This window comes from Tachysurus vachellii, chromosome 19 (genome assembly GCF_030014155.1).
Source record: "Tachysurus vachellii isolate PV-2020 chromosome 19, HZAU_Pvac_v1, whole genome shotgun sequence".
Classification (NCBI taxonomy): Eukaryota; Metazoa; Chordata; class Actinopteri; order Siluriformes; family Bagridae; genus Tachysurus; species Tachysurus vachellii.
Window position 1 is genome coordinate 5,028,957 of NC_083478.1, and position 72,089 is coordinate 5,101,045.

The 72,089-nt window shown below is 40.9% G+C and overlaps 2 protein-coding genes across 10 annotated transcripts; one reads left to right on the top strand and one right to left on the bottom strand.

Moving 5' to 3' along the window:
• Positions 1-5,596: 5,596 nt before the first annotated feature.
• huwe1 (HECT, UBA and WWE domain containing E3 ubiquitin protein ligase 1) lies at positions 5,597-50,713 on the bottom strand. 9 transcript variants are annotated; one of them, XM_060895165.1, is made up of 82 exons: positions 50,629-50,713; positions 44,810-44,859; positions 44,591-44,648; positions 44,094-44,192; positions 43,803-44,009; positions 43,561-43,713; positions 43,293-43,355; positions 42,810-42,887; positions 42,626-42,673; positions 42,364-42,532; positions 42,144-42,244; positions 39,418-39,568; positions 39,183-39,310; positions 38,939-39,079; positions 38,206-38,311; positions 37,904-38,011; positions 37,715-37,816; positions 37,173-37,253; positions 36,928-37,034; positions 36,344-36,536; positions 35,596-35,687; positions 35,273-35,475; positions 35,087-35,144; positions 34,703-34,879; positions 34,013-34,258; positions 33,769-33,902; positions 32,935-33,059; positions 32,564-32,752; positions 31,966-32,182; positions 31,727-31,849; positions 31,391-31,628; positions 30,651-30,989; positions 30,230-30,352; positions 30,019-30,114; positions 28,704-28,973; positions 27,108-27,260; positions 26,806-26,933; positions 25,879-25,960; positions 25,601-25,777; positions 24,926-25,076; positions 24,393-24,802; positions 23,636-23,831; positions 23,000-23,167; positions 22,742-22,890; positions 22,302-22,368; positions 21,978-22,201; positions 21,550-21,761; positions 20,815-20,997; positions 20,514-20,686; positions 20,243-20,382; positions 20,037-20,112; positions 19,814-19,912; positions 19,243-19,373; positions 18,962-19,121; positions 18,640-18,868; positions 17,955-18,133; positions 17,749-17,838; positions 17,414-17,574; positions 17,178-17,223; positions 16,207-16,548; positions 15,733-15,940; positions 15,491-15,615; positions 15,065-15,288; positions 14,430-14,824; positions 13,663-14,320; positions 12,792-13,470; positions 12,498-12,589; positions 12,200-12,356; positions 11,978-12,110; positions 11,312-11,514; positions 10,755-11,008; positions 9,640-9,742; positions 9,384-9,533; positions 9,054-9,299; positions 8,603-8,720; positions 8,375-8,515; positions 7,895-8,182; positions 7,514-7,619; positions 7,300-7,417; positions 6,988-7,169; positions 6,609-6,799; positions 5,597-6,461 (listed from the first exon to the last, which is right to left on the bottom strand). In XM_060895165.1, exons 3-82 carry the CDS (start codon positions 44,633-44,635, stop codon positions 6,359-6,361), a joined length of 13,710 nt encoding a protein of 4,569 aa, XP_060751148.1. In that variant the 5' UTR covers positions 44,636-44,648; positions 44,810-44,859; positions 50,629-50,713; the 3' UTR covers positions 5,597-6,358. The 9 variants fall into 9 exon arrangements, with proteins under 9 accessions (XP_060751148.1, XP_060751154.1, XP_060751151.1 ...); XM_060895171.1 differs by lacking the exon at positions 50,629-50,713 and adding an exon at positions 47,918-48,070 and having other exon boundaries at positions 32,956-33,059; positions 36,344-36,521; XM_060895168.1 differs by lacking the exon at positions 50,629-50,713 and adding an exon at positions 47,918-48,070 and having other exon boundaries at positions 36,344-36,521.
• Positions 50,714-53,157: 2,444 nt separating this feature from the next.
• On the top strand, positions 53,158-57,799 carry tmem107l (transmembrane protein 107 like). Its single transcript, XM_060894136.1, has 6 exons — positions 53,158-53,345; positions 53,601-53,697; positions 53,891-53,958; positions 54,552-54,652; positions 56,330-56,426; positions 57,061-57,799. The coding sequence occupies exons 1-6, from the start codon at positions 53,314-53,316 to the stop codon at positions 57,128-57,130; spliced, it is 465 nt and encodes a 154-aa protein (XP_060750119.1). The 5' UTR covers positions 53,158-53,313; the 3' UTR covers positions 57,131-57,799.
• The last annotated feature ends 14,290 nt before the right edge of the window (positions 57,800-72,089 follow it).

Below are 72,089 nucleotides of genomic sequence, written 5' to 3' on the forward strand. Positions count from 1 at the left end.
AGAGACGTCACCTCACAGCTTACAGGACGTAAAGTACCAAAATACCACAGCACACCTTCAGAGGTCTTGTGAGTCATTCATTCATTCATCTTCTACCGCTTATCCGAACTACCTCGGGTCACGGGGAGCCTGTGCCTATCTCAGGCGTCATTGGGCATTAAGGCAGGATACACCCTGGACGGAGTGCCAACCCATCGCAGGGCACACACACACACTCTCATTCACTCACACTACGGACAATTTTCCAGAGATGCCAATCAACCTACCATGCATGTCTTTGGACCGGGGGAGGAAACCGGAGTACCCGGAGGAAACCCCCGAGGCACGGGGAGAACATGCAAACTCCACACACACAAGGTGGAGGCGGGAATCGAACCCCGACCCTGGAGGTGTGAGGCAAACGTGCTAATCACTAAGCCGTCTTGTGAGTCAATGCCGCGATAGTTCAGATCGATGTATTTCCTACAACACTCAACTATTTAACTGTGTGCACCAAGTTAAATTCCACATCCTGGTTTGAATCTGTTACTTAAAGTTAGTGACATCATAAGCAGATGGGGAAAACAATACTTTTCGGGTGTATAACGTTTGATTACAAATATAAAGTGAGTGTAGTGTATTAAGGACCTTTATTAATTCCACTAGTGGAACAAACCTGTTATATTAACATGTTGTGTACAAAATGTCACTTACTTATTTTTTTGTTGTAGCCGTTGTGTAAAAGTAACATCGCACTGACAATCACATGGTTATACAGAATATAGATGTGGCTTTAATTAGCTACAGTGCTCAACAAATCAGAGACAATTTCAATGTTTCAAACTTTAGATGATTATAGACTGAGTTTAGATGATAAATGGTCATGCTGCTAAAATGGAGTGTAAAATGTTTTATTCAGTTGTCTCTGGAAGCAGGAAAGAACCTTTGATTTCTAAGGTTGTGAGTTTGAGTCCCATCTTCTTTTAATGAGTATCCATTCATTCATTCATTCATTCATTCATCCGCTTCTCTTCTTTGATTCCTCAGCCAGCTTCTCCCTCTGAAGACGTAAGAAGCATATAAGAAATGCCCACTAAAGGAACAATTAATTCATGTGGAAGTCATAAAATAAAATAAAATAAAAAATGCAAGATAAAAAAGGAAAGCAAAATGACAAAAAATTACAAAACTACAAATAATATTCAATATAAAAAAATAAAGCAATAAAAATGTAATACAAATGAAAATAAATTCAAATATATTTTTCTGAATTCTCTCCTACAGAACTGGATGTATTTATTCTTCAGAGATCAAGCAAGGGGTTTTGCCAGTAGTAAAATTAGGTTATCTCCCTCTAGAGCTGCGTGATTCAAACACTTCTGGCAGATCACATCCGGATATTTTCAAAAACTAAGACCAGACAGGGCTTTTTAAGTGCCTTCACTGTTGTACGATGAAGCAATGTCAAGATTGTGATGGAATGAGGCCTGAGGCTTTGCTCAGCTCAGCTGCTATCATTATCTGTCATTACACACAGACCCCAGTCTGACTGACCAGATGACCAGTTTTGGTTTAAATTAATTAAATTAAAATCATTAAGCATGGTGAGAGCAGTAACAAACAAGTTAGCCATGCATGAGAAACAGCAGACCCAGCAGATTTATGTCTTCCTGTTGTCTGTGGGAGTCTCACAGCAACAGACAGTGAGCTTTGGTTTTGGGGTTATATAGGGTTACTCTCTCTCTGTGTGTGTGTGTGTGTGTGTGTGTGTGTGTGTGTGTGTGTGTGTGTGTGTGTGTGTGTGTGTGTGTGTGTGTGTCTGTCTCTCTCTCTCTCTCTCTCTCTCTCTCTCTCACACACAAAATCAGATTTTGTTCTGTCTGTAGTAGTGCAGAGTCTTCACTACATAAAGTAGGACAGGGTGTGATGTTAGTGTGGGTCTCATGAGGCTTCATATAATCGTTCACCAGCACAGGATCGAGCACTGCGTAATGAAAAAGAAGAGGAGAGACAGACAGAGAAAGAGGAACATAACAGGAATGGTTTATAGAGCTCTGGCTAGGCTTGGATCCATCTGCATGCCATGCTAATTTATTAGGTTCGACTTTATTAAGACTCCAAGCGATGATCTGAACTCAGAACTAAGGAAGAACTCCGAGCCCAAGAAACTGCTGATTAACGTCCGTGTGAACCGAGCCCATACAACAGATAAAAATATCAGTCCATCGGCTGAACATACAGAACGATCGTTGACTATAAGTATGTTTTGGAGACAGGAAATAATGGGATTAAATTTGTTCCACAATACATTAGTCCAGCTATGCAGCTTTATCATGTTCTCCTAATGACCTGCTCTTCTAGCTTGTCTTGTCACTGCCGAAGATTCTGTATGAATATTATCATACATTCGTTTCATAAATTTTTAAACATCAACTCCTTTGTTCCTCACAACGACTAATCGTTAAAAGATCTAACAAACGATGAGAAAAGGCATGAACTAATCAAGTAATGAAAAGCTTAATGAAAAACAACTACGACGTGACTTTTACAGATTGCGTCAATATCGACCACCTACATGTTAGTACATGTTTTTGGTAGTTATCGTACTAACACACAGGGGTAAAGAATATCAGGACATCAACATACTCTATGAATTAAACGTATTAATTCAAACTGTCGAGATCATTTCTCATGCAGTATGCTACTGCGTACACAATCATCGGTGGATAAAACTGGAATACTTTCATAATTGATGTTGACCCTAATTATAAAATGCAGAAATAAATGTGCTAAAAATAATCATTTCTTTTCAACCCGTTGGCGTCATTTTCCGTACACTTTGCTGCAAATCCAGCTGTTGTACTGTACTAGTACATGCTAGTACATGTCGTAACAAATGACTTACAGCCAAACAGGATGTAATGTGTTGCAGGTTTTTATATTTAAATGATTATTATTATTTTACGTATTACACTATTTTGTGTGTTAACCTCTTTAGTGGAATTTTCCCATGAACTAAAAACGCACCCAATGTAGATATAAACAAGACTATTTACTGAAGTTCACTAAAAACTGTGCACACAAAAAAATATATTTTAATACTCCATGAAATATTGAACTGTCGCTGCCCAGTATAAATATCTCTATGAAGGCAATTAAAATGATGAAGGCTATTAGACTAATGAACTCCTCTTGCAGCACTGCTCTATAAGCCTCATCATTTCCCTCATCAGGAAAGTTAACGCTCCTGATTTATATTCAGTGCACCATAAACACACCGGTTTTATACCAAGCTTTATGGCCCCCTCTCAGAAACATTTCCTCATTAATGAATAAGGAGCTTCACTTCCTTCTCAACCTCACCATCTCTCCGTCCCTCTCTTTCTTATTGGCTTCACACTCGCTCCACCTTTTCCATCAGTAATACAGTTCCTCAACAATCTGGCTGTATTTGCATTATTTATAATAAACAAGTCAATAATTATTGAGCGGACCTAGCAGAGATCCCTCGAATCTGCATTATATAATAGATGAAGAAGAGTTAACAGAGCTTATGCAAGCTTGGATGGACTTTGTACAATTAGCAAGACACTTTAAGACCAAATACTTTGACGTGATGAAGCAATAAGTGATAATGCAGCATGCTGAATACAGAATGGCTCAAACAGAAGCTCCCCCTACTGGTGAAGAGCGTTCAGTGCAGTTCAGTGCCAAACTTGCGTACAAGATATTTTATATTTCTCCTGGCTAAACATAGATTTTAAATGCAGCAGATTTAAATTCTACAGGTTTGATGTAAAGCATCTACACCACGCTTCCTAAAAGAAATAACGTATTAATAAATATGCAAATCCTCAACAGCCCACGGAGGCAGGTGCAGAACTTGAGCAGACTGTAATTATTTAGACTTCAAAAGGAAAACCTTTACTTTTGCCTTATTCACACATTGCGTGTCTTTATATTATGATGATTTTCCATCACCATTTTCTAACGATGTACAAAGTTATTAATAGGAAATCATCTCATCTGAGGCACAGCACAAAGTGTAGTTTGCTAGAGGGACCCAATGTGTTCTAGCACGTCTCTGCATGCCACGTTTACCCATGATCCCTCTCCCGGCATTGCAACACAAGGTGGTGTTAAGTATTACCCTGAGAGTTGGCTCAGCTAGTTAACAGCCTGAGAGGTGATCGCATCCGACGTTGGGACTCGCGTAAAAATTTCAATGTTTAGAAGCAGAGCTTTGAGCAGCGTGTGCTGATGAGGACGTGACTATGCTGAACACGCTAAATGAGTAGAAGATGAGTTTACAACAGCATCACTAAGAGCAGGTGAATATACGGCAAGGTGGGTAACTTAGATAAACCTTTCCACATTAATCATAGGACGCTTTCACCCCAAGGTCACAGATATTCAAGGTGGATTTTTCCCTTTAAAAGTGAAATCGTGAGCTTCACTGTTGAAAGCATGTATGCACCAGAGATTGCCTTTGAAGAGATAAGAGGCAGGATTGATCAGGTTGTTCTCAATGAGGGTGAAACTCATTTCCAATGCAGGAGAAAATGTCAACAGAAGCCTAAAAGTCTGAAAGCCTGACATTAGCCAGTTCTACTGCATAGCAAAACGTCACTAAACCGTTTTGAAACTGCAGCTTTAAGAGTGGACAAACATTTTTCATTCCCCACGTAAAGCAACAGCAGCGAATTTGATTAAACTCAGAGGGAGGGCAAAAAAATTAAAAAAAAAAAAAATTAAAAAAAAAAGTTATATGATCTACAGAGAGATGATGAACACAGGTAAGTCACAAAGGGATTGAGATAAATTTAGCTTTTCAATAAAACTGAACTCCTAATGATATTACTTGGGGAAAACATTTATGCCAAGCTTCAATAAACTCCTCTCACCTTGAATTTAATTGGAAGCTTAGAGCCACCAGACAGGCTTATTGGAGCCATGCTGTCTGCTTTAAGTATGTATTGAAGAAAAATAAGGAGGAGGAAAGCTGTGGTCAGCCTGCTCATGAACCATCCTGTCAACAGCAGTGGCTGAACGTTAGTGTGGCGCCAAAATGGCCAGGAGTCACCACTCACCATGTCATAACGAGACACACCCAAGTGAACAGGGAACGAGAACAATACCACAGGGACGCCATACCAGACTGGGTGGATCGAAAGGATTTACAGATGAAAATCAATTAACTAAATCGTCTTAACCTGAAAATGTATTAAGCATGATTAACGGTTCGGCTGCTGCGTTTGAGTGTAATATGCGCTTGACCTCACTATTCCATTGCTTCACGGATCATCAGCAACCCACAGGGCAGGGATGATGTCACAGAGCAGACACCATTTCTATGCCTGGATAAATCAAGCCACGTGACAGCATAAAGATCTGCTGGTCAGCTCTGCAACCTGAAGATCTTTAAGTAAACTGTTTAGATCAAAACACTTTCTGTGCAAAACACTTAAACTGAGCGTCTGTACCGGATGTCTAATGATAAATGTGCTGTACGAAGACATTTTAATCGAGTACGCTCTTACCTGTAACATGACAAATGATATAACGTGTGGTGCAGTCAAAGCGATTGGTTGAAACAATTTTAGTAGACACAATGAGATCAATTTTATGCATTTATTTATGTAGCAATTTATTCTCTGTTCACCTGCTGTTTCAGCAGTCTCATAACCACAAGTCAGAAGGCCTGTGGTTCTTATCAGTCCTTCACTTTCTCTAATCTCTGTGCGATCCTTTCCAAAAAGACCACAAAATTTGCCTAAAAATGTCACCATTTGAAAAGTCCCTGCATTTTTGCAAGTTCATCAAAACTCTAAACTCCATCAAACCCCCGCCCCCCCCTCCCCTGAGCTGCCCTCAGCTCCCCATTTTCAAAGCTAGTGAGGTCACACATTAGCAACAGAGGACAATCGTCTCAATCCCACCCTGAAATTTTATAGCCATTCTTTTCACACAAACAAGCAACCTTCTTATTTTAACAGCCAGAGAGGAACAAAAATGATTAAACATAAACTCCCAAACTTTTTTTTTTTAAACAGAGAAAACAAACTAAATGGGAAAATGTCTGTATTAGTCCACGTAAATTCTCCGGTCCGGCTTTCAGGCCAGCATTTTAATTGGGATGGGAGACACACAAAAATAGCAAAAATACAGTTCTGTGTGTCAATGAGAGGCTTTGTGTGTAGTAGGCAAGGTCAATATGTCTGTCTCGCTCGCTCAACCGTCCTTTAACATGGATTAGAAAGTTGGTCTTGGCCATCTCTACAATAGGGTGAATATGTTTGTGTGTGTGTCATAAGTTAACGTTATGTGAGTCTAAATCAGTGTCGGGTGTGTGCACGCATGTGCGGATCGAAGAAAGTTCTTAGGCCAGTCCGAAGCCCTCTGAGCATTCCTGAATGGCCAGCAGCAGCATGTGTCTCAACTTCTCGTAGCTCTCGTAGGCTGGTAGATCCAGCTGGTTAAAGCTGGAGAGAGAAATAAAGACAGACAGACAACAAAGCCATTAACAAAATCATTAACTTCATCTCAGTGATTCATTTTAAGGTATTTGAGAGCTTTAGTTTTTGTTCATTAAGGGTCTGTATGGTAGATACATTATTTTTAGAGCTTACCAAGTGTGTGCAGAGGGAAGGCGGTCAGTGGAGCGGTCATCGCGGTGAATCTGAAACTTCTGGATGCCGTTCATGCCCTCCAGTGCAGCAAAGCCCTGCAGAGGCACTTTAGATGTGCCGGTGACAAACTGCAGAAACTTGGCACGGTCTGCCTGGTCAAAGGAGCGCAGTGCACGCCAGAACCACTGGATCTGAACACACATATATTTAAAAAAAATTTTAAATCATAAACAGTCCGTCTGTATATATATTAACGTTTATTTATTCATTCTGTAATTATTTGCCTCTTGCACTATAATTTGTTTAAACATTTGACTGAAGTAAATGCATTTGAAAACTCTACTATCTGGAGAATTTTAAACCCTGTGTATGGACCTACTTGGATAGAGCTGGACTGGTACTTGTGGTATTCAGTATTGGCCTTAAGATCATCAATGTCGATGTTCGGTAGACCTGAGATGAGCAGCTCCAGTTCCTGCTCTGTGAAGATTGAGATGAGCCTCTTGGGGATGATCTCGTAGAAGCCCTCCAAAAAAGCTGCCAGCTGTTTACGAATTGCACCTTCAGCCAGGACAAGAGAAAACACCAAGGTTACAACTTTCACACACGTTACACAGGTCTGCACTTCCTGATTTGCTGAAAACCTGCAGAATGTGCTGACGCCAGAGTTGTGGATGTAAAGCTCACTCACCAGTCATCTTCATCTGGCAGACCAGATGCACATACTCCTTCTTGTTCTCTTCAGTCACCAGAATATTGGCCCCGTTGGGCTTTAGATCCCTAACTTCACACACGCCAAACTCCTGCACCTATAAAAGAATGGAAAAGGAATCAATGTCTTCCCATCTACTGGTGTGTATGTGTCTACGTTTATAATCACCATTTAACACTTGTACAAGCAGTACCTCAGTGCTAAATGTCAGCTCATAGCCCAGTGTGGACACATCATTTTCAAGCAAGTACACCAGGCCTTGGAAGAAAGGATAATCCTCACTCTCCATGTCAGTGTACCTGCAAAAGGAATATTAACATGGTGGCTTAGTTGTCACACAATGAGGTTAATGTTTCATTAATGAAAATTCTACACTAATAGTCAAATTATGAAGCAGCCTGATCGCCTAAAATCGTCATTTAAACAAAAAAATACAATGTAGTTTAGTGTAAAATAACACATTAAGAATTATGACTTGAATACCAAACTGTATAAAGAGTTAAACACTTAAAAAATCATGTTTTGGAATAAGATAGCAAACAGCGTGTTATGAAAAATAAGGAAAACAATCTACCTAACACTCTTCCCCAGGATGTGCTTGTAGAAGCTGCGTGTGAAATAGCACTCTAGCAGTCTGTTATCGTACACAGCCTTGGCCACCACCCGACCCACAAACTTGAAGTAGCTGAGATGGTTGGGATTGCAGTGAGAAGACGGGTTGATTGTGTACGTGACCCGGTCTCCAGGTGACGTGCGGAACAGAGCGTACATGGGATTGAACATTTCTCTGGAGATGATCATGTACCACTCTCTCAACAGACCACCGGCATCCTGGCCCTCTTCCCCTTCGAACACAATGTATCTGAAAATTCAAAAAGAACAAGAGTGTGAGCAAGAGTTGAAAAAGTTGTCCTGCTATGGAAATGGTAAAAACATTGTCTTGGGTTACGAAACAATGCAACACTGGCGCGACGAATGACGATTGTTTTCTTGAATAAAAGAGTAATTAGTGAAATATGAAGTTTAATAGAGCAGCTCCATATTAAGCCCTCACAGTCTGTTCTTCATGTCCTCAGGGCTCTTGCGGTGCAGTTCTCTATAGGAGTCCTCAAAGACGTGGTCTCTCCTCACATGGACAGCCATGTCCTCCTTCCGTAGACCCTCGTCCAGGCGCTCCAGTTCCTGACGAAAATACCTGAGGCACGAACACAAACATTAGTTCAAAGCCCAGGGAGACTCAAGCCTAAGGACATCCTCTACAGGCAGTGCACGTGTAACTTACTTGCGCTTGACATCAAAGTCAAGAATACGAATGTAGTCCACCAGGACAGCAAAGGGGCCATCAGCTAGGTGCGTGGTGGACTGGCGCAGGATCTGGTTGAGCACTGTTCTGTGGGTCTCTGTTAAGAAAGCAACAAAGGGAGATCATTATATCAATAAGTTCAACGAGCAGCAATTAGACACAACAATGTAGTTTTTTGTATTCTGACAAATCCTATCATGTTCTAGACTGTTCATTTTAATCACAAAATTCAATTAAAACTTTCTAAGAAGAGCCGACTTAACTTCTGAAAACTCTTGTGTGAGTATAACTTCAATGGTTACAATAGTAGCCTTTTTAATGCTCATTACTCACTGCTCTCATGACTGAGGCTGTATTTTTTTCCCCCCTTAAACCGGACATTCAGGATAATCTCTGAGTGACATTGTGATGATGTACATGCTGAATTTACCAGCGAAACGTAGAAACTTTTGTGTGTCTGGAGGCAAGTTGGAGGAGATGTGCATGGATGAGGGCTCTCTGGAGAAGAAGGGGTCAAGCGAGGATGGGGTGGCAGGTGTGAGAGGGGCAGGGGAGAGCGGAGGTGGCTCATCTTTGATGTGCGACAGTTGGCTCTCTCGAGTGTCTCGCACAGGTGGTTTGCTCTCACGCTCTGTAGCATGCACCAGAAAGAAGGCCTCCACCGCCGGCTGCAAGACTTTAACATCAAACCATAGTGTGAATTTAAATCCGGTAGCGTTATTTTATCAGTAAGGCATGTGAGGTGTTTGATGTGGATTACCCAGAACAGCATGCTGATCATGCGACTCCTCAAGCTCCTTGAGACACTCGCCTAGCATGTCCCACAGCTCGTCTAATAAGAGTTGCTCGCTCAGCAGAGGCAAATCGGGTAGCCGCTCCTCCTGCTCCTGCTGACTACTGGTCTCCTCACCTGAACACACAGTTCCATAAACTTTGGCTAAACTCCAAATGTCCTCATTCAGCAGAAAACATTATGGGTTACTGTCCTGTACGTTGGATACCCAGTGAAAACTCACCAGATGGAGCCTGATCCTGTTCCAGAGGTGAGGGCTGGTCTACATCCATGGGAGAGTCGTCTCTCTGTGCTGCTGGAGGTTCTGCTGCAGAATGCATCTCCGACTAGAACAGAAATTAAAAAAATAAAATAAAATAAACCAAGTTGAGCTTCCACAAACAGCTGCAAAATGCATGATTAATTGGGGAACAATGATGGATTTATGTTTATAACAGTGCACATCCTCAGTGAAAGCACCATGCATTAATGGGAAACAATCAGAAGAGGTACTGGGGCAGGGGCTAAAGCACTCAGCCATAACAGCCAGCCAAAATGAACACACAGGGGTGGAAAGCTAAAAGCACATTCAAAATTCATAACACCACAAAAGCCATAAACATGTACACAAACATCAGGCTGTCAGTTGCCATTGCATGTACAATGCAGTGAATGTTTAAGAAAACGTGTGGAACAGACTGTAGAGTCGAGTGGTGGAATAAATGCAATTAACCAAATTCAGTACACTGAAAAAGTGGTAGGAAACGTCAGTCTGGCTTACGAACCATACAGAATACTCGTAGGTGCATAGAAGTGGTTCTCAAAGTGGGGTCCGTGAAGCACAGCCAGGAAGTCCGTGATTTTAACAATTTTCTTACAGTGGTGAAAATCACAACCCATCATTGTCAGAGATATTATATTTATTCCTGAGTGTTATAGTTATTCGCCTGATTGACAGATCACGGGAATTAAATGAGCTTAATCCAAACCTTAATAACAAGTCAGTCTATAAATAATGTCTTGAATACCCCAGCAATTTAAATAAAGGCGTGTTCGAGTGAAATGATAAGGAATTAAAAGCCCTATGGCTCAAATAAACAGTAAAAATATGAATGCAGACATACAATAAGCCTTAGATTTAAATACTCCGATTATCTACATAAAGAAATCTCAGGAAGGCCATGAAATGTGTGCAATAATTAATTGGATCCCTGACTGCAAAAAGGTTATTATATTATTTGCCCAATTTTATTATATTACTCAGCTTATTTATTATTCCGTCTGTATATTAATGCGTCTCGTAATGTGGTGAGTAGTGTGAGTAGCAGTGTGCCTGCTGTAAATGCGGCCCATGCTAACCGTGGCAGAGCTGGCTGAGCTGGCAGGCGGGTTGTTGCTTGCGGCAGTGCTGGGGATGTGGCTTGCCACCACAGACGATCCAGAAGCAGCAGCGACAGTGGAGGCGGAAGAGGAGGATGAAGAGGGTGGGGCAGCCTGCTGGAGGCGGCGTGCCTGCTGCCCCTCTCTCACCATCTGAATAATGGCGTCTGCCTCAGCCTCCAGTTGGCGAACCGCAGCCTGAATACTGCTGGTAGAGCTCAGACTACTGGAATCTGCAACCGCAGAGCAGACAGGATACACACGATCAATATTACTGTCAGAACCCGCACATTTGTTAGTACACATCGGAACCAGACCCGAGAGAGCAAGTACGGCATTTGCAGATTTTAACTACACGGTTCAGCTAAGTGGCTTTGAATAAAAGAGTTAAAGCAAAAAAAAGTGTTCTTGTAAATATAAAATATAAATTAAACGTTTCGAATCAAAGAGTAACCTAAAAATAAAATATATATTGCATAAATTTAGTTGGCTTTATCAGTGTTGCCCTAATTTTCCGTATGTTTAATATCACGCACTCAGTCTTCCAGTCTGCTTGGCCTTTTTGTTGGCGCGGCGCGTGTCCTCCCTCAGCTGTATGATGACCTGTAGCACTCGGAGGAAGAATTTCTGCGTGGAGGTCTTGGAGGTAAGTGAGCTCATGCAGGGCAGCTGGAGCTCCCGGCCACCCAACGTGCGTTTCTGAGCAGCCACAATCACCACACTCTCTGAGCCGTCGAACCTGTAAGTAGGCCAAAGAGTATAGTTAGAGAAATATCTGCCAATTTTTTAAGCCCTTGAAGAGGCATAATCTAGATGCATGCACCAGGAGTGCAAAAACGGTGCAGGTGTCAACAGATTTTACATTGAAGAAGCATAGATATTAAACTTAAAAAAAAATAAACAAAAAACCCCACAAAGGCCATTGCATTCATTTATCTCAAGTCAGTTTTATGTTGGTCAGGAACAATTTGTTTTGTTACATTTACGTTGATAAATAAATTCATTACAAAATTTTGCTGGCGGAGGAGCAGGGACTGGCCAAAACTCCTTTGGGAGCAGATGGTATTGAGTTTACTAATCCCACACACAAGACTACCAGAAACTAATGCCATAAAATGTATTTATGAATGTAGTAAAAGTTAATGCTTTGTGAATAGCTTTTAGGTTATCATCTTTTTCAAAGATTCAGGCTCTCCTCTCACCTGCTGGTCATCTTGCCCTTTAGGCGAGCGGTGATCGAGGGGTCTTCATGAGCCGCCTCTGGAGACTGGGCATCAGCCCGTGCTCTCTTCTGCTGTTCCAGGTTATACTCCCGCAACTCCGCCAGTAAAGTGCCTAAACATACACACACAAAAAAACAAGATGTATAAATGGTTAACATTAAGTATAGGTTCTAATGAGCTGATGGGTATTGTTGTACTAACCAATTTGTTTGCAGAGTGTGTAGCCTAAGTGGCGCGCCCCGCTGAGCAGCAGTCTGAGCACAGTGTCTCGGGTCTGGCCGTCTCCTCGAGACAGCTGTAATAGGATGTTGGCAGCGTCCTCCAAGCCCTCCTCTGAACACGAGTGGGACGTCAGCACCTGGTATAGAGCACAAACACACACACACACACAACAGGGGGTCTTCTAAATCTCATGGCTGTTGCTGGGTCAGAGAAACCTAGTAATCTAGACATGAAGGTTAGGTTTGTGTATGTAGGGGATGTATAAATGATCACGAACCTCTACAGAGAGCTGCAGCTGTTTCTCGGTTAGTCCAGTAGAGGCCAACTTTGTGTCGGTGTCCATGCTGCTCCCACTTGCCTTCTGTTTGCCTGCATCAAGAACAAATCATATTCACCTCATCTAGCACATCAAAAGGTCTTGGCAAAATCATTTTGGCCAGAATTTGATAAAGTGTAGTAATGGTGAAAGATGATGATAGTAACATAGGTTATATGCATAATAATCAAGATCAAGATTTTAGAAAATATACAACTTTTAAATTGTAAAATTACATATCCATAGCCCTCATACCAGGGGTGATGCCTGTAGCTACAGTAGTTGTGGTTGTAGCTGCAGTAGCTGTGGAGGCTGGTTGAGATGTTGGCATTGGTCCTGCTGGTCCGCCATGGCTAGCCAATGTAAGACCTGATTCAAGAGTGGCCTGAGCCGCGGGAGCTGCAGAAACCGCAGAGGGTGCCTGCGGCACAGGGTGGCCAGCTGGCACCTCAGTGGCCTTGTTGTCAGGCAGAGCGATTGAGATAAGCGAGAGCAACCGCAGGAGCTTCTCGGTGAGCAGAGAGCTGCGGCGGATAACAGGGTGAGACAGCATGTTCATCAGCTGGCCCAGTGGAGATGCTTCCAAACTCAACTGAGCTCCCTCAACGTCACCAGATGCCCCCAGAGGCACGGTCTTCATGGAAGCCTTCCCTTTGCGACTCACATTCATGTTGTCCAGCTTAACTAGGAGGTCCCAGAAGTCAGTGGAGATGCCCAAGGACTGAGGGGTACCTGTACAGGAGCTTAGGGAGTTGTGGGTAGAGGACGGGGTGTTTGGAGTACCAGAGAGATTTGTCTGGCTACCAACACCTGATCTGCAGCCTCCTCCGGCTGTGGAGGCAGAACTGCTACACAGGCGAGAGTCCAAATCAGAGGAGGAAGAGGATGACTGAGGGTCCTTACAGCGCTGCTGTGTGAAGTGGCTAGGGAAAACCTGCAGGGATTAAAAGGGGGAAAAAAAAACCTTTAAGAATCCTTACAACAATATTATAGTTAACAAAAAACTTAAATGCAAAATGATTTGCCCATATTGTCATACATTTAATACAAACTAAAACAAGGAAGCTAATCCATACTAAGATTTAAGCCCCCCCCCAAAAAAAAACCCACATTGAAATTCACTCACCTTGGCCAGCTGAATAAGGGTATCCAGTACATGTCGACACACAACAGGGGCAGCTTGAGGGTGAATGTGCACTGTAGAACCTCCTCCTCCTGAGCAACTGACTGCTGCGCCAGTGCCAGGAACTCCACTGCCCAGGCCTGCTGAGCCCACAGATCCTCCTGCCGAATGTCTGTCTGCGTGCTTCCGCCCTGAGGCCCGCTGGATCTGGAAAATGTTGGTTCTGCAGCCCAGTGCTGCATCCATGGACACTGAGAGCCATGAAAGCTGGCTTGAGCTGCGCGACTCCACTCTATTCAGTAGCTCCAGAGAAGAAGAAGAGGGTGAAGAGGACACTGAGGTTGAGGAAGTGGAGGAGCCCTTGCTGCCACCAGCTGACCCCTGACCTTGTGCGCGTTTTCCTCTAGCCTCGTCAAGCCGGGCTGTCTCCAGACAGAGCTCGCTCTCACTGCTGCGCTGAAGGATTGACAGCAGGCTGCGAATGACCCAGCCACGTGTCTGAGAGTGGTAACACAGATTCCTGAGCACACGGTGTAACCTACTCGTGTTCAGCTTGGGTTCATCCACGAACAGAAGTACTAAGAGACACGACAGAGCCTCATGGTCCAAGAGGAGACGCCCTCTGAGGCGCAAAAGGGAATCCACATTGGAACTAGATGGGCTGCAAGCAAAGTTTATAGATGACAGATTAGTAAAAGTGAGACCCACAAAGAAATGAACCACAAACAATCATCATCTGCTCTCAACCAGCACCTCCCATAAATACTGACCGACTGTGGTTGGAGCTTCCCCCCATTTGGAAGGTTCCGCCTCTCTGCACAGCCAGGCGAGTGTACTGCACACCACGATTCCCACCTAGACGACTAGTAAAAGCAGGTGAGCGTAGAATTGCTGAGAGGGCAGAGGAGGAACTGTGTCCAAACAAGCGTTCATGCATCAGTTGCCTCTGACGAGCTTCCTGCTCCCGGCGCAGCGCTGCAGCCTCGGCAGCAATGTCTGGGGGCATGACAGCCAGCACGCTGTCCTCCATGTCCTCCAGAACAGAGCGACGCAGCTCAGACGGTAGCGTCTGGATGAATGTGACTGGGTCCAGGGGTTGGTCTCCCTGAGGGGGCTGCTGGGATTGATCACGCCGCTGCTGCTCTGCCCTCTGCTGAGCCAAAACCTAACCAAAAATTAATTAAATTAAATATAAATATAATATTACAAATAAATTTAATTATTAATTTAATTTTTTCTCAATTTTCTGGTTTTGTGGGAGAAGAAAATGAAAAACTGGACATCGGGCAAAATTTTACGTTTTTTTTTTTTTTTGAGGCAAAAGAATTTGCAAATTAGGCTTTAAAAACTGCACAAGCATTTCTCTCCTTTTCAGCAGATCATGGAGTATCAATCACAAACAAACCTCCTCCTGAATGGCAAGTGGTAGTGCAGCCAGAAATTCTCGACTGACTTCGGTCACCCCAGCGCCTCCTCCCAGTACAGCAGTTGCTGTGGAGGATATGGAAGAAGATACAGTGGGGCGAGAGGGGGGTCTGATACCCAGTTGGTTCTGCAATACCTCTCGACGGATGTCCTCAGGCAAAGCAGCCAAGAAGGAGGGATCCACACCTTCTGGCAGACTAATTCCTATTCACATAGAAACATAAGCAAAGAAATGCTGAAGTCGAGCAGGAAGGAATCTACTAAAACAGAGTTGTTGATTTTTCAGAAAAACTTTTATTATTGACTCCATAGATATCTATACTTCCTATATCTATAATTTCTCTTAACTGCGTTTTTTATTTTAATTTTCAGTCTGGAATTAATAGCAGTTCCAAATAAATCCTACCTGCAAGTGGATCATCCTCCACATTGCTGGTGGATGGAAGGGGCTCTTCTTGGATGGCCTGGGACTGGCTATCAGCACTGTCACTCCGAGGCATGGTTTCACCAGGAGATGACACAGAAGTTGAGCTAGAAGGATTGAGAAAGTTTCATATTTAAGTCACAGAAAAAAGAGACAAAACCTTTTGTATTGACCTCTAATCAAGAATTCAAATCTGGCCTGTGATATTCATACAGGTTTCTTACCCTGTATCTGCATCTGTCTGCCTGTCAGTGAGCCCACTTTCACCACTTCCTGACAGTTCTTGAGACATGTGATTAGGCTGTGCTGAACTGGGAGCAGGTTCCTCCTGTGTTGCAGAGGCAGGGCTGCTCGTATCCATAGGTGATCCTTCTAGCTGCGATACCGCTGGCACAGGCTCAGAACTCTCTGCTATATCTGGGCTCAGAGAGGCTAAGGAATAGCAACAGTGTGTTAATTGACAGGGCATAATTGTCCTTTTCTTTCATCTCAGGCAAATGTGATTAATTCTAAAAGTTCACACTAAATGCAAAACAGTAATGCAAACAGAAAGAACATAGGATAAGTTCTAAAATTCACACTATGAGTAAAACAAACACAGTAGACACCATATACAAAGTCTTTGTGCACACTATTATGGACAAATTCCTTGATTTCGTGAAGGATGGTTATAATACAAACTTTAATAGCTAATCTACCTTCTCTAACTGTATCCAAGGCTGCTCCTCCTCTCTCACCCCCAATGGAGGCAGGTGACATTTCCATCTGAGAGGCTTCTGTGTCACAGTTTGCCCTTTCAGGAGCCGAAAGCTGAGGTACAGCCCCAGCAAGTGCCCCAAGTGAATCAGACCGTGAGTCAGCCAGGAGAAGCTCTGCGATTGGCTGATGTACTTGCTGACTAATGGCTGTCTCTAATGAAACCAACGCCTGTTCGTGAGGGGCAGTTGGGGTAACGTCTCCCGAAGGGGGTGCTGTGAGGAAGCCCTCAGAAGATCGGGGTGGATCCACACATGACAGCCCACTCTGTGCTCTCTCTCCCTCTGATATTCAAGACAAAGTATATGTAAGTGGACAATTCAGCAATTTACATTTACCAAGGTGTACATAAATTGGATACGACAAACACATCATGTGCCTCATGTGCTACAATGAGGAAGGCAGTAAGTTGTATAGTTATCTCCTTCGAGGGCTGCGCTATCCTGATCCCCAACAACACAACTTACTACCTCACCACAGCATAGCCAGAAAAACCTGCTATAGTAAATAATGCAAATCATATGACATCAATGCTAAAGTACTAAAAGTTTGCCCAGTGAAAACTATTACAAGCAAAATACTTTACAGTCTTTGAACAGAGGCCGGTGGTACGGTGAAAGTTCGTTCTGTTGACAAGCGACTGCCGTGGGAAAGACAGTAGGCTGTATAGTTATCTCCCAGATCTGGTGTGATCCTAAAACTATACAAACTACTACCTCATCCCACAGCCCGCAGACAGACTCACACAGCTGGCTGGTCCAACACAGAGTTAGACTGTATGCAGCAGTAATACAACATGATTTAAGTTTCTGAATAACTTGATAAATCACAGTGCAAAAAAACGTAAATAAAGACTACAAATAGTTTCATGGGAAACCTGATTTTCTGTCATGACTGGAAAAGTAAAGAGTACCTGCTGAGTTCTCCCCTGCTCCATTTACAGTTCCTACTGTAGTACCCTGGAAAAGAGAAAGAAATTCAGACATCCATAGAATACACATAATCAGGAGAAAAGAGTTTCTAGGACTGGCTGAAATCCATGCATTCGCTTTGATTAAATATTGATCTACTTTATCAGAGAGAGACACGTTGTGTCTCTGCCAGTAAACTCCTGGCTGTTGCCCAAGTCCTCCATCCACTCTAACGAACCTGCAGCGTTTGCTCCCTGCTCTCTTCTCCAGCTGAGGTGCTCCTCTCATTTTGCTTGGCCTCTTCCTCCTCCGCCAGCTGCTGTCTCCTTTTCTCCCTGCGTTCCTCCAGCTCCTCATCACGCAGGCTCTCCAGGTGTTGCAAGATGGGGACTTTCACCACTGATGCAGAAAGAATGAATAAGGTTCAGTTATTAGAGTGTTAAACATGTTAAAAAACAAAAAAAAAAAAAAAAAAAAAAAAAAAAAACCATACATACATTTCAAACATTTAGAACAGTGAACTCTCCCCAGAACCTGAAGAGCAATTTTATGAAAGCTGCTCAGTTTTCTTACCTGCAACGCAATCATGCATGCTTTCTGCATCCAGAACTTTACATTCATCTGTCCATCTAGTTAAGGCTGTAGGAATACTTGAAAGGGTGCCTAAAGATGAAGGAAAAACTAAATTAATAAAAGCCTGGAGATGCTACAAAAAAAAAAAAAAAAAAAAAAAAATTTATTTTTATTTCTATAAACTAGTTACAAAAACTCTGACTCACCAGTTTGGCCACCAGCATTACTCTGCTCATGGAAGAAATCATCCAGTAGCTCATCGTCAGAACGGGCAATGATATGCACATCCTCGTTGCCAACCAGCAGGCGGGCACGTCCCCGGGACTGCAGGGGTAAAGAGCTTGACAGCTGCAGGATGTCTGCCGCTGCACTGGGACCTAACAACCTGCAACACAATTGGAGATTCGTTTAGAAAATCACACACTTAATAATGAATAGATATTACGTTTTCAGGGTGGAAGAATGTGGTTTCACTGCAACCTGACAAGCTAGATTTCATGTCTTATCTTCGAAAGTGAGAATAAATCAGGTGAGGGAAAAACCTCGAAGACAAAATTGAATATTCAACCATTCATAGCTAAAGTGTTGTAAATGATGGCAAATCACTGTGCTTTAAGAGAATAAACAATTGTGGATAGGAAATATTCAGATTTGAGTTCGTAAAAATGGACTTTGCGTCAATCAGTCACTGATTATTTTCCTATAAATGACTCACGCTATATTTCGCCTGCATTTTCCCACATAAATGTATAATATATACACACACACACACACACACGTGTATGTGAATGTGTAACTGAAATACTGTCGATAAATTCCCAGGATTTTCAGTGCACTTAGGAACACTGAAAGTTGGACAATGCAGCGGTTCACAACAGAAGGAAGTCTCACCTCTGCAGAATGAGCGGAGGATTGGGCTGGCGATTTCCTGGATAGTGCACATGGATGGTGTGGCCTGTGTTAGCAGTAAGCTGGCGAAGAGTACGCTGGCTGCGGCCCATGCCCTGAGTCAGTCGGCTACTGGTGCTCGTTCCCCCCAGGGTGAGGGATCCGTGGTCAGCATGGCGCACCATCAGAGGGTGTGAACTAGGGATATTTCCTGGGGAAGGTGGAATGTCAGCTGGGAAAGAAAGAGCGAGCACACGTTACTCAAGGTTGAGAGAAATACAAGCAGCTGTAATGCAGATTTCATAAGAACATTGTTATTACTTACCAGAATTAGAGAACATGTTGTCAAACTCTATGATGAGGTCATCATCTCTGTCAAATCTCTCGAATCGTATATGAGGCGCTGCATTGATATCTGGAAAATCTTCATCCAATTCCATCTCTGAGCCTTCATCATCATCATCCTCATCCCCTTCTTCATCGTCCTAATTAAAAAAAAAGCAAATATTAGTTAGTACATATAATAAGTGAAGACAGGGGAAAAAATATATATTTAAAAAAAAAAAAAAAAAAACAACAACTTTGGATTCGCCCCCCAACTCATACCGGATCTTCTTCTTCTTCCTCCTCCTCTTCCTCCTCTTCTTCATCTTGACTATCTTCATCCTCATTACTGCCACTCGAGTCTTCTTCCTGAGTGTGCTCTTCATCTTCTGGCTCCAGGATGTTCATGGAGTCTAAAGGATAAAAGAAAGTAAGATTAAGATTGTAAAGCTAAAATAGTGTTGGTATTAATAGAGTTTAAAAGTTTGTTAAGATAATTCTTTAATAGATAGTCATTGTGTTTCTTATGCCTGAAACTGTTAGTGAACGAATTTCCTTAAATAACAGGCAACATGACCGCCAGGCAAGCAGAAACTTATGATCATTTGTTTCTTTGTTAAAAGGCAGGAGAAATTTTCTCCCTTTTCACAAAAACTAGAGCATCAAAGTGGCCTGAGATTTTTCTCTAAGCAGATATATTTGATAGCTGCAAGAACAGAACACATATATAAAAAAAATTCTTACACTTAGTAAAACAATCAGAACAATCCTGCTTTTATACCTACAATAAAAGCCAAACCGTACACCCAAAACACTCACAAGTAGATTGCACACTTTCAAAAACCTATCCTACCTTCTCTGTTGGCCTGCAAAGTGGAGGCTTGACTCATGTTTGAAGGAGCTTCATCCATCAGCACATCTTCCTGAGATTCTTCGTCTCCAGAGCGACCGACTTAAAAAAAAAACAAACAAAAAAAAACCACCCATTTGTAATGAAACCAGTCTCTTGCCTACACCCATTTCACTCATGTACTCATACACTTTGTGAATGTGAATTCGATATTTGAAGAGCTTACCGATTATGGTACTATTTACAGTTCCTGCATCCCTTTCTAAAAGTTCATCTATCAAATCTACCAACTCGTTCTCCACCTGCAAATGCAAGCATAAAGCATACAGAAAATTACAAATAAGAGGAAGAGAAGATTACAGCATAGAGTTGTTCTCACCAGCTGCGTCCTGAACTAAATAAATCGAGAACGTATGATAAAGATGAACATACTTGCATAGCCTGGGTGCTAAGCACCTCTGGCTGGCCTGCGATAACCACAGTGTCCCCTTCTGCCTCACCATCCATCAGATCCCCATCAGCAGCCTGGCCTTGGTGACTGTTTTCCGATGGCTCTGCCTCACCCGCCTCTCCTATAAACAAAGAATGGTAAAATCCCTTGCTAAAACCGTTACACATAATTTGCTATAAAATTCCTAGATCAAGACATTTATGGTTTTATAATCCCACTTAAAGTACAGAAGTGCTAATAAAAAGTAGTTACCTTGATCCTGTGTATTGCTGTTGCTGTCCCTAGCTGTGCCCACGGTGTCATGTTCAGTCTTGCTCTTACTGGAGCCTCCTTTCCCTCCAAACAGGCTGCTGGGCTGGTTGACAATGCGTGAAAGCGTCTCTAATGGTTTTAGAGCAGCGTTGACAGTGTTTGCCATGTTAGGACTGAAAAAGTACAACAAAAACAACGGTTTAAAAGTTAGTACTGACAGAAACACTTAAATTGGCATTAGAGTAAAATATACATTTATAAAAATGATAAATAATTTGTGTGCGTGTGTGTGTGTCAGCACCTAGACAGGTCAAGGCTGTGAGGTACACGAGCGAGATCATTAACCAGGCCCTTCTTTAAGAAGAGTCGGATGATGTTGTTCATGCCATTGTGTTGTGTCTTGGCTGTGGCTGTGCTGTAAAAACTGGAGGTGGAAGGGCATGACTCCATAATGGTGCTGATGATGCACATCACTGCCTGTAGCCTGCAGAGAATACAGGGAGACAAAAAAAGCAAATTAAAGTACAGGAAACTAAGAATGCTGACCAAACCTACTGGAAGAATTCTGCACAGGGGAAAAAAAATATACTTTGTTTGATTTCAGCATTATTTCCTTTTAAATAAGCCAAATAGTCAAATACACAAAAATAGTGGGGTGTGTGTGTGATTGATTGCTTGGTTTAAAACTGCTTTGCTTAACAGCACCAGTTTAAAAGGATTTAAACATCGATTATTCTTTAAGCCAAGAAGTGTTCTTTAAGCAGGATAAAAATAAACACAACAGCTGTGCAAACCCAGCTCCACGGTTCCATGTCATTTAAAATTGTTTATACTGAGCCAGCATTCAGAAACAGTAATTAAACATTTCAAGCATCTGATGCTCAATAAGATTTCTATGCAATAATAGATGAACTTAGATGAGTTTTTAGATGAACTATTTTAACTGGACAGGTGCTTATAATAATAATAATAATAATCTTTAACTGTTTGACTATTAGTGCCCATTTGTAAATGCTTTAAAAACAGCCTGACTCACCGAGCGTGCTTCTCTGTACCCTCTGCCATTGCCAAGGCTCGGCTTAGAGCTGCCTTCACCTCATTAACCAGGGTCACCTGCGCCTCTGTGCCAGTCCCTGCTGCTGCCAGGCTGGCCAGGAAAAGGCGTGCAAGGGCAGGAGTGTCCTTATCCTCAGAGTTCTGAGTGTGTGGGAGCAGATGATCCAACACAAAGGCCAGCACACTGCAGTCCTGCAAGAAAACATACAGCCACACGATGTAAGCGTTATATCTACAGCAGATTCATGCATATTCTAGCAATTTCATGCAGAACGTTAATCTGTTAAATCACTTTTCATTTTAACAAATCCACTGCTTGAAGGAAAAGTAAATACACCCCAAAGAATTCATTTGTATTGCATGTGATTAACATGTAATTGAAGAGTAAATACTAATGCATGCAGCTACCTCTTTAATCAGCTCAGACTGGCCAGCGGTGTAGTTGTAAGTGGCAATAAGTGTGGCAATGCCCACGTAGGAGCGCACCAGCTCTGCCAGCAGCCGCAGAATAGTGGAGGTGGGCATCAGGGGTTTGCTCGCCTTGGCTTTTGCTGCCCTGCTTTCTTCAGAAGAGCCTCCCCGGTCACCTTCCTGCTCCTTCTTCTCTTCTCGCATCTCCTCGGGAGTTGAGGCTAGAAATGTCGTACAAATAAACACAGAAAGAGGGCATTGTAGATCTATACCAGAGGTGCTTCAGCGAAGGCTATACATGTACAAGGGAAAAGTTTTTACCCTCTCCCTGAGGTGTTCCAGACTGAGAGGACTCTGCAACTGCACCGTCTGCTGCAAATACCTGAGTCTGAAAATAAAAGCCAAAAATCACTTCCTTGCATCATTTACATGCAACAACATAGCTAGAGTTGGAAAAGAATCACAATGTCTTCCTGAGTTCTTATGAATGTCTATAGAAATATGGCAATTTAATGACTACCAAAAAAAGCTTTCGATTTACACAATCATGGTATTATGGCATTACGTTTTAAATGCGCATAATGTACAATTAACAGTAAAATAAAAGCTACCGATTCTACCATGGCATTTTAAGGGAAATGAATCGGTTGTTTCTATAGCAAAGGTTATTTGAACTTCTATACAACTACAAAAAAAAGAAGGGTGAAGCTCGTGTTCTTTTGAATAACACGTGAATTTTCTCTACTTGCACATAGACTCACATTTATGTGGAAAGCGGACTGAGAGTCAAAGTCGCTCCCTTGCCGTGTGAGTCTGTACTGCTGGTAAACATCGTCACCAACATCCTGAAGGATCTGACAGAGGTCCTGACTGCCAGGGACTGTCACAAGTCGTTCCTCTCCTCTCTCTGCTACAAGGAGGAGTGATGAAGAGGAATCAGTTAACAAAAACAGAAAACTATAGCGTTGTATTATATCTGGATCAGAATAAGACTCATGAAAATATTCTAGTGACGTTACCTTCCTCGGGAGCATGATATGCTGCCAAGGCATTAAGCATGTCATAGATGACCTCTTTAATGGTTTCTGGGATTTGTGGCAGTGGAGACAGCTTCAGAGGCGTCGTCTTCACCAACTGTACAGCATTAGGACCCTTAATTCTGAAGTTTTCAAATTCGTCATCTGAAGCTTACACATAGGGAAAGGAAGGCAGATTAATAAATGACTAAAAATAAAATAAATATAAGAACAATATGCAAAACTAAGCCTGAGCAAACAAATAAATAAAAGTAAATAGAAATGGAAAAAATTATCAAACAAAACAAAAAATATTATACTGCTGTAAATCTCAAGTTGTACAGCTGGATACCGCACAACAACCGTCCTAACTCTGGAATCATTCCTCATTTACAGCCTTTGATTAGTTGAAAGTTTTAGCCTACTTTTTTAATTTTGTCTTGTACCATTAATAAATCTAATAAAGATTCTTTATGCATTAGCAAAAATAAAAAATAAATCTTTCCCGCCAACAAATACCCACCACTATAGAGCTTGAGGCTTTTGAATTGCCACTATAAGAAGCAAATATGCACACGGAACAAAATGTATGAAAAGTGCTGTTTCTGAAAAAATAAAAATAAACAAACACACACATACCTGTTCCCGCCCCTCTCGGTGCTGGGAGAGCGATGCGGACACAGCTGTTGGCGGTTTCTGTGAAGATTTCAGGGTTCCGGCAGGCCGCTGGTCCCAGCACACGTAGAATGTAATTAATCTCCCGAGAGCCTAAACTACCAGAGACCACACCAGACGTGGTGCTTCCTGCTCCACTGGTAACTGCAGAACGAACCACCTGACACCGGAACAATTCAGAAAAACAATGAGGGGGGAAAAAGAGGCAACACAACTTTAATTTCAACTTAATTTTAACTGCCTAGAAAAAGATTATAGCAAAAATGACCCCTTCCTTCTGATGTAGGAAAAGATTAAATATAAGCTATTTGTGTCATATTCTTACTTTTTTAAATTTCTGCATAAAAAAACTACTGAAAATGTCTAGGCACATGAATCATCCTCTGTTCTATAGATTTATTTCTTTATTTTTATGTCCAACCTTATCTGAAAAGGGCCGTATTTGGTTCATTAGACACCCTTGATTTAATGTATTAGTATAGTATATTATGTTAATATGCATGTATAGTGAACAAGATGGCACGTTGTGATTCATTATACGGTTACTGATCTTCACCGCACAGTTTGTTCCTTTGATTTGTGTGATGTGCAGTAAAGCCATTCATTCATATGCTGACTGATTTGACCCAGAGATGAATTTATTGGCTAACATGAATACATTTAAATATTACTGAATACATCTCTGGGAACAATAATAAAAAAAAAAAAATAAAAAAAAGACCTTTTCCATGGTGTGGCGCAGTGTAGCCGGGTCTTCAATGATGTGGCGGAAAAGCAGAGTAACGAGTGGTGTGAATCCATTGAAGCCAGAGCTTTGGGTCAGGCCCAAGATCATGCGTGTACTCTTAAGCTCAGCGAACATCATGGCGTAGTGGTGGACGCGTGTGAGTCGCAGGCACAGGCGAAGTGTGGCGTGCAGCGTGTCTGGGTCCACAGGCACGCTGATCATGCTGACGCAGGCACGAATCAGGAGAGTGGTCATCTCCTCAGTCAAACCCTGCACTACAATGCTACTAGATCCAGATGTGGAGTCCTGAGAAGCAGCAGGGACAGTAGAAGCAGATGACGAGGACTCTTTCTGCTCGGTTTCCTCTTTTGGTGGGGCCATCTCGACAGCTACGGACGCTGGGTCTGCACCAGCAAAAGACAATTTAGAAGCGATTTTATATCAAGCAACAATACGGTCATTTTTTTTTTAGAGCTGCTGTAAATAAATTCAAATGCAGGTCTTGGTTCAGAAGGTTCGGTTCTGACCTGCTACAGCCTGGGTCTCCTCACTCTTAGCTCGCTGTTCTTCCTCTCTCTCCGTGTCAGCTGCATTGCCTGATTTGTTTGGTTTGGGCATCCGGGGTACTCTTTGCACCGTTAGCATGACCGGCCGCCTGTTCCCTGTCTCCTCGTTCACCTGCACAAAACAGACAGAATGTTGGTTACAGGTTGGTTATGGTAAATGTTTTTGATGATACAAAATTGACATCTAATTTGCTCATGTTTCGTGCTGTATTCTCTTCACCGTGAAACTACAGAGTCTGAGCTGTAACAGATTCATATTAGGCATGCTGTAGACTTACTTGATCCTTTAAACAACGCACACCAACAGCTGCATACATAAATATGCAATCTATGAAGCAATTATTCAGCAAACACCTAGCTGTAGCACCCTATGAAGCCTTATGCTCCCAAATACATTTAGAATGTGACCTAGATTTTATTTTTGATTCTTTTTTTTCTTATTTGTACAAAAAATAAGACAAAGCTACCACATTCACTTTGCAATAAAGTCTAATCACATGGTATCTTTAAAGCTCCATAGAACCATGGACACAGCGCTTTTACAGCTTTTTACTGGATTTATACTTACTTGTTTGTCACAAATGCAGCACATATTGTCAGTATTGTTATTAAAATAATGTCTTTAGTGTAGGTCACCTGAACCATGGTGTTGAACTGTACGGTGTATCTCCTACGGCCTGCAGTGAAACGGACACTGGTCTCGCCCGCTCTCCAGGCTGAGTCTATGGTGCTGTTGTTACTCGCACTGTAGCTGCACCAGCGGCCTGACCGGTCATCAAACCACCTCCAATTGTTTCCATTGGGCTGAAGGTACTGTTGAGGGAAAATTTCAGTTGTTTAGGATATTCCATGAAGCAAATCCCACAATAAATATGGCAAATTTGATAATTAGTCTACATTTTAACTGCACACACTTTGTTCATTTGGGCTCTTCGTTTGGAGGAAACGGACATTTTCTCGTAGAAATCGATGAGCAGAAGCACTGGAGTGATCCATCTATGAAAATAAAAATGGTTAAAAAGTAAGTTAATCCTTAAATTAGATAAATAAAATACAGACATGTAATTATGATGTCAGGACAAACCCAGATTAACCCAGTAACACATAGCAGTGCAAATTTGACATCTAATGGATGAGTGACAACAGGAGCATGTATAAGAGCAAAGTAACAGACAATTTACAGGTGTAAACTGGCAGCAGGTATAAACTTGTGCTCCGGCACCCATTAGTGCCAGCTTGATGCTGAGCCAATTAGCTAAACCACAAAATTATTGCAGTTTATTATACCATCTGAGATGCTGGTATAAGTTTGTGGTGGAACCACGTTGTTTTTCTGCGGTTTTGGCAGATGAAATAGCATGTCTGACAAGTTGAAGTGTTCCTAAAAGCCAAAATATTTCAAGATCTTTGATGAATTTCATATGACAGTAAGGCCATCTTCACCTGATAGTAGGGGTTACATTCGCTGGTCAGACCAGGCTCACTCATGCTAACCTCTACATGAAGGAACTAAGTGATAAATATTCCTGATACAGATCTGTTACGTTACATATCACGTTTGTTGAGTTATGCTAGACTGTACATTGCCAGTCTATGTTCTTGTTTTGTTATTAAATGAATCACACCTAATGCAGTGTATTGATCCACATGTTTAGAAATTGCAATTCAAAAATCACTGAATCAATGAGGCTTAATGTCTGCTCTGAACTCTAACTTCACACATTTGCTGTGGTAAAGTGTCTCCTTTAAGGTTTCAAGCTGGCAGCTAGGAAACACCATTAAATCTCTCATGTGTCCTTCTATCCTGGACTACTTCCATCCAGATGATGACTGGCACTCACTTAGGAGTCTGGATGTCTTTCTGCTCCTTGGCTGCCTGCAAGCAGGGCTGAACCACCTCCAGCAGCTTAATCAGCACAGACAGCACTCCACTACTCTCCACAATCTGTGCACATGACAGCTTCAGCTCCTGCAACACATTTCAGTATTATAAGTTCCACATGATCTGTTTACGTGTATGCTGTAATTTGTGTGCCAGTGCGAGGTATGTGCAAGCATACTTGTGAAACATTTAAAAAAGAATTACAGTTTAAAATGCTTGCTTAAACTTAGAAAGGCAAATGAAAACTGCAGCATTGTGTACCTCAAAGAGCAAAGTGAGAAGGAGAATACGTGTGGCCAGGTTGGAGGCCTGGGGCAGCGTCGCCATCTGTTTGGTCCATTCAGACACTGTCTTTGTGTCGCTTGTGGTGAGCGGCACAGCAGCTTTTATCAACACGTCGGCAGCCTCCCAGACCTTCCACGGAGAAACAGAGTGATGAAGGTGGGTGATGATTCACATATGAAACTGTACAGCAGTTTTCAGGTGAGAAGTTGCAATGTCATTGTTTTGCTGGAGATGGAGAGAATTACAGCTGTGCCACTGCACTCAAACTTTAATCTGTTCGTTTCTACACAGCATTTACTGATGTTTCATAAACCAACCAGAGATAACTGCTAAAATACACTACTTACTACTTATACACTACCTACTAAACTACTTATTGTTCTAAAAGAAAAGAAAAGAAAAGAAAAAGAAAAGAACCACTGCTTGTGGTGTTATTCCTTGTGGCTCATCTTAGAATGACTCATCTGCCCATAGCTTTAACCTTCACATCGAGAACACAAACTCTTAACAACTGAAACACAAACACACTTTACACAACATATTCCTCACAAAGTTTATTTCTGTTAGACGCATACTGGATACTTCAGTTTCTGACCTGTAGCTACAGAACAAGAGAGAGCACCCTGAGACAAAGTATTGTGTAAATCATACAAGAACAACGTGACACTCCAATCTCTTTAGAAAAACAGACCTGACCAAGTGACTACTTATGTGGAATTTACAGATTTGGCATTATTTAAAGAGATCTCAAGAGTTGTCACCTACATACAATGATGCAAGCTGTCCACATATAGGGCCTTTTTACACCTGGTCACTTCATGTGTTTTCTCTGATCCGATAGCTCTGAGATTTGTTAAAACTGTTCCATTTACATTAGGCCACATAAATGCGTCTTGGCGAATCGGATATTAATCCGATCTTTGTACTCCCGCACAAAATGCAAATATTTTTTACCTAATTTCCGGGGTAATTGAAATGGAACACACTTTGGTGTATGAGGTTTTCAGAATGCAATCAAAAAGAAGACTAAAAACTCGTTACGACGGTTATGCTACAGAAAACAGCATTTACTGTTTGTTGCATTTTCGCTGGTGGCAGCAGTGCATTTTAAGAACCAACAAGACACCTGGGTGAAAGATCACTTGCGAGTGACGTACTTCCGTTTGGGAGGAGTATAGCTAGGAGTGTAGCTTGAACAACCACATTCATTTACACCTGACCAGTTTCATCTGAAATGCGTCCCAGACGACCTTCTGAAGTGGTTTGAACGATCGTATTTATATCCGAAAACGTTTCGAAGGGCATTTAGACCTGGTCTTTTTACGATCGGATAGCTATCGGATCACAGAAGTGACCAGGTGTAAAAAGCCCCATACATACTTCCCACAGTCTGAAAGCATTTTATTCACAATGCCTGGGTGGCAGCCCTGCATAAATCAGGTCTTTAATAAACAGGTACTCAGCATCCTGGCCTTGACAGATTTAATTATAATATAGGGAGCCAGAATATCTAATGCTTTATGTAAGTATGTATGAAATGCATTATATATTCTCATGCATTACTTAACTGACCTGGTTGACAACCTGGCGCAGGATGAGGTCTCTGTACTCTGGTCCATTCCTTTTAATGGCGGTCATAAGCAGGTCGCAGAGGCGATAGACGGTGTCTGGCAACTCATCCAGAAGGTGGAAGCAGCCTGGCAGCATTGTGTCAGTGAAGGCGTGGAGCTCTGTGCTGTCCAGGGGCTCAGCCTCCAGAAAACGTTCCAGACAGCGAGCCTCCTCTTCCTCGGCTCGTTCACGTGCTCTTCTCTCGTCCTCCTCCCGCCGGCGTGCTGCCTCCTGAGAACACATGCGCACACACATAGCGAACAGACTTACAACACCGTTGCTTCTCCTAAGAGTTAGAATGCATGAAAGAGCTGCTTGTGTGTTATATATATAATAATATAATATATATAAATATATAAGAATTTTTATGTCCACAGGTACATCATATGGACTCAAATTTTCCTAACGATAATTAAAAAAAAAAAAATCTATGTGGTTTCTCAACTGATAATAGATTTGAATAGCTCCATGTTAGGCTGCGTTTGAAATGGTATACTTATATCCTGCACCAGTATATGCGGTATACTACACCTGATTCCTGCAGGGTCTGAATTATCATTTCGGTTCCTACAATCATGTCAATACTGGGCATTTAAATTCACTAGCCTCACCAGGAGTCTTTTTAAATGGCGGTCACTACGTAACTGGAACTTGGCTAATGCAATTTAATAGAAAGTTTGTTCAGTAAATAATCCTATCTGCTTTAAAACCCCTAAAATTAAATCGCTAAATACACGCACTGAAGTATCGCGTCGTACTCACAAAGATTCTCTCTGAAATCTACATGTGTGAACAGCATTAGATTGTTGATGGCTACGTTAACTTGTCAGAAGATGACGATAGCGATGATAAAAGAGCAAAAAACACAGCGCTGTGCCGATCGCTAGTGAGATTGAGGCAAGGCTTCTCGAATGCGGCAAGGCGGGAGCTGTACGTATCGTACCACTTACGCTGCTACGGTTGCCTGTCCAACAAAAGTTAAAATAGTTTTACAATCGCTGTCGCCCATCATAAGATCAAAAAATCGATTTGTTGTAACTCGGAAAGGATCTGTAATGGCAATCAGTGTAGAAAATAATTAATTAGCTTTACTTCTTTAAATATCTGTACAGAAAGGTACATGAAATAAAGCCGCAGTTGTTCCTCTTGTTACTGAACATTTTCACTAAGATTTCTTTTTAAAACACCCAAAATTCCTATGTTGCAAACAGTACAAATCATAGTATGCCATTTCAAACGCAGCTTTATTTGTATGCCTGTGTGTCAGTCTGCCCACCTCAGGAGAGTCTGAGCGCTGCTCCATGCTGACTTCCTGACCCAGAGACATGGCAATGGCCCTCATCATCTGATCCTCTTCAGACATGGTGAATTCCTTCAGTGACACAAGTCAAAGTGACTAATTGTAAGCCTTATGTCTATGTGTCTATGCTTGCCTGTGTGTGCATGTGTGTGGGTCATTTTTATTTAAAAACGTGATGTGGTCTTACCCGAATGGCAGCACTGAGTAACGGTGGTGGATGTGTGAGGAGGTACTCTGTGGCCTGCTCCATGGTGGTGGTGTTGAGCAAAGCCTCCATAGCATGCTCTCTGGAGAAGCCCATGTCTATTAGCTGTACAAAACGACATACAGTCAGTATTTTATTGTGTAGTTTTATGAACCACACCTAGATTCAAACATATGGTTTAATAAAATATAACTCAAAGACCTCAAATTGTGTTTTAAAAATAGGTTTCATATTATTTATAAATATAGCTGCTGTGTAATGAAGCTATATTATTTATAAATTATATTAAACATTTTATAAATTACATTTTTTAACAGAAAGAGACATCTCCATATAAAAACTTAAAATAATTTTTCACATGTGACAATTTCTAATGCAGTTATTATTATTTTTTTTTTTTTACCTGTGTGAGTTGAGCTTGGTTGACTTGTGGTTCTCTGCGGGTCGTGGAATTGCTCCCGTCCTCTGCAGTGCCTCCACTCGGGACTGCACTGCTTCCTGACCCAGAAGCGCCTTCTCCCACTGCTCCAGTTCCTGGAGCTGCACTAGTTCCTCCAGCCCCTGAGCCTGTATCCTCATCAGCACGAGAAGTGCCTTCCCTCTCCTTGGACAGACGCTCCTGAATGACTGGCTCACCACGTAGTATGTGGCAAAGGATGGCCAGCATGGACTCGGCCATGCGCCCGCCATATACCTTTAGTGGCTTGCGATTCCACAGGTTGCGGATGCAGTTAAAGGCGGCCTGGGTGTAAGTGACAAACGATTACCAGGATGTTGTAAAACAGCCATTGTAGAACACCTACATTTTTGCTGGTTCTACAACAAGTACATGTATAACTGCTCAGACCTTTTGTGGAAAAGGCCAAAATATTGTTGCTGAGTAAAATAGTGCGGCGTTATGATGACCGATTTAAAGGTCCAACTCTATTATTGACCCTTTTCATCTATTTAGTGAAAACATACACATCTAAACAATAAAAATAATGTTGATCCATAATACAAATGTATTGTTTTTTCCCCAGACTCTTTCTGAATATGTCCACCCCTACTGTAACATTCAGTCACTGTTGTCACTTGGTACATTGGCCATCAACATAAATATCGCTAGAACTTTGTTCAAAAATATATGTATGTATTTCTCACTTTTTGGGTGACGATGAGGAAACGTGGAGCGCTGAACTGTGGCACGTTTGTCGTTGTTCCAGGCACCTTGGCAGGCAGAGAGTGGGGAGAGTCCAGGACTGTGCTGGGGTTCACCATCTTCTCCACTAGCATAAGCCAGGCATCTAAAAACTCCCCAGTCCCATCAGGTAGTTCGGAATGCTCCAACCCCTCAGACACTGGTACCTTCCCTCCCATGGACAATGCCCAGTTAAACGTCCTGAGCAAGAGGGGCAAAGAAAATAGGGGTTAGAGAATTATATTGACATCAAAGTACCATAGCAGGGTTAAGAATAGCAAGGCACTTCTTCAACTCACTCAAAAAGAGCATCATGGCCTCCAGAGCAGAAGAACTTCTGCAGCATCAGGTGGTAGGGGTACTTCCTCTCGTCAAACAGCATGGGTGAAGTGAAGCCAACGGAACAGATGAAGAATGTCAGCCTGAATAGAACCAGACACATTGATAGATTTGAAGGCACACAGACAGAACAAACAGGTACAGCAGGAGACAAAAGAAGACTGATGAGGTGTACAGGTCTGGCTTTTTCACACTGTACCTGAAGCGAGGGGTAGGGGTATATGGAGGGGGCTGCCAGCTCAGACCTTTGGTGAGCAGTTTAGTAAGTGAGGAAGCAGTTGCCCGAGCAGCTGGTGTCGGAGCAGTGCCCGTGTTTGTTGTGTGGTGGGAGCGGCGCTGACGGACAGGTGAACCCACGCAAAGCTTCACCAGCAAGCCAAACAGTTCAGCCAGAGCCCTTCCTAAACGAGAGGACGCTGCAGAAGAGAAGTACGATGAACAGTGTGAACGCTGACAGATGAACACTGATAACACTTTGTATCACATGAACCATATAAGATGAAAACTGCTACTATAGTATGATCAGAAATTCATGCGGAAGTGACTATCACCATCATAAATGACTATGACGTCCCATTGCCCTATGACTTCAAGTGCAAATTTAGAGTATTTACAGACACAGAACAAATTAACTTACTTGCTTGAAATGCTATTTTGAGACAGCGATTCAATTTAGAAAGAACACTAGTCACATGTTCAGTCTTTGTACATTTGTCTTTACAATGACAAATATTGCAAAAATGCAAAACCAAATAAAGCCATGTGGAAAAAGAATGAGAGTTGATGCAGGGACTGACCAGACAGCAGAGGTTTGATTTGCTTGATGCGTGTTGCCATGGCAGGAGTGAGTTTAGATTTGGCTTTCGGATCAGTGGTTGTGGGCTCGTCGGTCTCCATTGGCGCGAGGGCATCTCCATCCAGACCCATGCCCTCCAGCAGACCCTGTGCTGAGGGGTCCACACCCACAGACAGAGCCTCTGCTTCAGCTAGAGGTAACACCAGCAGAGAAAATTTAGTCGAGTATAAAGAAATAAGACACTTACTGTACAATGGCAAGTAAATATAAAGGAGTGAAAAGCATGCAAAAAGGAAGTACTAAGATTCAAGGTAGAGAAAAAGGACAGACAGGTAAGCAGAGGTTTATAGGGAAGGATTTATGCAGAATCACCATGGGGCAGTGTTTTTTTACCGGTTCTCCGGCCTCCACTAGTCGCAGTGCTGCTGGAGGGTTTTTCTTCTTTAGGCACCAGTTTCTGCATGTCAGCCTGGCCGAATTCACAGCCAGGAGGGAGACTGCACAAAAACAAAACACAACTCAATACATAAAACCCAACTGCCTCGGAACAAAGGCTTGAATTCATGGACAGGACCGTGCATCAAGGGCCCTAAATGTGGGCTTCCAGTGTGTCTCTTATATTTAATACTAAAGTCAGTAGGAATTTTTAGCCAGTTGACTGACCCCAAGCCCTATGCATGACTGGAGCTACCCAAGCATTTCTTTTGCTGTACAGCTTGAGATTTACATATTTTTGAAAATCAAAATATGTAAATGAGAAACATCGGTGCATCTAGAAAAAGGTTTGAATTAGAAAAGGTTTGATAAGCAGAGACCGAGGGACAAAAATTATCCATGGTTCTGAATTAGTCAATTCAGTCAAAATAGTATGAATTTATGGGTTGACAGAAATAAATCATATGCAAAGCAGTTCATTTTTGCTAATATTCCTTGTAATCTGGGAATTTAAAATAAAAAAAAAAAAAAAAAAAGAAGCATCACGTTCATTCTAACAGTCAGGATAAAGGCTAATAAATTTGTGCTAAATTATGTGCTCCACAAGCTATTTTGTTATTTTAGAATCCTGACACAGGTTCATCTATTTTAAAAGTATACTGGTTTCAGTTTTCAGCCAGTGGCTTGGCACCATTACATTCGGTTTCAGCTACAAGGAAGCTGAACGCAAAAGACTTGTTGAAAATAAGTCGAGTGAAGTGTGGTTCTGACCTGTTGGGTGTGCAGAGGGATAACAGCACGGTGCTCTCCCACACCAGTGAGCAGTAGAGCTGACTCAATTTATTTAGTACACTTAGCCCCAGCTGAGAGCCCCACTGGTTCACGGAGATCGCCCGGATTTCACTCTGAGGGGGTGGGGTGGGAGCAAAAAAGGTAATGAATCGTATTCGCCAAACAGTGACAAACACACACACAAGTATACTTTTTTTATATATATTTCATGTCTGAGCTTCACCTGTCCAACTCTGCACGTGTGGACGAACATAAGGATGTATGCATGTGCAGCAGTGAGTGCATGCAGCAGTGGTGTAGCACGGGCAGACAGTGTGGCATCAGTGACATGGCCGGCATTGGCCAGTTCTCTCAGTAGAACCGAACCACCGGGCTCCTCGATGGGCCGATGTAGCGGCTCTAGAGCTGACAGGATGCTGTCCAACTGGCAGAGTCCCTCCTGCAATACCTTTGGCTCATGGGATAAGGTCTGAGCCAAAAAACAGAGTTGTGAAAAACAGTTAAAAAAAATTAAAATACCCAGAACACACGATTTGAAGACAATCTACATAAAATAATTAAATATTTAATACATTGCTCTTGCCCTTTATTTATGGAAAACAAGTAGACCATTTTCCAGACCACTTTTTTTTTTTTTTTAAACTTAGTGTTCAGTTGACTTTTAAAGGTCAGTAACTGTATTATAAAAGAGGAAAACATATGATTCCCTTCACTAACACAGCCTCCCTAATGCTTATGAGAGACACCTTTATATTACTGTTACAACAAATATTCATATGCAAACAACTTAAAAAAAATTCCATACACTTTGTGGTCTAAAATGAAAGCCTTTTATTGAAACCCTGTAACATTTGCAAGTTATTAAACGGCTCTAAGAATAAGGGAGAACCTATAGATGCATTTATTAGCTCACCAAAATAGATTTGCATACGCCAGCCACAGCCTGGCACGCAGCAGATGTGGGGAAGTCTATGGGCAGGTTGGGAAGCCCCAAGATTGACACCAGGGGTAGAAGGCCCTTCTGGTTCACAAACTCCTGACAATGGTCATCTGTTGTGTTGTTACTCAGAATGGACTCCACAAACTTCATCTTAATATGAGAAATAGAACAGAAAATGCAATCAAGTCTTTGGAACTGGAGAAAATGTACTTTTGTAAACGTCTAGATGTGACAAATAGATGTTGCTCTCCTGTGTACTTGCAAATATGCTGATTTAATATGAAGTGCATAATATAAGTCGAAACAGACTCAGCAATGTTGAGCAGCCGTTTCACTATTAGCTGACTCGGCACTTACCACATTGAGAATGTAATCCATAAGAGGAATGGGAATCCGCTCTTCTGTGCCAACCACTCTGTAAAAACACAATCCATTTTATTCACTGAAGCCTTGGCAGTTCCACAAGTCCTGCAAACACCATGAATCAATGTTTCTCTCCAAATAAACGTGCAACCAAACAGGACATTAGGTTAAAACACTAACTGCCTGTTGCTTTCTGGTTCCCCTTGCTGCTGTGTGAAAGTGTGGAGAGCCTCTTCCTCCTCCTCATCCTCACTGGAGGCTTCCTCTGCTGCGTGGTTTGAGCGAGCTGGAGGTACTGTCACGGTCCCGTCTGCTTTCTGAATGGAGGGCTTTTGACAGATGTACTCAGGAGCCCTGCCCAAGTTACAGATCTCCTCTAGCAACTGATGAGCAGATGGTAATACATGTAAACAATAATGGATAAAGAAAAAAAGAAAATAACCAAAAAAAATAAAAAACCAACAACAATAAAACAGCACAACATGAAACGCTAGCCACTCTACCTTGATGATAGCTGTGGTGGCATCGGTTTTCAGTGTAGGCTGATGTCTCATGAGCTCATCCACAGCACTGCCCAAGTTAGAGGCAGTGTCCCCTGAAAAACCACACACAACCTTCATACATGACTTTCATGTCAGAGCACACTCTGACCCAAATTGGTCAGATGCTGTTCACACTGCATCATTTTTTTTTTAATCACCCAAATTGGTTGGTCAATCACTTTATCTGTCAAAGATACAAATACACAGGAAATTATCCTGGCAAAGCAGTACAAGAACATATAACGAGCAAACAAGCAAATGTGTAAAATACAAAACATGCACACCTACAATATTGGAGATGTGTGTATAATATAAACAAGACAAAAAGCCAATTTGGGTCATTTGTTATCGATGGCTCATTTAGAGGTGTGACTGCTAAAATGCCTGACTTCATTTTGCAGTAGGGTGAAAGGTTTAAGTGTCTCACTAAGCCACCACATCACTTCTCATTAAATTCAGCACAACTTTCCTGCTTAATTCAGACCAAATTCTCATCATAGCTGCCACTAAAAAGTGGTTAAGTTACGGATACGGTGTCACTCTGCCGCACAGGTAAACCTGATGTTCATTTGTTTTGCTTATTAATTTAGTTTATCGGTTTACTTTTACACTGTAAAAGTTACTTAAATGCTTGTGCTATGCATTTGCAGATAGACGATTACTAACGGTGCGCTAAATCATCTCACTGCCCTTCTGCTTCATCACTCACCCAGTGGGTCAGAGCTGCGGCGGCGTCGCATCGCCGGGAGATAGTCGGGTGACAATAAAACCTTGAACAGACGTTCGAAGGGCTGGCACTGGACGAATGAGTGCAGGCCACGGGCGTTTAGGCACAGGGCACTGAAGACATTGGGCAAGGAACCCAGCACCTCTCGGGTGGCAGGGACCTGCAGAGACAGAAACTGTGAGAGAGAGAATCAGAGAGAAAAAAAGCAGAGTAGGGGAGGAACATGAGAGAGAGGATCGTGGGAAAATGCCAGGAACAAGACCGTCCAACAGGTGTGGTGCGTTCTGCTGGAGTGTGAGGATTGGGGAAGTTAATTCGAAAGAGCTGGCCGAGAAAGAGTGAATGAGACTGTGAAAACAACAAACAAAAGTCTATGAGTGGGCAGTGAGACAAGATGTCCATTCACCCAAGGCTCGCTAACAGAGATGCTGTTATTCTCAAACATGCAGAACGGAGGAAACGTGTAGGTTAAACAGAATACAATAGAGGAAATGTAAAGAAACTAAGGAACGAAGGAGGAAGCAGAGTATGAAAGAAAGGGAGGGGGATTGATACGCCAGACTCACATCTTTGATGAGCAATGCATGTAACATGACATCTGTTAGGCCGTTGTCCTGCAGGGAGGAGAGGAGAGATGGCTCCTGGAACACGAACACCGTCACCACCTCCGTCGCTGAGAGAAAACGGCAAGATTGCTTTCAGTACATTATACCTTATTTATTATGCAGTATATAAAAATGCCTTTAACTTTAGACAATGACAGTTTGAGGGGAAAAAAGAAAACTGCAGGTGCCCATGATGTGTTGCTCACCCAAGAGGAAGAGTGATGGGCCATAATACTCTGCATTACTGATGATGTGCTTCAGCGAGGTAGGCAAGGACCCATCCATCACTATTAAAATAAATAAATCTTAGTCATTCATATACAAGAAAAAGTTACTATTATACAGATAGACATGATAAGCTGTGAAATAGAACTGAAATGTTTTCACACGTTTTTAATCCACACATTTTACATGCAAGCCGATGGAAAAAGTGCAGTGCTTACAACATTTTTAAAAGAGAGAAAAACCAACACAAAGAACAAGTAAAGTAAAGTTTAAAGTACAAAAAAACAGATAGCAAGCTAGGGTTAGGCCAAAACTAGCTAGAACCAGTAAGAGCATTCTTATGGTTACAGTTTCATAAAAATCAACAATAAAAAAAAAAGGTGTGAAATTACCCTGATAAACAGAAACATCCAATACACAAACCTTGACCAACTTATTTAATTGCAATTTCCATTAATGGCAATAGTGGCAGTATTATCTAAACAGGAAAAAAAACCATTGTATCCATAAAAGACCCTTTTACCGTGGCGTATTCCATCTGAAAAGGCTGGGTCCTGAATGGCTTTCTTCAAAAAGTTCAGCATGGATTTGAGCAGCGCTGCCCTCTGAGGGATGCACTGCACACCTGAACACAGTAAAGCAAAGCGTGTTATTTAACCACCTGTTTGCTGTTGCATGTGGGATCAGAGACAGTAGCTGGGAGTTCATTCACCTGCTCTTGGCGAGCTCACTGTGCTGCTCTGTGCACGAGGTTCAGGTTCGGTTTTGGAGCCTGTGGAAGTGGAAGGTCCTGGGCTGCTTTCCATAGCAACCTCAGACACTGCAGTCACACAAGCATTTAGTGCAGCATTAGAATATGTATATAATATTAGAGGACATCAACATTCAGCATCAAAAAGATCCATGTCAGCTAACTGCATTATTACAGAAGTGACATCTGACCAGACGAGTAGTACGTCTGCATTCTACAATTTTAGATAGTACAAACTGGAAATAAAGCAAAGAGGAACTGACTGTCCATATCTGTGTCCATGTCCTCAGTTTCAGCAGTTGTACTAGGCCTCTGGATCTTTGGCTTGATGACAAAAGGGCACTCTTTCCTGGACAGGTCCACTTCATGCTGCATAGACACAGTCATATGAGAACAAAACCATGCACCATTTGCAAAGGTTCTAATGCCTGAGCTGTTTAAGTGAGAACAGTATATAACTTACATATTACATAGAACAAACTGCACTAAATGTTTGACTTAAATTGTAAGTAGTAATTCTTTAAATCAATAGAACGATTCTCAAAATGTTCTATGAACACACATTTCAGTAAGGCTTAACGTTGGAAGATAAAATGTTAACCATCTGAAAATAGATTTGAAATTGGTTTCCGACGTCTTCGACAATAAAACATGTAGAGCATCAAGCCATGAGCTCAGAACAAATTAAATTGTTGAGAAATCTGGGATGCAGAGCTTTTTGAATAAAGGCAGGGATGATGAGAAGTGAACTCAAGGAGAAATTAAATAAAAATCATTTAAATGTTAAACCCATCTACTTAACTGCCAGAGTACTAATCTTAATGTCTAAATATGTAAATATAAAACATCTAACTCAGACTCTTTTGGACAGGCGAACTCTGACAGACCTAACAGAAGCAAATCTGGCCTGGTTTGTCCTCGATGGATGACGAGTATATTGTGTTTTAAAGGAACGTGTGGTCTCATTAAATCGTGAGGGAAGATGAGTGCCTGTACCTCAAGTCTGCAGATGAAGATAGAAAGGCCGCTGTGGGATTGAAAGGCAGCCATGTCCAGATTGGTAATGAGATCCACAACACGTACCGCCCGCGTCACAAAAGTGATTTGGTCCTGCTCATCTCCCAGGAACTTGATCACCTAGAAACAGGGGTGTTGCTTACAAAGCTGTTCATGGTATGAAAGATAAGATGAATTAAATACGTTTAAAGAAACATACGTAAGAAAGGAAACAAACCCTAACCTTCAACAAGGCCTCCATCATCCCACAGGAGACCAAGGCCTCTCCACCAGCATCATAACTGGCCAAGTGGTACAGGAAAGAAAACAGAGCTGTGGCAAACTGGTGTGGGTATGGCTCCATCAGAGGGTCTGACATTTGCACAAAATGGAAAAAAATTACATTTAAAAAATTTATTTAGAGCAGTAGTGTGATTTATGTGAAATCTCATCATTACAACACAGAATCTTTTCCTTACCAATCATGGCTTGTATGCAGTTACGGACCAACACGGGCAAGAAGCCGTGGTAAGAAGCTGTGCCGGTGCAGTCAATAATATTTGAAAGTTTTGGAGTCCGTTCCAAGTGGACAATAGACGTCAAAGTACGCAAAGAGGCAGCCTTTATGTCCTGTCATAGAGAGTACATGAGCATTCATCAAAACACAGCAAAGCTTCTTCGTTAGTTTCATTTAGCATCAGTCAAATGTTTGAAACATGTTCAAGTCAGTCATTTGCTTGAGAATAACAAGATTTTTCCAAGTTTGGATGGACTCCAGGGCTTCCATGTGACAATAATATAATATGTATTGTTTTAATTCATGCATAATTCATTCTTCCAAATCAGCTTCATACTATTTTATCCGGACAGCAGCGAATCTGGAGTCAATCCCAGAAACACCGGGCATAGAGAGGGAATGTCACCTGAATAGGAAGACGGTACACCAGAAAGCATAATACACAGTCGATTACAAATGACCAATTTAGTGTCACCAAATGACCTACTGGCATAATTTCGGAGGTGGGAGGAAACCAAAGAACCTGGAAGAAATCCACAACATGCAAAACTCTGCATAGACAGAAACCTGAGCAGAGACAATAATCCTTACTCAAGGGTATTTTCTGTACTATCAGTCAGAAAAATAGCATCGATGGTCAATACTAAATACGTGAATGCACAGTATCAGAGTAGTGCGAGTTGTGGGAAAGGTTTTGAGGGTCAACCATCCATGTTCGAATAAAAATTGCTAATAAATTCTAAAGATTGTGGGTTATGGGGACTTCTTTTCTTTAGTCGGTGCAGCCGGGCTTTTAAGACCTCAAACAACAAAATAAAGCCTCGGAGATCAAACAAAAAGGTCAAAGCAATTCAAGTGCCAGAAACACAACAGAAACCAACACAGTCCTAAAAGACCCTCCCAGTAAAGTTAACACTCATTCTCCTATTAAGAGCGACAACCTACAAATGTAAGGAACAAACCTTCCAGAGATGACCTGTCTTGTTACAATCACTTTCCACACAAATTTTTAGAAGCTTTAATCTTTTTCTCTTAGAACATCTGGCAAAGGAAAACGTTAACGAGAAGCAAAGAAAATGCAGGGATTGAAATAAGAGGAGAAAGATAGTGACAAAATACTGAGCTATAAAGTCGCTGGAGTCTTATAATGAGCATGGCTGACAAAAAGAAAAGTGTACTGTTTGTTCTACACGCTTCCCAACATAACGACTACACTAGCACAAACGCACGGACACCACAAAGAAATTCATCCCAGCAGCAATTCTCCCTACCAGCCAGTTCTCCAATCAAAAATGAAACAAATCTTCATTACCTATGGATCGCTGGCCATTTTCAGCAGCAGAAGAGACTGGGTTTGTGCGCATAATTACTGAAGTGAAACACAGTGTTAAATAGACCTCGTTTTAAGCATAATTCTTCATAAATGCATGCTAATTGTATATTTTGAAGTAAAAAATGTCTTTGGGCCAAAACAAGCTGTGGGGTGTATGTAGAGAAAAGAATCATAATTTTACACACAGAATAACAAATCAATGTTAAGCGCAGAATGAGAAATCGTGTTGAAGCTGGAAATGTGTGTATAATTACACCCTCTTTACTATAAAACTGCACAGCAATTTTGACAGTGGCATTAGGAGAAGTATCTATCTAAAGATAATGCATAGATGGCAGACACAAATGTCAGCGAGAGAATGGAGCCCCTTATTACAGCCACGGCTGTATTACTAGCGCTCTAACAAGGGCTTCACCGACATGCGCTCAAGCGAACAGTCTGACAATAACGGAGTGAAAGTAAATACTGTACCACAGGCCAAAGCTGTCATAACTGCTAGTGCAACATGCCAAAAAACAGTACACCATCACCTCACATTTATTTATTGTCTTTTGCTACTGTGAGGTGAACAGCTGTGGACAAATTAGTACCTGGGCTCCTGGAAAAAGCAGGTTCCACAATTCGAAGAAAAAAACAAAAAACAAAACACTTGTCCTTTTTGACTAATCCTTTCAAATACTGCCACTGAGGAACGATTTGGTCGACAGCTGAATGAGCGAAACTCTGATGAATCAGATCAAAATAAACTGAAGTGCAAAGCTGTCATAAGAGCCAAATTCACTTAACACATTAACCTTGTGGTTAAAACACATTTGAATTGAAAGACACTAGCATGACTCAAATGATGAGGACAGAATATAAATATAATGCAAATGTTTTTTGTCTTGTTTTTTTTCCCACTGAGGACATAAACGTGATCATAGCCTTAAAGCTGTTTCTAACTAGCCTGCTGTATTTTATCACTAAGCATGCTAACACTTTTTGCCCCTGATCAGCTAGCATTCCAGGCAACTAAAACATGGAACTGGGCAGCAGACTGAGCTTTTGCTTGTCCAGTGGATTAGTTAATGAATTTATGATTTGTCCACCTAACCAGAGACGACAGCATGACTAAAACATTAGCCAAATTCTTAATTCCACCAACTTAAACAGTTTATTTAGAACAAACATGCAATGAAATGGGAATTCGAACAATCGTGTATATATACTGACGTCCCTAATTTCTAGTCGTGTGGTTAAGACACCTGCGTATGTGCCAGTAAAGTGTGTTTAACAGCAATCCTTTTGGGATAACAGAGCAATAACACGACAGCTGGTACATTATGATTCAGGGAGTGAGGAGCAGAAATTCTCACCACCAGCTGTTTGTCTGTGATCTGGAGAACATCCACCAGCTCCTCAATCAGCCCGTTGTAGAGTATACTGTTGGCTGATTCCTGGAGGGCGTTGGAATACACTACAAAAACACAAGCACAAAACGACCACCTCAGCACATGTGCAGCGTAGGAGCCTGACACTCTTTGAGGAAAATAAATGCCAATCCTTAACTTGGCTGGAGCCTGAGACGGCACTCACCTAGTATGGAGATGGCGTGCAGTCTGGCCTGCACAGCCTGCAGTCGCTTCTTATGGTTGGAGAAGCCATGTGCCAAGCGGATGTGTGTGAACAGCAGAGTCTGCTTGTCTTTAGGGATGTTGTACATGACAGTCAGCGACTCCATGATCTCGGACGGACTTTCTGAGATCTAAGCACACGCCAGAAAAAGGCAATTAAAGCCAAGAGGGATCAATATGGCATTAAGGCTTCTAGCAAATTAACAGGCTTAACAGGAGCTCACCTTATCAAGTTGTTCAATGTGGATGTAGTGTAGAGTGTTGCTGCTAGACTGTTGAAAAGAAGTAATTTAAATATATTCATGTTTTGTGCATTCGACATGGCAACACCAATAGTAAACTCACTATTAGTTCTGTTTAATAGAGTCGGAGTAAGAACTAAATGGGGGGAAAAAAGTAATCCCCTACCTTTTTCTCCATTTTTACCTCGGAGCTCGGCTCGGCATAGAACTCAAAGTGCAGGGTGGTGGCACTAGGTGGATATTTCTAGACAGACAAAGGGCAAAACAAAGATATGACAAAGAAAAAAACAAAACACACATTATAAAGCGCCTAAAATAAAGACGACCCGATCAACAGATACCAATGGTGTAATGAAATCCCCCAATAAACTATACTACGTTATTTTCTTAATTTAAACCTCCATTCATGATTTAAATATGCACCAGAGAAAGGGTTTATTTTATTTCACGTATAATACAAAATATTTGTAGAGAAAAACACATAGCACAAGCTACAGGTAACTATGTTGATCTTAAAGGTGCAGATACAAACTTTATAGCCAACGCAATAGTCGGAACGACTGATATCTTCAATCATCTCCAGCCTTGCATATTCTACATCAATGTCTGATTACACATTTACACTAGAAATCACTAAATCATGGCTTACTGTCATGGGCAAATCTCTACAGCACTCAGCCAGGCCAAAGCCATTCTCCTTCCCGCCCCAGCTCTGTGGAGAGATTGGGAAACATGCTGAAAAGACATATAGTGGATGAAGGAAAACAACCTTCAGCCCCAAAAAAATCAATGGACTAAAAGCTCAGCATGCAGAATACATGCAACACAAGTCAGCCCTGAACCACTTCAAGCTTTTACTAAAGTTAACAGGGGTATTAGTAATGCAGGGTGTTACTCAGAGCCTGTGATGATCCTACCTCAGCCAGGTGCTGCAGGCGAGCGAGCAGAGGGCTCCTCTTGTCCGAGCCTAACCTGGTGATGTAGTTGGAGCGTTTGCTGAACACATACAAGAGGTTCAGCACAGACAACACCACCTGCATGTCACATGATGCTAGAAGCGTGGTCAAGTGCTGCAAACAGAACAAACAGACACATGAAGGTTAAGCGATAATACGGATACGAGATGCTGCTCGTATGGGATGCACAAATTCTGGAGTACCTCTATGGAGCTGTAGAGGTGCCGGGAAAAGCTGTACTCTATTAGCAGAGCCGTGAAGTTAAGCACTGCCAGAAGCAAGGCTTTGAGCTGCCCGTTGTCTGGTCGGTCACACACCAGCATCCAGGACATGTTCTCCACTGTCTGGCCTGCATCGCATAGGATCCCGTCAAAACGGTCCAAGAGATCTACCCAGTGGTAGAGCTCACACTAAGAAGAAGCAGAGAGAAGTCTGTTTTAGACACTTTTATTAACACTAGTATTGCTCATACATGTAATGGGTTCTGTGTCTACCTTTCCAATGTTCCATGTTTTGATGTGCTGCAACTCCAAGAGCAGCTGCTCATCGCTGCATCCCTTCAGCTTCTCTATCAGCGCTCTGCAGTCAGCAGGCTGAGGGGTGAGAGAGAGAATTAAACACATGGATAAAAAAAATTTAAAAAAAAGTACAATTTATGCCTACAATATACTGTATAATAGTCTTGACCTATACAATATGGATCAGAGAAGCCTGCAATATGCAAATGTGTCACATTTATATACAAGCATTCTTTAAGCATTATGCAAGAAACTCTCAAGTGTTTTAGACAAGTTTATCAGTTTTTATATGAAAGAGAGAGATTGTAGTTATGGAAAAAAAAAACGAATGCAAGCCGATCTCAAACCCTGAGCCTACACTGCCTGTCATATCACAATCGCGATATGCTATGTTATTTCTGTCCATAACATGCAGCCCTAAGATGCACATCACACTCAAGGATTAAAGGATACAAAAATCTAAGCATACTGACCGCTTCAGTGGGGGTTTTCTTTAGTTTCGTTCGGTCGACCTTCATGGTTACTCTGTTCCTGCAGTCAACAGCATTTATGTGCGTCAATACCAAAGTGCATTAAAACACAGTATTTTATTGAATTACTATACAGTGCATACAATGCAAATAATCACTATAAAGCATACATCAGCATCTTGCATTTATATATTCACATGTTCATACATTATATTTACTTACGGTAATTATTTTGGCAATTCCAAATTAACAGCATCTTTCAGATGTAATACCTAAAATGAAAAGAAATCTTAAAATGACGCTTTGACACTTTCCTAGTCAGAAATCCTAGCACCTTTTTTTAAACATATAAATTATAAAACAGTTACATCAGACATATGTCGGATGTGATTCTGTAAACTTGCTCTCTAAGGGCTGAAGCGAATCAGCTTGCTCATGATGTGAGAGTAAGCTCACACTAGTCACTCTGGATAAAAGCACCTGCCCACTGACAATGTAAACGAATGCCATATAGAAAATCAGTGCGCTTTGCTCCATAAGTGATCAGAAGATATCTTGAGCACTACTGTCTAAAAGCCACGACTTGTCAACGGAAGTAATTTAACGCAGTGTTTCATTTGGTCTGTGTTTAACTTGTAGGTATTCCCTTCAGTAGGAACGGATACACAAAGATCAAACATGGCACACTGTTTAGAAGGAAAAAGCTAAACTTGCTGGTAAGTAAAGAGATTTATACTTTCTTTATTTAACCAGGTAAGTCAATTGAGAACCGGTTCTCATTTACAACGACGACCTGGCCTGAGTTTTCATTAAAAAGAAGGACGGAATCCCACCATCCTAGTCTGATTTCACTTAAATCAGGGAATTAAGGCAAGACATTACAGAATGTAGTACTGCAGGCTTTTGTGACAAATGCAAATTGCACCTTTTTCCACTGTAAATACTTTGTTCGTGTCTTGTCAATGTCATCCTGTTACACTGTGGAGCTTCTGTCACTAAAACAAATTCCTTGTATGTGAAAACATACCTGGCCATAAACCTCTTTCTGATTCTGATTCTGAATCTGATTTTGAAATACAGCAAGAAGCATAAAAATGTTACAAGAGAATGGAAAAAAAGGTTTTGGTCTCTATTGGTCACTAAAACCTCCCATTCCCATAATTCTGCATACTAAAACAAACATACTGAGATCCATTCAGACTTTTTTTTTTTTTTTGCTCTGGCTGGAGTGGAAGAACTCTCGTTGTCCTGCTTTGAGCTCTGACCTCAACCCCAACTATAACACCAACTGCACTCCAGATCTCTTCACCTGACATCAGTTTCTCATCTCACTAATGCTCTTGTGGCTGGATGATCACAAATCCCCACAGCCAAGCTTCAACATCTAGTGGAAAGCCTTCCCAGAAGAGTGGAGCTTATAACAACAGCAAAGGGAGACTAAATCGGGAATGTGATGTTCAACAATCACACGTGGGTGTGATGGTCAGATGCACTCCAATTTTTAGCCATACAAGTTCATCATATCACAATACATGAAAACGTTACAGGATTCATGATGTTATAGATGTTTGTGACCAAACTGCCAATAATGAATAGAAGAAAACGCTGTACCATGGTAACATCTTACAAATTTAAAGAATAGGATCAAACTTTTAACACCAGACCAGATGCTGTCCATGTAACAGGTCTAGAAACGTATTCGCTAGCGTACTATGTCTTAAAAAATTCTAAATCATACCTCACGGATAAAAAATGATCACAGCTCAATCAGGCTTCAGTTTCATTTCACAACACTTCGGGGTTACATGAAAGGGGCTTGATTCATGTTGGTTGTACTTAAGACAATCTACACCAGTGGTTCCCAAACTTTTTGCACTCATGGAAACCTTTACATATAAAATAAACTTAAAGGACCTGAGAACACATATCCAAGGTGACCTTATTTATAAGCAACTCGTTTTGAGTTATCCCACTCCGCCCCCCAAAAAAAGCCTAAAGACTGTAAAAACCTAAATCATAGTGTAAAGCCAAACTTTTTCTACAGGTTACTAATTTGTGTGTTAGCAAAATATTTAAAGTAAATGTGGACTCGAACTTAATGAAAGACACATGGGGACAGCTGGTACTGAAACTAAAATGGTAGACATTGACATTAGGAAAAAAAAATTGGGTAATTGATTCCTTAAATGGTCTATTACTAAAAAATAAAAGTAAAAGTAAAAACAAAAGCAAACCTGAACTATGAGATACGAACTTCAGAGCACCCAGGAACATAAAAACACCGACATGAAACATTATTCATAAAATAAAGGCCGGAAATGTAAATATGCAAAATGTTACAGAAATGTTTACACGAATAATAATAAGGTTTTAGTGAACAACTTCACTGTATAAATAGTAGAAATGACTGGACTGTACTGTGAGCTACTCTTTTTGTGAGTCTTGAAAGCAACACAATGGCTATTATGCTAGCTGTTCACTCCACTGCAGCTAACGTAACTGCAATGCAACAGCAAAAATGCACTGACGTGCGCTGTTAGCTTAGCTAGCTTAGCTTAGCTTAGAGTTGTCACCACAGAATTTCAACAAACGACATTAAGTATACCGACCATACAACAATCCTATTAGATAGTCGTGTAAGATAGTAAAAAATATCCAGAAAATAGAGTACATATATTTATATATAAAGCGTAGTCAGAATGAAATTCTAACGCCGAAAACTAGCAAGCAATGCTACAGAATACGATGTCACTTAGCATTAGCTTAGATTTAGCTTAAAGGCAAAGCTAACGCGATTTGAACATAATAAGCAGAAACAAAACGCTTACACGAAGGCGCAACCATACGTTACAACGACCAGACTCAGAAAGGAGGTCTAGCATCGTAAACGAACCAGCAAGCTCTAGCTAGCTAACAGTTTAAACACTTAGCTTAGTTAGCATGCTAGCTAGCCAGCCGAAAGTGCAACCGAAAATTGATCTTGTATGAATGTCAACACAACCACAGAAATTCGTCAGCCTCCCGCGTAAATATATATAAATATGTGTATATACATATGTATATTTTCTCCGTTAGGGTTAAACAAATAAAGAAAATACACCTCGACTTCAGTGGGGGAAAAGCAACACGATAATACATCGATACCTCTGTCACGACAAAAAGCCGTTTCCGTCTCACCAACACGCGCGTGCTGTGTAACTCGAGCGGCCGGCTTACACTGAGGCCTACTGAAGCCTGCGATTACTAAAAACCGTTTGTTCCAACACACATGCGCGCACACATCCTTTAACAGGGTGTCAAATCGTTGTACGATGCGTTAGTCGTACGTACTCAGCCAATACGATCTGCGTATGTTGAAGAGAATCTCGCGGTTTATTTGGAGGAAAAAAAAATGGCCAAAAAGATGCTCGTACACACGGCTTCCGACATGCGCGCTCACGCCGCTCTGCTGGTTGATTCGAGTGAGAAACGCAGAATATCTCGCTGAATCATTCCGCACACAGGCCTGAGCAATATCACACACACACACACACACACACACACACACACACACACACACACACACACACACACACACACACGCGCCTTACTATCCTACTGAGGTTCTAACGTGAACATAATATTTAATTCAATGCTAGATTTAAACCTTTCTAAATCTAAAACTTTTCTCTCAGGCACCAAAACGGACATTTATCTGAATAAAACAAGACTTCAGAAGCTGCAGTTTATGTTTAAACAACTTTACTCATGCAAACTGGCCAAATCCCCCGTCAAATGTCAGACTTTCCTATTAATTGGGTCCCCACCAAGATATAAACACATGTACACACACCTTACTATCCTCCTGAGGTCCTAATATGAACATCATAATTCAATACTAGATTTAAATCTGAATCAGAATCAGAATCAGGTTTATTGGCCAAGTGTGTTGACACACACGGAATTTGGTTCCAGCTGTTTGTGACTCTCAAAAGTAGACATAAATAACATTATACAAACTATATATCCTTCTCTCAGGCACCAAAACGGACATTTATCTGAATAAGAACAAGACTTCAGAAGCTGCAGTTTATGCTCATGCAAACTGGCCAAACCCCACCACCACCACCACCACCACCACCACCATTAGTGTCTAAAGGCACATCAGCACTGTCCATATCAGGAAGATCTGTTGAGTATCCAATATTTATTAAACCTAGTTGACAATTTATAAAACAAATTCACTTTTTAGGAATAATGTTTGAGTTTCAGACACCAAATTTCCTTAGAACACGTTACATTACTGCACATCTGCAGGACACTTAACAGAAAACTTACTGGAGTTAAGCACCAAGTATAAAATCTGAAACTGTTGTTAAAAACAGATATTAATAACCCATCTGTTTTTCCCATGAAAGTCTATTATGGCATGAAAGATGATTAACAACTCACCATAATTATATTTACTGCTTCATATCTATAAGTACTGCATTATCAGAACTGTCAGTCATCACATCATCTGTATATATTACACACACTACTGTTGGACAGCTGGAACCAAATTCCTTGTGTGTGTCAACACACTTGGCCAATAAACCTGATTCTGATTCTGAAGATTAAACTAATGTGTGTTAATAATTTGGAACACACACTATATGGCCTTAAAGGTTTGTGGACAACTAATCATGAAAGTAAGGGGTACTTCCAAAAAAAATGTTTTCACAATGTTAAAAGCATGCCATTGTATAGGATGTCTTTGTATGTTGCGGATTTACAATTTCATTAAAAACTGGGGCACAAACCTGTTCCAGCATGACAAGGCCCCTGTGCACCATGCAAAGTCGATAAAGGTGTTGGAAGAACTCAATTGCTCCTCACAGAGCAATGACCTCAACCCTGAGTGCTGGAAAACCCATAGCTCTACATCAGTGCCTGACCTCACTAATGATGTAGCTAAATTTCCACAGCCACCTTACAAAATATACTGGGAGGCCTTCTCAGGAGATTGGGGGGTAACTGTAACAGCTAAGAGGGACTCTGGAATCTGAGTTTACATTTACGGAACTTAGAAGACACCGTTATCCAGAGTGACTTACAATCTATTTCAACTGAGCAATTGAGCCTTGCTCAGGGGCTTAGCAGTAGCAGCTTGGTGGTCCTGGGATTCAAACTCATGACCTTCCAGGTCAGAAGTCTGACACTTTAACCACTAGCCCACCACATCCCATGAGTTGTTCGAAAGCACATATGGGTGTGATGGTCGTGTGCACATACGTTCCACCATATAGCATGCATTAATGCTATGATGCATAGTCATAATGCTCATATGCAACACAAATCTGCAGAACATACACGTGTGATGAGATACTGCTCTGAATCGTGTACGATTGTACGGATGAATTATGTTTTTATGTAAAAACAAAGAATTGTGATTCATGCTCTGCAAATTTAAGAGTAAATATTCTACAATACATGAGTAAGTAGTAACACATTGTAATAGTAATGAATGTCAGGACAATCATTTTGTCTTCTGTCAGAACTTATGGCTGGCACGAAGACATGCTCCAGACGTCTTCACGAGCTTTCTCAAACTCAATTATGTCTAAAACAAATCCCGAAATGTGACATGCCAGTATTCCCTCGTGACCACCCGCAGTGCAGTCTCTGGTTACGTAAAATAAAACAAACCCACCCTGGATCATTATGATCACACTGTGCTGAGCGTCTGCGCGCGCGCGCGTGCGCGTGCACCAACGCAGCGCGTGCATTCCTCACGACACCCCAGCTCTTAAACACCTCCCGCCCCCCGCACGCGCACACACACACACACACACACACACACACACTCCCTCTCTCTCTCCCCCTCAGGCACACCGCATATTAAAAATGGCGGTTTATACAGTACAATGTCCAGACCTTTGCGCCGCCAAAACATTCTTGTTAAGAAAAGCAGTCTATATAGAAATTATAGCCCTAAATCCACTTCCCTGTCTCTAGAGGTTGTTCAGAGCAGTCGACATAAATCTCAGGCTCACACGCACACACGAATTTCGTCAACTTACCTCGTCGCGTCTCACCATAACTTCACCATTTTACAGCAGCAAAGCACAGGGCGTAAATCTCGCGATATCTCGCGAGATCTCCTTAGTCTGAGAGGCTGAAGCGGTGGTGAGGGCGTCCTCGCGCTGTGTGGCGCCATAATAACCAGTATGGTGTGTTCACTCTGCCATAGCCTACAAATGTCACTAAAGTTACTGAATATCTGATTAAAAAGGTCTTGAAGTTGAATGTGCTGTGGGTGATTTTGTGATTGATGTGCCATTTAGCTCTTCTAACTACAAACATTAAAGTTTTTAAAAAATAATTTGCCCACATGGGTTTGATCTGGGTTTCCTGGTTTCCTCCAACCTCTCAAAACATGCCAGTGCATGGATAGGATATTCTGTTATGCCTCTAGGGGTGGATTTGTGTGTGTGTGTGTGTGTGTGTGTGTGTGTGTGTGTGTGTGTGTGTGTGTGTGTGTGTGTGTGTGTGTGTGTGTGTGTGTGTGTGCATTGTATTATGCAGGGTGGGTTCATCCCTCTCACCTAGATGAATGAATGCATGATGCTGTAAATGTTTAAAAATGGTCATATCCCCTCAAAGTAAATAACTCTGCTGATACTGTCTTCCTTTTGCTGTTAAATTAGTAACAGGGTTGAAAGTAACAGCATTTAATTTCAAACTCAGAATGTGGATGACTGGTGTCTATGATGGACATCCGTGATAACGGAATAAGGACATTAACGACTTTCTAGTAATTTGCTTCAAATTTAATTTAAAAGTGATGATTTTTTAATATATATCATTTGTGTATTAGTCACAATATCAGTAAAAAAAATACACTTAAAATAATAATGGGAGAGATGACTGTTCTTCACATCATCTTCAGGAAAATGATATGATGCAATATATTTTAAGGTAAAGGAATTCATACTAATTAATGGAATATAATACCAGTGGGATACAAATGGCAGCCAAATCATGGATTTGCCCATTTATTTCTTTGTTCAACATGTCTTAGAGTGAAATTAAATGGCATAAAAATACCTTACGGGTTGTGAGAAAATCTTTGTTTAATTCAGTACACGAATAACAGCAACAACAGGAATAGAAATAGAAATGCCATTCCCTCTGTACACTCTTACGGGTAGTAAGAAATGTTAACCGAAAGTAACAGTGGTGCACAATTAAGCAGGCTTTAAAATGAATTGATTTATAACATTATAAGATGTTGTTCAGTTATTTAACCCAAATAACTTGCCTCCTGCAAGAAAATTCTATAAAATTAAATACTCTGTGTTCCCAAAATGCTTTCAGCCCTGCTTAATAATGCAAATACACCTTTAATGTCACAGTTTAGCCCTTTTATTTCCTCCATAGAATGAAGTTTGTAACACAGCCTGAATTCATATTCCTGTCAGATTAAACCTCTTGGCGTAGAAGGACACAGCACAGTGATACTGTTCTTACATAATAAATATTAATCATCTATTCATTTTCTGTACCACCTATACTGCACCAGGTTGCAGGGAGCTTAAAGCCTGTCTCGAGGGACATGGCAGGGTATAGGGCATAATCATAAACTATGGACAATTTAGAATTGCCTGTCGTCCTATAATTCACAGGAGGAAACCAGAGGAAACCACAGAAGCAAGGCAGAGGCAGGAATCTAATCCCGAACCTGGAGGTGCAAGGCACATGTACTAACCATTAAGCCTCTGTGCCCAGCTAAAATTAGTAGATGAAGTACACCAAGATGACCAGCAGGGGGAGGTGCAGGCAAGGGCAATACGGTAAACAGTTAATCCAGGCAGATGTACGGATTAGGAACACATCTATCAGGTTTATATATATACGGTATAGATGTTTGGATTGCACACAGATAATTTAATAGATAAAACCTCCTAGAATCCATGGATTTCAAAGGCCATTTTGACTTCAGTAATCAGTAATTCTGCTCAGAAATATGAACAGGCTCCATAACGACGTAGTACAATGTGAAACAGGTAATACATCATCTGTACTGGTGAATATTTAGCACAGTACTATGCAGTTGTCTGCCTGCTTGTTCCACAGAGTCTATATGAGTTGAACCATGATTACGGAAGGCCAAAAGGATCAGGATTTTTTCTATAAACAAGCACATTATACTTTTATTATAGCTTTAAAACTGCCATTTGGCTGTGTTTACTATGTACTTTATTCTATTTGACATTATCTTAAATAATAATAATAATCTTTTTTGAATGATCTAAAATGTGTTAAAGATGCTTTTAACGTTTGCCATTTTGTGATACAAAGTTCTCTAAAATTACAATTCTGACTTGTGCCAGTCACTGATTTTAATAGTTATATATTCCGCCTATAAACCAGGTCAGCTTTGAAAAGGTACCGTGTTTCTAACGCGTAAAACTGGAAAAACAACAACAACAACAACAACAAAACATTTTGAACACTGTATTAAAAGTAAAACTTTTTTGAGTAGCACGACCCTTTCGGCATTCCATAGCCCGGCGCCATATTGCAGCAGCGCCTCGTGCAACCTCTGAGAGCGCGTTAGGTTTGCGTTGTCCTTAGCAACAGCAACAACTTCCGCATGTCCATGTTTAACTGCCAGCTCGGTTTCTATACGATTTGTATTTTATTTATTTGCATACGGGCAATCTAATCGATTTAAAAACAATATAGGCATGTTCCTGTGTTGAATGATGTATTTCCCTACCAACTATACACGCAGGTATGTTAGACTGATTACATTATTAGCTGTTTGCTAACTATCTAGTCATCAGTTTGAATGTACAGCATCACAGATACATCATGATATTGTCCTAATGGCACTGAATAACAACTGCATTACAACTGATTACTCATGCAGGCTGTAAATTTAACTAACTCATTCTCATTTAAAAGGTTTCCCATTGCTAAGTGCCAAGTGACCAGCTAATCAATCAAGTTAAATGGTTTAACAATCTGTTTTAATCTGTTTTATTAGTTCTAGTTCAATGTTGGGGATAAGCTGCTTGGTCCCAGCCCGTTTCCTCACACTTATTGCCCACATGGTTATAGTCATCACCATATTTTGGTCAAGGGTGAGTCTCCTTCTGTAGGCCTGAGCATCATTTATCACATAAGTACATATACAAATTAACCCTAATCCTAACTTTCTGGCTCTAGACACCAGCTATTGTTTTGCTTTCCAAAAGGTGTTCTAAATCAAATGTATCCTATTTAATCTATTTATCATGTGATCATGCTAATCTTTTTTCTATGGCTGTGCTGCAGGAGAACAACGTGAGAGCTTGTCTGCCACTGACCTATACAGTTGAAGAATATAATATAGAGGACATCAGGTAAACGTTTGTTAAGAAAGATGTTTAGTCAAACACATCACAGGGCCACAACACATAATCAGCTGACAGTGTCTGAAGCTGATTGTAGTTTTTTTGGCCAATGTGACACTTCGATTATTAGACCGTTCTCAGCTCAATCGACGTTGCATTGTTGCTCAGTGATGGAGATGAGAAATGGAAGCAAACAAAACAAGTTCAAGAATCAGAAAAAAACATGCATGTAGAGTATCTTAATTTTCCAGCTTGTCAGCATTTCCCAACTTCAACGCAGTTTAGATTTCACTATATATGCATGATCTATTAACTGTATACATATGTATGAATACCCATTGCATATAACACAGAGAATTTAATGTTTAAAATATACTGTAAGTTTAAAGGGAAAGATTTGGTCTTTTTGCTGTAATCTGAACTGTGGAGAAAAAATAGGCACTTTCCCTGAAATTCCTAAATATACAAGACACTAAATACTCTCAGTGATAACATTAGAGTTTATCAGTAGTCCTTGTTTGGCAATATTTTTTGAGTTGGCTTTGAGTTCTAATTGTAATACACCCTTATTCTTTTTTTTTTGTATTCTTTCTTGTGTGCAGGCTGGTGGTGGCTTTATCTGTGACCCTGGGTCTATTTGCAATAGAACTTGCAGGGTTTTTCTCAGGAGCCTCCATGTTTGACAACAGTCAAGGCCTTTTATGTATCCTTACCTGTAATGTCATCATTTTAATCAATCATCACTGCTGAATCCAAAACTGGGTGGACTTTCACTATTACATTTATTTAAGTAACGTCTCCTGAAGATATACACATCAGTAAGATGTCCTTTGTATCTAGCAGCCCCCCCGACATGAAGGAAGTTTATGTTTAAGTTTAAGTTTGTACACGCTCACCGTCCACTTATAGGAACACCCATACTGGTGCTGATTTATTCTGAATAGTTTAATCGTGTGACAGCGATGCCATGCACAAAATCTTCAGTCAACATTAACACAGAGGAATGCGCCCACACACACACACACACACACACAGAGGTGAGAAATAAAAGAGCAAAAATAAAAACAAAACAAGGAGCCTTATTAAGGTATAGGGACACTACAGGCCTAGAAATGTTTCATAGTAGGATAAAGGTGATCGGTCAGAAGAAAGTTGTATTGATTTGTTCTGTTGTAGGGGACATGAAGGAACTAAAATATGACAGCAAAACCTTCTCCAATGCATAACAGATCCACTTAGGCCCCTCGCTGCAGGGGTCAAGTATTCAAACCTGCATTCTTCTTCTGGTGTATTCCACACCTGCAATCTTCTACTTGTCAAGAATATAATAATCTGACCAGATCACTTTTTCCCGCATCTCTGTAGTTCAGCGTTTATGCACCACTCAAATCTTAAATGTGCATTCATCTTTGTAATGAGGGATTTATGCACTACCAACGTCTCTCTCTATGTACTGATATTGTTGACAGTCCGATCACGTCCGGCATTTACATTCTCTGCTGCGCTTCTGTTTTTCCTCACATATTGCACAAACAGCTTGCTCATTGAATGTGCTCTTTCCATCACATTTTTTCCCTAATCCTCTCCCAATTATTGACATCTTTCTTATAGATCTAAATACAGACGTCACTTTAATCATTGTTGAAACACAGCTATTGCATCCGAGCTCCATGTCGATTCCAAATCCGTGTCTGTGGAATGTCTCTGCATTTTAGACACGTCACAGAGCATGGCACGGTGGTGTCTACAACATTACACCAGTCTGAAAGTATTTGAACTCATTAAGTCTTTCCAAATGTGTGTACTGGTAATTACAATAGTATTGGTGGTACTCAATAACGGTAGTGTAACTGTTGATATTGGGGTTACCTAGGAGATGTGGTAGCGGTGTTTGTGGTGTTGGACTACCAATCAGAAGGTTGTGAGTTCAAATCTTATCCGAACTACCTCAGGTCATGCGGATCTCAGGTGTCATCGGGCATCAAGGCAGGATACACCCTGGACGGAGTGCCAACCCATCGCAGGGCACACACACTCTCATTCACTCACGCAATCACACACTACGGACAATTTTCCAGAGATGCCAATCAACCTACCATGCATGTCTTTGGACCGGGGAAGGAAACCGGAGTACCCGGAGGAAACCCCCGAGGCACGGGGAGAACATGCAAACTCCACACACACAAGGCAGAGGCGGGAATCGAACCCCCAACCCTGGAGGTGTGAAGTGACCGTGCTAACCACTAACCCACCGTGCCCCCGTTTAGCTGTATAAATGAGATAAATGTAAGTCACTCTGGATAAGGCTGTCTGCTAAATGCCGTTTATGTAACTGTAAATATTAGAATGCTGTGTTATTTTGCTGACAGTGAATATTCAGCTACAGCGTGTCATGTAAGCGGCTCTGTGGCACTGCTTTTCTTTCTCTTTGAGCAGTGGCCTTGCAGCATCTACTGGTGGATCTTTGGCTTCTGCAGGTGAGTCTTCAGCTGCGGTATAACAATGCTACGGTCTGTGTATCTGTTTAGTGCTACAAATATCCGTGTTTGTATCTGTATTCTGATTTAAACCAGAAGCGTATTTTAAACGATTGGAATTTTTAACCCTACCACTTTACACATGGAAATATTGGAAATCACAGAGAAAACCCCAGGTTTAGAAACGCCATAGAAATATGTTGGCTCTACCTGCTCCTCAACCTCAGTTAGATCACTTGAATTCATAATTGATCTCTACAACAGACGTATATGGGACCTTTAATCCTTGTACAGTTTATACATTTGTTTTTATTACCTACCCTCAGTATTTTAAACACAATTGAAGACCTGACCAGTCAGTTACTAAAGATGAATGCCTGATGCAGTATGTACATGTTAAAGAACATGGTCTTTATTTGTCACGCAAACTTCTTACTTCGTTTGTGAACCTTTCTGACCTACACATGTAACCATGTAGAAAATGTTATTGTTCATTCTGAATAATTGTATTCAAGTGTTTATACTATGTACATAATTATACTCAGTTGCATCGTTCGTTAAACATTTGTTTCATACTGTATGCAAATATAAGCCTGAAGATTTCTCTATCTCTTTCTTTCCTTTGCTCTTTCAGTGTAATCCCAGCCTTGTATGAGATGATTCTGCTTATTGCTGTTTTTGGTCTGAAGAAGAAACCACTGTGAATTCATCCCTGCTAACTTCTGTTGTCTATAAAAAAATAGAATATTCATTCATTTTCTACCGCTTATCCGAACTACCTCGGGTCACTAGGAGCTCAGGCGTCATCGGGCATCAAGGCAGGATACACCCTGGACAGAGTGCCAACCCATCGCAGGGCACACACACTCACACAATATGGACAATTTTCCAGAAATGCCAATCAACCTACCATGCATGTCTTTGGAGGAAACCGGAGTACCCGGAGGAAACCCTCGAGGCACGGGGAGAACATGCAAACTCCACACACACAAGGCGGAGGCGGGAATCGAAAACCCAAACCTGGAGGTGTGAGGCGAACGTGCTAACCACTAAGCCACCGTGCCCCCAAGAATATATAAGTAGAATATAAGTAGTTTTTATTATTATTATTATTATTAATTATTATTATTATTATTATTATTATTATTATTATGTTCAGAGTTAGGTCTGATTGAACGTGTAAAATGACTGGTGAGAATCTTACACCTTATGTTTTATGTGTTGCAACAATAATTTGTACTGATTTTTTTATAGATTTTGTAATAAAATATTTTATTAGCAGAAAGTCCTGACTGACCGCAGTCAAAAGCGTTTAATAAACTTTACTGTTTACTTCATGTGAACATGAACCAATCGTGTTAACCACAAACTTGTTTTCAAGAAGCCCAGAGATCAATTTTCGGATCAATTTTAGACCAAATATGGATTAAATGTTCAAAAAGCCCACAGTCTCAAAAAATGGTTCAGTTGCAGAGGTAAAGGCCATGTTAGAAACATGAACAAATTACATGTCCAAAACAACAATTGAGTAAATGTGCAAATACAGTTCACACAGTTGTGTGTGTGTGTTTGTGTGTGTAATCGGTAATTATTCAGTACTGGCTGTTGAGGAGTCTGATGGATTGAGGGAAGAATCTGTTGTGAGGGCCCGAATGCTTCGGTACCTTTTTCCAGATAGCAGGAGGGTGAAGGGTGTGTGTGTGTGTGAGGGATGTGTGGGTTCATCCACAATGCTGTTGGCTTTGGGGATGTTAATGAAATTATATTTATGTACGTTGTTATCATACTCAGTGCTGGTATATGGATGTAACGACCCTGATGTCTGTGTGCTCTTCACTCCTACAGTAGATCAATAATCTCAAACCCTCACACCTCATGTTGTGATGTGATGTATCAGGAAGTTATAAAGTACAGTATATACTTTAGGATGAGTTCTAACAATGAAATTCATTTTTATAGCGCAATATTCAATGACCAATCAGTTGATTAGAACGGCTTGTTAACCTACACATTCATCCAAATGTCTCAACAGCCAATCATGTGGCAGCAGCATAGCGAGTGTTTACATTATACAGCAAAATGAGATAAAATGTCATCTCAGTTTGTTTGATCATGGCATGGTTTGAGTATTTCAGAAACTGCTGATCTCTAGACTTTCACAAACAAGAAACTTTAGGATTTAGGTTTAGAAGAAAAGCATCACAAATCACACAAAACACCTTGAAGAAAACTGAGGAAGACTGGATAAAGACCAGGATGTGCTGGATAAAGACACTGCTCACGCAGTGGTTTTTTTAATTAGACAGTTGAATGAATGACAGTGAGTGCATACGATTCAGTTATCACGTGTGGTCTACCACATGCAATTGCCACAACCATGTCTTATTTAAAATCAATGAGTTGATGATGCAAGTGCTGTGGGCAACCTTTCTGAATGATGTGTGTGTGTGTGTGTGTGTGTGTGTGTGTGTGTCCTCTTCGTCTATATGTCTCAAGAGAAGAGAAGAGATATTTTATTGTTATTGTGTATTATACAACAAAATTTTGTGTTTCAAAAAGAACATTTAAACATGACAGTTATGAAAGGAAAAAAGGAAGGATTAAATACACCGAGTGTCCCTGGAACTGTCAGACACATGAAAGATTTAAGAGAAAATAAGCTACTCAGTTTCCTCATTGCCCGTTACTGGTGTTCTACATGTAGTCAATCAGCCTAGACTTAAGTTTCTTATGTTTTGCACTGGATATTTGTGTCTAAAGGAAATGAAAACTTTCTGGTTCCAAGTTAGCATAAACTACTCATTATTATTTAGAGTTCATTTATAGTTCAAAGACCCTTAGAGTTATATAAAGGTTTGTGACTTTTATACTTCGATATGACGTTATAATGACTAACCCAGTTCAAATTGGGTATGAATGATATGGGTTTAATTCAAACGTGCTATGAATGTGATATAAATATTTTGATGCTGCTTTTTAATAGATTTTATTTTTCAGGAATGAAAAACAATTATGGAAATTAGATTATTTGCAATACAGTGGATATAAAAAAATGTACACACTTTTTCTTTTTTAGTACAGAAGGTGTGTTCCAGAATTAATACAACAGATATCATTTGGAATAATGTGCAATTATCATTAATGGTGCTTGCAAAGCAACATTCTTACTGTCCTGCATAGGTTTGCTATGACTTTTATAAGTGATCTGAGTACCGGTACTTCTGGTACTGGGTCTCAAATTGGTCTTTTTTCCATAGACTCCCATTATAAACATTGGAGGTTTATAACTCGGCAAGCTTTCGAACTGTCTACACCAAACTTGGCCAGTTCCTTTAGGGTGATACTCTGAACAAACTTTTAAATTGGTGTACCGACTGGCCTTCCGGTTGTGCCGCAGCCCAGCCCCTAATATATCAAAATCAAAAAACTTTTTACAACATGAACATGTGACGTATCAAAACACTCAGAACAATGAGGGGAACTCCCTCACGTGTATTTTGATGACATCACGTGATGTCACGTGATGTCACGTAAAAAAAATAAAAAATTAGCACAACATGGACATGTGACATCAAAACACTCAGCACAATGAGGAAAACTTCCTCAAGAGTATTCAGATTATGTCACATGCTCGTCTCGACTAGCCTCCGGGATTTGCCACGTGCAAGCACCATTCACATTTTCTTCAGGAAATTTATGTTCTAGTTATTATCTATTATTTTCAAAATACTATTTTTACTTCTCCATGAGCCACATCATATAAGCATAATAATAAATGAATCATAAAATAGTTATTTCACAAAAAAAGAAAAAAAACAACATTTATTCAGTGATATGGTGACAGTTTGTGTAACGAGCCTCCAGTGCCAGTGCTGTAAAGAGGAGTTTGTGATTTGTAGTTTCTTGGTACTGCATTCAAGAGAGAGAGAGAAAGAGAGGCTGCTGAGGGAATGTTTAAATCTGCTGTAATGTAAGTGATAACGTGAACTTGTCTCATAAACGTTCCACATTATTGTGAACTTTAAAAAGCTTAAAACATGTCATTCATCAATACATTAGCCAACTTACATTAGCCAACATCAAAACTTAGCCAACTGCTGTGGTATAAAAGCAAGAAAACGTTCTGAGACATTGAAAACGGACATTCTGAGATTTCCTCTTCATATCAGGCTGCATCAAATCACCCTATTGTGGAATATTTTCCAACACTGTGTTTTATTCCTGAAATAATGTGACTTTGTTGGTCATTTATCTTATAATAATTTAGATGAAGCCAACACTTTTTTGAGATGGGCAACAAATCTCAGCTCTCCTCTGGTGGCTCCCATTTATGTACCCTGATCTTTCTTGAACAGATCAATACTTCCATTTTGAGGAAATCCTGCCCTCATATTCTCTAGATAGACCAACCACTTGTCACAACTTAAATAACCCATACAAATCAATAAACCAACTTGAGCCAAGAGGCAGGATGGTTGGCTCATTAATGAGCTCCAGTGAGTGTATATACACAGCCCCTTTCCTTTGCTCCTTGTGCACCTGTCCCCTCACATATTATGCACACTCATTTCTCTCTCCTTTGTTATTTCTGTCTTCTGATTTTCTGTGACGCACCTCTGATTCTGACCCCTCCTCTCTCTGCATGTCTCACAGTGAGAGTTCTCTCCACCTTAGGCCAATTAGTGTCAAGCAGACACTAACAACGTCAATGACCTCTGGCTTATAATTAAGGCCAACTGGAATGAGCTAGGCATCCTGACAAAAAAGGCATATCTTGTGACTGTATAGGAGTATTCTGCCATCACCACTGGAGTGTATTATTGCACAACGGGATGTTTATAATGTGTCGACTGACTGCAAGATTTAAGTGAGTGAGTGAGTGAACGAGTGAGTGAGTATTAATTTGTATTTTTACAATGCAACAGGTTTCCTGTATCAAATCAGTTTCTTAGAGAAAGAACAAAAACTAATATTTAGTTCAGTTCTCTGTGAAGATCAGTACTCATGGTGTGTAATAATCCATTACTGCAAACGCCTCCACACTAACCGTAGTGAGAAGGTCAGAATCCATGAACTTGCATTTCAAGGACTTCAGCAGTGCCATATGATAGCATTTTTTATAACATATAACATATATATATATATATGTTATTATTCATATAACATTTTGCTTCCTCCAAAATAGGCTATAGACTCCTCCAATCAGCTCATTTCATCTCCTTGAATTTCAAATTATTTGAAGCTATTCATAGCTATTTATTTGAGTTCCCATGCTGACCTTTAAGCCCATTGCTCTGAGGTTTACACATCACCTGCTCTCTGGTGACCTGCAGGCCAGTGAATATGTGCCACTAGCATGCTTGATGTTCTTCCTCACCACAATGCGTTCAACACCACTGAGCTGGTGAAGTCTTTTATCCTCCACAGTCTCCTGACTAGCTGGGCTGTCTAAAGGTGTTGAGTGCACTCGATATACTACTGTTGTCTATTGTTAGGCTTGCTACCTTCTGTACTGTTACATTTTCTCAGTGCTTTTGCAATATATTCCTTATTTACCACTGTCTTGCTGCTAGTGTGAAATGCTTCTCAGACCTAACCCATGTTAACTTGATTGCTAGAACAGACATTTGCTAAAGATATCCGACACCATTTTTCTGTGATATGTCCAAATTGTCACTTTACTTGGCTTTGGAGACAGTGCCGACACCTGACATACATTTGGGACAATAGATCAATTCAGGGAGGAAACGGCCAATATGTTACATCCACAAGTGAGAGCAGCAGTGGAAATCAAGTTCTCCCAGGCCACTATGGAGTCATGAGTCCAGATTCTGTGGACTGATCTACATCCTCTATATTCTCTAGCTTGGTTATGGCCTCCCTAAAGATCACTTTATTGCTATCAGACTCAGAAATTACATGGCTTGCTGACAAGCTTACCTTGGCAGTGTTAGTGACCACATGGCTCCTTGTGGTTGCATACAGGGTTATTGCCAAATGTCGTATCACCTACATTAGTGATTTTTTAAATCTTTGTCTATGTACATCTTCTTTGTATGGTTTGATGAGTATAACAACATTTTAAATGTTTAATGATTTGACAAAGTTGGGGCACGGTGGCTTAGCGGTTAGCACGTTTGCCTCACACCTCCAGGGTTGGGGGTTCGATTCCCGCCTCCGCCTTGTGTGTGTGGAGTTTGCATGTTCTCCCTGTGCCTCAAGGGTTTCCTCCGGGTACTCCGGTTTCCTCCCCCGGTCCAAAGACATGCATGGTAGGTTGATTGGCATCTCTGGAAAATTGTCCATAGTGTGTGAGTGCGTGAGTGAATGAGAGTGTGTGTGTGCCCTGCGATTGGTTGGCACTCCGTCCAGGGTGCATCCTGCCTTGATGCCCGATGACGCCTGAGATAGACACAGGCTCCCCGTGACCCGAGGTAGTTCGGGTAAGCGGTAGAAAATGAGTGAGTGAGTGATTTGACAAAATCCACTAGCTAGAAATGCTAGAAATAATGTTAGAAAGATATCTGTCCTGCTTGTTACAGATACATGTTTAAAAAGGTTTTACGACACAGGTATGTACTGGAAGTCATTGAGTCATGGGTGTCCCAGTGTATAGTGAGCAGCGGGCTTTAACCAGTGCTTCAGTTTATCAGTGTACACGATATAGTGGTTCATGACCAAGAGAGCTAGGGAGACATAATAAATTGCCCCTGACAGTTATGATAAGTAAAATAATAAAATTATACCGGTATACAGATACCGTATGTACAGTGGTATTTGCATGAATACGTTCACACAGGAACTTTGTTAAATGTCTCGGTCTGTACCCACACATTCCCACAAAGGCATTCAGATGACTTTCACTCTTTCTCTCTCTGGGATTATCTGGTGTTCATAGAGCAACAATTACATAAGCATTCTATTAGACAAAAACGACTAAACTGAACAGAGCTGTGAATAAATCAATAAAAGGTCTCCAAACACTTCATATACAGCAGCTAATCCACATAATCCAAAACTAATTTAAACTCTATAAAAAGCTTGTGCGTTGTTCAGTGTTTTGTTGTGGAGAGCAGATTATTTTTCTGCAATACCACACAATGAACAACAGGGAGCAGCAGTATGTGTGTTTCTCTTATGACATCTCCTTGCAGACTATTTGCATTTACTTGACAAGAGGAAATCAATCCATCTGAACCCTAAATGTTAATCAGCCCTGTGCCTCATTTGCAACCAAAATATTTCATGATTGGAATACATAAGCTACATAATGTTCAGCCTGCCTATCGAAAACAGTTCGAATCCCAAAAATCTGAAATGCTCAAGCCAATTATTTAGTTCCAAGTGCAATTTGCTATAGCATTGTAAACATCATTCTAACGAAATGAGTCGTACGTAGAGCTCAAACATTTTAACATCGTATTTTGCACTTTCCTTTTATCTGCACGTCGTGTATAGAAATAAATCATATAGACCGAGAGATATTTAAGAATACAGATACAAAAACAGATAGATGTACCTCATGAGATTAAACGATATAGTGTCTTCTCCAAAGCAGTACACTATAAATCATTACTCCTTAGTCTTGCTCGTGTCTTCTTTTATTACTTTTCAACCTTAACTTGATGTATTCCCGTCTATCACCCTTGCTGTCTTTCCATCACTATTCTAGTTTCTTCCGATTGACCTAGCAGAAACTGACCTGGCACATACAGTCTACATGTAGGATTGTTTTATTTGGCCCTCTGTTGTGATGTATCATGTATCATGCTTAGTGCAACCAGTCTAATAAGCAAACTTGGGGTAATTAAGGCATGGACGGGCAGCAGACAGCGGTGGTCCGGGGACAGCGCCACACTATAAATCACAAACTCCAGGTTCCGGCTTCTCAAGCGTGGCCGATCACACACACCCAGAAAGCAATTCTGCCAACCTGCGTTTGCACATTTGTCTTCATCAGCGGCTGGTGGTTTAGGGCCCGGCTGCATTCGTTGGTTCCCATGGTAATCAAGCAGACCAAAGATATCAAATGTGTCCATTTCAATGTCAGTAATAGCATGACATTTGAGACAAGCTTGTAAATGAACAGCATTGTGAATGTAAATAAGCAGGTGGTGATTAACCCAATGGAAGGTTGAGCTGGAAATTAAGTGGGCACTAAAGCAAACCGAGAGATTAATTTAATTATGGTGATTTCATTTATTTTTGGCTCACGTGTTTTATTTGAAATGTTGACACCATAAGTCTACAGAAATCATCTTTCTACACTTTGTACCGGAACATTAAGGCATTAGATGCGAGACAGATCTGTCTAGCAGTCCTCAACTCTAAAGCACTAAATTTAGTTGTATAAGTGTTACTTTTGATTTTATATTTATATAATAGCACAAAAGCAACTTTAAAGTTAGTTCAATGGATGGTCAATCTAGTTTAAAAGAAAAAAACATACAAGGTGAGGTAAGGAACATAGACTATTTAGAACAGCCTGCATTCATGTTTCTTAGACGTGTGTCTGATACAGACAGCTGTCAGTCACATGCACCTGAGTCCTGTGAGAGAAAAAGAAAAGCCAGCAGGACATAAAGGTGTGTTTTCGATGCGTTTTTGTATGTGTGATTAGATTGCACAAGGAGGATCTAAAGCAGTTCGGCCTCCAAGGGACAGAAAGGCAGAATCAACCAGTGGAACAGGAGATTCAGTCAGACAGAACACAAACCCTAGGAGCGGCCATGACACATGACGGACACTGAGAGGCCATGAGAGGTTGTTTTCTTCTCTTCCTCAACATGTTATCTATTCTGATCAAGAAGTGCTGGAGCATTGAAACAGTGAGACAGTCCATCTAAATAAAGCCAGAGTTTTTTCCTGTGATCCAAGCATGATATGATAAAGAACTACACAAATAAAGAAAAGTAGCTGTGTGACATTCTCAGCTCAAATGCCATCCTATTATATATGTCCTTGTTCACACTGTAAGGCCTTTAAAGTAGGTTCATGTGGCTTATCCTTGTGTGCTAAATGATGCAAAATTGGCAAAATTATTTGATTGGTCTTTTCAAATTAAATCACAGCACAGTTCCTCTTAATCTGTAAACAGATTTAGTCCACAAGCTTAAATAAAGGCCTGAAATCATATTCATTGCACATGCAGGCTCTAGGGAGAGACACCAGGGTAGCCTACATGGAAACAATAGGAGAATGAAAACGAACACGCATAAGAAAGCAGATAAATTGCCGGAGGAAAGGATGAAACTTTGTTTTTGAAATAAAAGGATGGGCTTGGAGGCTTTGACCTCTTGGTGCTTGTTGGATTAATACGGGGAATTTTCGTACATTCACGAGACAGTTAATTAGATATCTATCAGTTTAAGTTTAAGGCAAATTAAAGATACTGGATGTAGGATTTAGGAATTTTGGTAGATTATATTTGGCCTGCTGAAAAAGTAGGATACTAAAAATCAAACTGATTACCAGGATATTTTTCTGCTTCCTGTATTTACAACAAACCTTTTTGTGAGCGAGAATTTGAATTTCAAAGCCAAGGAACCCTTCCTGAGTGCAGTGATTCCTGCTGGAGCTCTGTTTCATACACACTGCATTTTTAAACACCTTTAAAAACATGTTTGAATTTACATAGATTGACAAACTGTATGCCTAAACATGCACACACAGACACACACACACAAAGCCAAACACAAAAACCACACAGGTTCTCCACACACCTCCTCTTCAATTCCGGCATCTGAACAAAAATCTCAACCTTAATGTAAATAAAATTATAAATTAGAAAAACTTAAGTGTTCCAAATAAATGTAACTATCATGGACTGACAAACAATGAAGATTCTTTCATAGGATTGTCCAAATGCTGTCCCATGTGAGTGAGGACATGTGAGGACCTTCCTTTGACACAAGCAGTTACTCCTACTACTCCTGCTGCTGCTACTACTGCTAATAGACATTATGGAGTGACACGGTGGTGCAGTCGGTGCTGTGTCACCTCACAGCTTATGGGGTTCTGTCTATGTCAAGGTTCCTACATTCTGCCCAAGCTTATGCCACTGGCCAAACACATGCATGGGAATGGTTACACTAAAGTGGTCACTATTTAAAGTGTGTGTGTGTGTGTGTGTGTGTGTGTGTGTGTGTGTGCATTAGACAATGGATTGTCATCCCATCTAAAGTAAGTTAAATTCTATATTCTTGCACAAAAAAATCTAAAATCAAATTTTTCTCTCTATTTCTACATTTTAAAGAAATGTATGAGTATACATTTTTACTCATTTCAAGCACGGAATTGTCTTGTTCTCTTAGATATTCAAGAATTTTTGCTTATTTCAATGCTTATTTCAATAATCTAGAAAGAAGTGAAATTAACCGGCAAAAGGATAAAACAATTTACGATTAAAATGAATAAATATGTCAAAAAATATGACTGATGGTTTTATATATGTCTTTAACTTTCATCTATTCAAGATATTCATTCATTCATTCATTCATTCATTCATCTTCTACCGCTTATCCGAACTACCTCGGGTCACGGGGAGCCTGTGCCTATCTCAGGCGTCATTGGGCATCAAGGCATGATACACCCTGGAAGGAGTGCCAACCCATCGCAGGGCACACACACACACACTCTCATTCACTCACGCAATCACACACTACGGACAATTTTCCAGAGATGCCAATCAACCTACCATGCATGTCTTTGGACCGGGGGAGGAAACCGGAGTACTCGGAGGAAACCCCCGAGGCACGGGGAGAACATGCAAACTCCACACACACACAAGGTGGAGGCGGGAATCAAACCCCGACCCTGGAGGTGTGAGGCGAACGTGCTAACCATTAAGCCACCATGGCCCCTACTCTAGATATCTTAATTTAAAAGAAAAGATAAAATTTGGAGAGAATTTGATATTATGTATATTGTCACATTGAATAATGACAGTGCATAACATTTAACGATAAAAATGTTAATAATAATGAAAAACTTACCAAATAACATGTCTATGCACGTTATTGACCACAAAATCAGCTTATAGATAAAACCCAATCACAAACACATACATAGATCCTTTGTTGATCTACATATCCCATAATTCTTTGTCTCCAGCTTGTAGAAAACACTAAGGATGGGGGGACGTTTGTGTGGAAAGAATTTGAAATGGTTTTTGACTTACGATTTTATTTCCAGTGAGAAATAGCTGGTGGATTCACAAAATATTTGTTCTATCTTCCCATCCACCATCTCTCCCGTTCTAACCTAGATTAAGAAAAATGACTTCTATTTTCTGGGGGAAAAAAAGCCACTGATTCTGACAAAGATTCTGATGAAGAAAACGAAAAAAGAAAAGTTAATATAATTGAAATACAAGGAAAAGTAAGCAAGCACATCACTTATAAACCATAAGCTGCCTAACAATAAATAAATAAATAAATAAATAAATAAATAAATAATCTGAATGCAAAACAAATTTTGTTGGGGAAAAAAAAAAATCTCTTAAATTAACAGAATACAACAAAAATCTAATACAAGAAGGTTTACAGCCAAAAAAGTTCCGATTTAGGAGTTCCGATTCTTTAACTCCAACACTGCTGTGGAGGTTTTCTATTCCAACGTGCTTATGTATGTATGTCTGCTACATAGGAATAAGGCAATTTAAACAGAGGTGCACCGAGGCTAACACCTGAGCAGAATAATAAAGAACAGACATGATTTCAACATGGTTGATTTAAATTCTGTTCAGACGGATACGCTGCGTACACTATAGAGCACGCTTACTTGACCTTAGTCCTTAACGTGCAACAGTGTCTTCAGGCTTCACTCCAAGCAGAAATCTCAGTGTCACGGAGTTCAATCAATAAATCAATAATCATTTGTATAAATCTTACACAAGCCTGTAAATCCTACAGACACGGACAGTTCTGATGGCCAGGGACCAGCGGTGTCTTCAGGGTATCTGTATCTGACTTTTTTTTTTTTTTTGCATCTAAACCTCACAGCTCAATAATACACCAGTGCTTTATCACATGTAGGCTACATGTGCACGTGAGCTTCCAACCTATTTGTGGAAAGCCCAGTGATCACTAGGGGTGTAAACCTCATGTTTCCACACAACACCATTTGGCTTCATAAGACAACCGTGTTACGTTTGACGATACCGCTGAATACGATATGATAGGATGAAATTTAGTAGCCTGATTGATATGTGTTCAATAACAACAAATATTTCTACATTTCTAAATACAGCAACATTATATGACATTAAGCTCATTATCTAATACTTTATATTACTCACTCACTCACTCATCTTCTACCGCTTATCCGAACTACCTCGGGTCACGGGGAGCCTGTGCCTATCTCAGGCGTCATCGGGCATCAAGGCAGGATACACCCTGGACGGAGTGCCAACCCATCGCAGGGCACATACTTTATATTAGATAAATTATTTTACTTTATTAAAAGAATGTCACCGAAAGTTTGTTTTTTGAAGAAATACCTGAGCTGTATATTTATAGAGCTGTATGTTTATTTATGTATATTTATAATATTTATAGTTTATTACATGAGAGAGAATGAAAAAGAAAAAAGGCACATTATTAGGAACTTTTTATATATGTTTTTATATGCTAAAATACAGTAAAAATTTGTTTGCGTTCTGCAGTCATCTGGCTATCACCTATACAGAGTACATAGGTTTTATATGGTAAGTTTCTATATTGGTGTAAAAGTGCTAAAATAAATGAAAACCATTAATATACATAAAAATGATAATCTATGTATTTTTTGGAAAATCCCTTTAAATTCTGCTCTCAATTTTCACAATAATGGTGCTACTGAGGTAAAAACAACAAAAAAATCTCCTTGAGAAGCATACTCTCATCTTCTCCAGATGGAGTCCAGAATGTTTTTAAATCCTACCCGGGTACATTTAACACCAGTGATGTGGTAATATAAAAATGACAACGTGAAAGGTAAATATTGAGCTTGACAGGCTGCTTTCTTTTCTGTGTGTAATGCTGCTGTCTGATATTCCTCACAGTCCAGCAGCATTTGAAAGGCTCATATTTAAATCTCCTGTTATATTCCCTCTCCCCCCATCAGCTTCACCTTTTCTCTGACAGTCTCAGCTGAAGCCTGAGGCGTATGCCGCCAGCCTTAGCCTGTCCTCTTCTCCCTCTCTCCCTCCCCTCATCCCTTTCCCTGCCCCTATTTCTAAACCTCTCTGGCTCTCTGTTCTCCCTATTTGTGGAGGCTGAAGGCTCTGTGCACTCACCCATGACCAGCTCCATGCATGTGGGGGGATCAGAAGAGAGAGAAAAGCCTTGATCAGTTTCTTGGGCTGAAAGATGACTCAGACCTTGACTTTACCCGTTTACAGCTTGTTTGCAGAAAGCAACTGCACTTTGAGGTCTAACTGAGAAACAGTTTTTGCATGTATACTGGCATTTAAGTGATCACTGTAAGGAGCACATTCATGTAGCTCATAACATTTGGAATGGTCTGAAACCGAATATTGATGATTCCTATGTTGTTGCAGGAGAGAAAAAAATCTGAGCATTTTCCGAACCGCTAATTTACGCTTTAATGAGGTGAGAGTTTATGTATGTGTGAAGGTGAGTGTCCTGCCATACTGTATATTGTGACGGAGTGTGTTTCGCAAAAGTAAATAAAACACTTTGGAGTATATGGATGTGTGTGACGCAACCCCACTGGAAGCTTTTAGAGATGCATTGGCTGAATCATTTGTGGCAGTGCCGGCTCAGGGAAAAAGGTGTGTGTGTGTGTGTGTGAGAGAGAGAGAGACAGAGAGAGACAGAGAGAGAGAGAGAGAGAGACAAAGTGAGAGAGAGACCAGGCACTGCCACAACTAATTCACCTGCTGCATCTGAAGGTGCTCACACACACACACACACACACACACACACACACGCTGCACACACACCCACTTTCCACCTATGACTGTTTGAAGTGCTGCAACATTGCAATATCTTCCAGTCCATGTAGCAAACATTTGAGAAGGAAGTGAGAATGCTGCTTTTGTTTCTGTAAATCAGATCTAGTAGCCTTAGATTGTGTTCCTATCATCATTATGGTGTACCTTGTGGTATCCTATCCAGGGGCGTTTTTCCGGCCCACACCCCCAGTGTTCCTGAGCTCCATATCCACTGTGACCCTATATAGGGTAAAGCAGTTACTTTACAATGAAACTATCAGGCAATGTGTGAAGTTAAATAAAATGAAATGTCTTTGTAAGGACGGAGTTGCCAACCAGCCCGGAAAATTCATGTGTTATTGTATATATAATGCTGAACCACTCACTCACTCATTTTCTACCGCTTATCCGAACTACCTCGGGTCACAGGATCTCAGGCGTCATCGGGCATCAAGGCAGGATACACCCTGGACGGAGTGCCAACCCATCGCAGGGCACACACACACTCTCATTCACTCATGCAATCACACACTACGGGCAATTTTCCAGTGATTTCAATCAACCTACCATGAATGTCTTTGGACCGGGGGAGGAAACCGGAGTACCCGGAGGAAACCCCCGAGGCACGGGGAGAACATGCAAACTCCACACACACAAGGCAGAGGCGGGAATCGAACCCCCAACCCTGGAGGTGTGAGGCGAACGTGCTAACCACTTAGCCACCGTGCCCCCAATGCTGAACCAGTCTTAATGATATAATAGAGGTGTCACCGATTACTGTCTAATTATCTTTCTACTGAAATAGCCTACTTGCCTACTCAGTCACACAGGTAAATATATAAAAACATTCCAGAAAGCTCTAAATGGTGTCTGGTTGAATAAAGTTGAATAAAGTTTTGTTCTGCAAATTGCAATTTGTTGTTATAATTTGTGAATAAATGTGAGCGTTTTTGCCGAGTGGTAAATGTGGACTCTGTCCAGTTCTGGTTTAAATCAGAACACAAAAATTAATATTTGTAAAATTAAACAGACACAAATACAGATAATAGAATTGTGTTGTACCCTATTATACACTCTAATTTCATGTTAGGATCAATAAAGTTATATCTAATCTATAGTTCAGATTATAAAGTCAAATGGTAACATTTTGCATGATTGAATTCAAATTTCATATAAAAGATATATTAGGATTAGTCATTTTAGATTTTTATTACAATAAATAATGCCGAATGTTATGTCAGAGATCGTTCTTTCTTTCTTTCTTTCTTTCTTTCTTTCTTTCTTTCTTTCTTTCTTTCTTTGAAAGAATGCCTTTTGTCTACTTCTCTGTGTCTCCTTCTCTCTACAACAGAACTGTAACGGGAGAAGAGTCAGATTAAAGCAGAGTGCCAAAGACAGGATGAGAAAAAAAGAGACAGAGTGCACGAGAGAGCGTGCCTGTCTGAATGTGAGAGAGAAAGAGAGATTGTGTGTGGGTGTGGGTGTGAGGGAGGGTTAAGAAGGAGACGCTCCACTGGTTGGCTGACAAACAGAGGGTCCCTCCAGAGCACACCAGTGGAGAAGGGGAGCAAAAAGAGTGCGGTACAGAAAGAGGAGGAGAGTTTGATGTGGGTAGCTGTGCCCAACCAGGCACCATCCCCCTTTCCCTCCTCACCACCCCACTGCAGAAAATCTATGCTTGCTCTCTTAGTATTCCTCTCCTCCTGTCCAGAAGCCTCCAAAGGGGC

Bases quoted from the DNA above. Each gene is read 5' to 3' on its own strand.
- huwe1 (XM_060895165.1), bottom strand. From the start codon at position 44,635: ATGAAGGTCGACCGAACGAAACTAAAGAAAACCCCCACTGAAGCG. The intron at 20,687-20,814 runs GTGCTGACACAC...GTACTTTTTCAG, and splicing joins CACAGCCTTGACCTGTCTAG to TCCTAACATGGCAAACACTG. The intron at 18,869-18,961 runs GTAAGTAATAAC...TTTCTTTCCCAG, and splicing joins CAACATGTTCTCTAATTCTG to CTGACATTCCACCTTCCCCA.
- tmem107l (XM_060894136.1), top strand. From the start codon at position 53,314: ATGATGTATTTCCCTACCAACTATACACGCAG. The intron at 53,698-53,890 runs GTGAGTCTCCTT...GCTGTGCTGCAG, and splicing joins TCACCATATTTTGGTCAAGG to GAGAACAACGTGAGAGCTTG. The intron at 53,959-54,551 runs GTAAACGTTTGT...TCTTGTGTGCAG, and splicing joins TATAATATAGAGGACATCAG to GCTGGTGGTGGCTTTATCTG.